The sequence below is a fragment of the Gopherus evgoodei genome, chromosome 8, assembly GCF_007399415.2.
Source record: "Gopherus evgoodei ecotype Sinaloan lineage chromosome 8, rGopEvg1_v1.p, whole genome shotgun sequence".
Classification (NCBI taxonomy): Eukaryota; Metazoa; Chordata; order Testudines; family Testudinidae; genus Gopherus; species Gopherus evgoodei.
The window spans coordinates 77,054,695-77,126,783 of NC_044329.1; the positions used below are offsets into that span (position 1 = coordinate 77,054,695).

At 39.2% G+C, this 72,089-nt stretch overlaps 1 long non-coding RNA gene across 1 annotated transcript; it reads left to right on the forward strand.

Annotated features, from left to right (window-relative positions):
- Window positions 1-19,236: 19,236 nt before the first annotated feature.
- LOC115656808 lies at window positions 19,237-30,363 on the forward strand. Its single transcript, XR_004001750.1, has 3 exons — window positions 19,237-19,335; window positions 27,424-27,430; window positions 30,353-30,363. It is a non-coding gene; the product is annotated as an uncharacterized LOC115656808 (long non-coding RNA).
- Window positions 30,364-72,089: the final 41,726 nt, after the last annotated feature.

Consider the following 72,089-nt stretch of genomic DNA (forward strand, 5'->3'; position numbering starts at 1 on the left):
ACTCAGCTAAGCCACAGAAAAGCGTATTCGTATTGTATGTATATTTTTGCTTACATAGAGATATTATATTCCTTTTAGAAAACCATGTGTTAAAAGACAAATGGTAGTGTAAAATGTTGTATTTTGCCTCTAGTATACTTTTACATCAAATTTCCATTTTAGCTAAATGTCATCTTTTGATAGAAGCAATTACTAACACACCTGGAGAAAATTACAGTGGCCTCAGATCATGACCTTGTCCAACATTTTAATCCAAGTAAGATTATGATTTCTTCCACTGATACCAAATGTCATTACTATTGGTAATACATATGTGTAGTATCATAGTTAAAAATTTACAGACAATATACTTATCTGGGTCATTGAAATTGGTCAACATTTTTTGAAAGTTGAAAGTTAAATTGCTTTCTAGGAATTTCACAGGAATTTGAAATGATCCAGATGAAGACAATAGTCCAGTGGCCTATTGGAAATTTTTTGTGAAAGGCTACAGGGAAGATCTGAGTTTGGTAGCCACCTTCTTGTGCCAGAACCACAGAGCTAACTGAGGGGAAAGAATTTGCATGCCTGTCAAAGACACACATCCTGCTCCCTTTAAAGACGATGATAAAACTTGCATTCACTGCCATTGTGCAGGATTCAGCCCTAAGGAGCTCATCTTTGGATGCACAAGATTCTGCCACAAGCGGTGCTAAAAGGAAGAAAAAGGCTTGAATAGAGTGCCTAGCAGAAAAATAATTCAGTAATCACATATGCTATAGGGAGCAAAAACTATTATAAATTGAGTTGGACAAAAAATTTCAGCCACAACTTTTATTTGCCCCCCACCCCACTCCCCCCAAAAGCAGTTTCGGGTTTACTGAAACATCTCACAAATTCATGCTGATTTCAGCAAATCATTTTCCTTGGAAAAAAATCAGAAGTTTCATTTTAGCATTTCTGATTTTTCTTTTTTTCATTTACCACCAGGCTATAGTGTTATTTTCACACACTCTCTCTCTCTCTCTCTGGCCTAATTAAATATTTAATTATTTCTACCAAGTGGAACAGTTCCAACAGGAGAGACTGTAAGAGCCCCCCAAGAATACCTTACTGCCCAGTGGCTAAGGCACTCCCCTGGGAAGAGGGAGACCTGAGCTTAAGACCCTGATCTAGGGAATTTTGTGAATCTAGTCCTTCAATTCCTCTGCTTTTATTTAAAAAAGTTTAAAATGCTGAAACAAAATATTTAATTTCACATTAAACATTTTGTTCAACCCACAGAACAGACACACAGATACACAGACACACACACCCCTGTTTCTGGCTTTTTCAATTTGCCAAAAATTCTGAAAATTTTCAGTTTCGGTTCAACCCAAACTGAACTTCTTTTTTGATTTTTCAGAACTTCCAGTAAACCAAAAAATATGTTAATCACACAGTATTAATTGTCCTCAGATGTCTTTAGTACCCTCTATTTGGTGATTGCTGATCTGTAATAAAGACAAGCTTTTTCCACAATTTACACTTTTGTCAGCAGCATTCCCATTAAGAATCCAGACTGCAACATCTTGGCCATGTTAATGGCATTTCTCTGAAGCTCAGTACATAGACGGCTAGTCTAAATATGGAAATTTTTATGACTGTTTAACCTATTCTGAGCAACAGAGCATTAGAAAGAATGAGTTCTCTTTCAAATGCTCTTCTTTTTGCCAAGATCAGCAGGAGAAGCCTAAAAATGAGAGTTTTCAAAAGCAAAGTTTTACAAATTCAGCTGCTCTGTTATCTGGTCTTTTAGAATATTGGAAAAAAATGTTTCAGATGGCTCAAGATATCTAGTCTGACAATTGTTACACATGTATTTGCAATGAACACTTCTTAAATACGTGACCTACATCAGCACTGGAATGAGTAGGATGTTCGCACTATTGATTTCAGTAGGATACAGTGTTATTAGGATGCAATTACTGGAGTGATATAGATACCCTACATATGGTGTATATACAGCAGGACAGAGATAAAAGATCATGGGTTGCCAGTCTATATACCAAACTGATCACATAACAATTCACGTAAGACATTCCAGCAACCATATCCTAATGACATAGTACAAGTGCACAGGAGTGAAGGCAAAGACAAGGAGACCATCATCCCTTGTGCAACCCATACAGAGGCTAAGGGGAACGAGCTAGGCAAGGCGAAGAAAGAGAATAGTACAACTTTCCTCATCCCCCTACACACTGAGACGCTGAAAGAGTCCAACATGTCCCAGAGCTCTCTCCAGAGCACAGCACTTTCACGTCATCCCTATTCAAGGCAATGACTACCTTCCATGAACTAACCCTATGAAGGTTTGGGTTCTGGCTACTCGAGAAAACATCACTCATTCTGTGCTTGCACAACTGAGCACAACAAATGTATCATGCTAGTAGTCCCTAGATGTGGGCACCTAATGTCACAATAGGTTTTTATTGTATGAGAAAGAATGGCTAGCTTTTATTTAATGATAAGAGTGGTTCAGACAGTAGTTTAAACTCATCTCTATGAATTCTGTGAGATTTTTCTACTTGGTTTGATTTTTAATTCTGCAAAAGCAGAAGTTTCTCGTGTGCTGGTTCTCCACAAATGTTATCTGTTATAAACAAATGAAAGGATGCTATTTTGGCTAATGCAATCATATTCCCCTCACCCCCAAATGCCAGTATATATCCCGTTGGCAAGTTCCATAGATTCCTGATCTACCAGCTGGGTGCATAAAAGAGATGTCTTAAAAGTTAAAGAACCACAATAAAAGCCACTAAGTGGCTAGCTACTTGACTAACACCTTCCTCTGCTTCTATTCATTGTTTTCATTATGTGCTAGATAACCACTTTAAGTAATGGTGAGTATACTACCTGAAAGATAGTGCATCACAATCTGACACAACATGCTATAAGAGCATACTGAGACAACACAACGCAATGCAGTATGAAACTTCAAAAATTAGTACTTGCTTTTAGCAGACCCGCTGTCCTCTAAAAGCAAGTAATCTGAATTATTTAAGAGCAATTTTGATCTGAGAATAATTCCGTGGCAGCTTTTGCCTTTGGGAATGCTGTGTCTCCAGATACAGTGTCCATTTGGTTACTGAGAGTACAGTTTAGTCCTTTGTTTTTAAAACAGGCATTTTACAAATCTATACATTGCTTCTTTTATGGTCTCATGGTCAACTTTTTTTTTAACTCAACAGTTTCCCCACCAAAAGAAAAGAAAGGCATTAAAAATGAAAGGTTCTCGCAGTCACAGGTGAATGGTACAGTATTTACAGCTATGTAGATAATCAATTATCCATAGTTTCAAATTTCTCTCCTTATAGCTATTGTTCAAAGCCCTTTGACAGTGATTTTTTTTTTCATGAAAGCGTAACTACTGTGTGCAGTAATTCATTGATTTAGGAGATGTGCTGTAAGAGTCTTTATATTTTGAATTTCTGAGAAAGGAAAGTGTAAGCTATGGGACAAAATGAAAGATTCTTTTGACGAGGGCAGCGGTACAAGAATTATAGTCAGGCCTCTTGGTTTTTACATAAAAAAAGGAGTTTATTTTAAGAGACAGGAACAGCAGGACACTGAATGGTGACAAAGGCAAGAATATAGTATTCATGTTCATGAATAGAACAGTGTTAAATTCAGGAGATGTTCAAGGGCACAGCGAGGAAGTGTATGTTTACAAGAGGATCCCAGACTTGTAAACAGCAGGACATTAAACATGAAGACAAGAGTTCATATTCCTGAGAAGTGTATTCTGCATAAGATGCCCTACTTTTTAGCCAAGAATCACACATTTCTATCTGCCTAAAATTATTTAGAGACATAGCCATTGTTCCAGTTGATAATGAGGTATAAAAGCTTTAGTAGGGCATCTCTTGACAGCATGAGGGCTGGTACAATTTTGCATCACGGTTCAGCAGTACTGAAATTCTGAAAAGGACAATTGCAAAATTGCAGTTATATTTATCTTTACATTTCATTACAAAAATACTAACAGTATCAGCAGGATTAATTTGATGGTGGAATTAAAGGGAGGTTGAAACTTTTAATGAGACCAATCATATTTTTTAAAAGAATTTGGAGCTTTACCAGGAGGGCGTCTAAGGATTGATTTGAGAACAACCTGAATGTGAGTGTGGAGTTGCGTACCAGTAAAAAAATTCTGGCAGAGTTCTTTGAATTCCCTTTAGTTTCCAAATAGCACAATCTAGAAGTTCATTAAAGAGAAAGTTATAATATTCCAGATTAGGAATTAAAAAGTAGTACATTAATTAATATTCCTGCATGACTGACTGAAGGGAAAGCTTTCAGTCTATCAGCATTTCTGAGAAAATGGAAGGTTGATAACGGTGACTGCAGAAATAAGTTCACTAAATTAGAGCCTTTGATAATGCTGGTTATGTACAAAAGCCTTGGAAACAGGAACAATGTTGTATATAGGAGAGTGAGCATTGTACTGTGGATTTATCAAAAGCAGTCTCACTTCCAGTATGTCATTCACATGTTTATCTCTCGTAACAATTTGAACAAACAAAGACTGAAACAGCTGAGCAAACTGGTGGTGGTAAATTAATATGTGTCATCTGAACAACAACAAAGAATATGGTATTCTGAACGTTTATATAAACATATACAGGCAGATAAAGAAACCCAAAGGATATAGAATTGAATCGTTTGCATCCCATATAATCTCAGAAGAGAAGTGGATAAGCAATTACCATTAACAGAGGTCAGGAAAATCAATTCAGAATCATGCCTAATAAATCATAAGCTATTCATTAAGCTGATTATAAACACAAACTATTTAACAGCTTTCTACAGTATCTGACTATCACCATACAACCCAAATATGGATAGATCGTGAACAAGCAAGGGAGGCCTATTAATGCAGCAGCAATTAATCAAAAACGTACATTACTGCAACAATTTGTAAACCTGAGCAGTTTTTGTACAGTACAATAGTATATTTAGTAGGTTCCACATGGTATGTGGTTCACTGAACATGTTGCTATGTACGCACCAGTCCAGACTTTAAAGCCGGTTGATTCAATGATTACACTTCTGTTCCCAAGCAGTACATCGGATCATATAATTCAGAGGATATATCAGATCATTCTATCTATCTCCTGCAAATGCATGATTATTTCCTACAGGCCACTTTCTCAGTGTTGTGTCAAATCTAGTTAGCTCACCTCTAGTTTTAAAATTTCCTAGTGATTTGGATTCCACAACTTCTCTTGGGAAATTATTCCACAGAGCAATACATACTCAGCCTATGACTTTGATAATTACATCCCATTATTCCTAGTAACATCCATGTAGCTCACTGAGCAACAGATCCTCTCTGTTCTTATTATCTAAGGGTATCTATTAGAGTGGAGTACTGTCTCCCTTAATTACAGCTAGCCAGTTTAGACATATGTACAGTCATCACCATTAAAAGAAGTCAGCATTTGCCAGTAGCAACCAATCTGGAATACCATAGCAGTTTCTCCCTGTACTTAGAATAATAAATAACTAAGGAAACTATATGGTATCCATCAGTAAATGTTGACTTTTTAAGCAGTGACCACTTTAGTTATTTTAATCTCACTTTATTCTTCTTTCCCTCAAGCCATATACATTCGTTGCTCCTTCCTGAACCCTCAACAGTCTATCATTCTTTTCTAGTAATGCAGTGCCCAGAAGTCTATGCAAGATTTCAAGATGCAATGATACCAGAAGCTTACAGAGCCACCCCTGTGCTCCATGACAACATGCCTTTTTGTAGTTTTGGCCCAAAATTTTTGTAGCCATATTGTATTGAAAATCATGTTTCATTTGTTCGCTATAGGTCTCTTTCAGCAGTATCTGTTTCCTAGGTTTCTTCCTCTCCTTGAATGTGTTTCAGATTATTTTCCCTGATATATTAGTTTGCATTTTTCCAAACTGAGTTCCATTTTGTTATTTTCTGCTGGAGGATCTGGCCCATAGCGTTGAAACACAAACGTGAAATTAGTGCTGCTTGGATTAAGATCTGCAATTGATGTCAAATTTCTACAGTACCTGCTTGAAAGGATTTCATTGTTATCCAGCATATATAAGTGTGTGTGTGTTTTATTATTATTTTTAAATATAAGTAGCTAATAATTTTAGAGAGCTTATTCAGTTAAAGGCAACAGTAAAAACCTCCCTATTTTATACAAATAGAAAAGTTTAGCTAAACTAACCTTATGATTTATTTAGCTTTTTATTGCTAGCCACTATCTTTACAAAAGAAGAGGCACAATAAATTGTTAAACAAAGTCTAGCATTGTATATTCAAATTTGTTTCACTTCTCAAGGGAAGTGATTATTCCCTCTATTCAGCACAGGTGAGGCCATATCTGGAATACTGCATCCAGTTTTGGGTCCCCCACTACAGGAAGGATGTGGACAAATTAAAGAGAGTCCAGCGGAGGACAATGAAAATTATTAGGGGACTGGGGCACATAACTTAGGAGGAGAGGCTGAGGGAACTGGGTTTATTTCGTCTACAGAAAAGAAGAGTGTGGGGGGATTTAATAGCAGCCTTCAGCTGCCTGAAGGGGGGTTCCAAAGAGGATGGAGCTAGGCTGTTCTCAGTGGTGGCAGATGACAGAACAAGAAGCAACGGTCTCAAGTTGCAGTGGGGAAGGTCTAGGTTGGATATTAGGAAAAACTACTTCACTAGGAGGGTGGTGAAGCACTGGAATGGGTTGTCTAGGGAGGTGGTGGAATCTCCATCCTCAGAGGTTTTTAAGGCCCAGCTTGAGAAAGCCCTGGCTGGGATGATTTAGTTGACAGATTTAGTTGGGGTTGGAGCAGAGGGTTGAACTAGATGACCTTCTTAGGTCTCTTCCAACCCTAATCTTCTATGATTCTATGATTCCCGTAAAAAACTGCTAATTTCAACCATATAATTCAGAATCTAATCTTTTATTAAAATCTGACCAGATCTGCTATTCCCAAAGGAACAATACTGCACACCTTATCAGTTATACCTTAGGACACAGCTCTGCTAAACACACAACATTTGGATATATTTATAGTGAAAACAAGAATATATATTATCATAGAACAGAAATTTAAGTGACAGTGAGTAAGAATATTGGAAACAAATGGTTATGTATAAAACAAAATCATAACCCACTTTCTAGAGACGCCACTTAATTAACAAGTTCGCCTCCTTATCTCACCCAAAGTTCTCTCCAGTGTTTTCAACCAAGCCTGGCTGAGATCTGTTTTTCATGAAGCAAACTGCGTTCTGTTTACATCTCAGGTGTGGGATGTGAAGGTGTCCTCTTTGCCCCCAAATATACCAGAACACACTTTGGATGTGCACCTCAAGATAGGGTTCCCCTTCTCCCCCAAGGTTTACCTCTTCTTGTAGGCTTCCTTCTAAAGTTTTCTCCCCACCATCAGCTTTTCATTAGCATTTGACTTAGAATGCTAATGGCTTCCCATTGTGAACCAGACAATACTCAGTTTACATGTAAATAGACTGATGGATAAACATCTCTCTCCTGGAGAAAAACCCTATTTTCCTTTCCTGATAACCAACCCTCAAGTTTCATAAGAATATAATTTCCAGGGTTTTTTTTTTATATACATACACATACACACATTTCACAATTATCATGATGACCAGTGTGACACCAGTTTTTATTTGAGACCTCAAATAACACTCTTTGTTGAATTAGAATGTACATATGAGGTACAGGAGACTCCTATAACCCTTATGCTTCCATTATGCCCTCTGTTGGCATCAAGAGGTCCCTGGGTCACAACAACATCTGGCAAAGTTACAAAAATGTTATAGCAGTAGACAAGAAATCTTCTTCAGCTGGAAGGAAACGTCTACATTTTGAATCACAGAAATAAGATATTTTTACAGTTTCATGCTACCCCTCTTGGACATTTCTTTTCACTAGGCAATTTACTCAGGATAGCAGCCTGCTTTGGGCAGCAGCATGCTCATCCTATTGATCAGCAACAGTCCACAACTGCATGGCCATCACTGCCACATGCAGGGTCCCCAGGAGCAGCCATCACAGTGCTGGGCTTTTTTCCTGATCCTGAAAGATGTTAAGACTTTTTTGCAGAAAATACTGATTTGTCAAAACTGTCCATGGGAAAGATTTCAATGAATCTTCTGATTAAACATTTTAAAACATTGAAATTGTCAAAATGTTTCATTTGAAAAATTTTCAAACAAAAGTTCCAGTTTTGGTGCAAAGTGACCTTTTGTTCAAGAACTTACGTTAATTTATAATAATAAAAAAAAGTAAAAGATCAAAACTGAAAAGAAACATTTTAACTGGCCTGATATTCATTATGCAGTGTTGTTGTAGCTGTGTTGGTCCCAAGATAATGGAGAGACAAGGTGGGTAAGGTAATAAATCCAATAAAAGATTTTACTTCACCTACCCTGTCTCTCCGATAAGAATTTATTTTTTCAGATTATTAGTTCATGAACATTTTTGAGGTTATGACTTTTTGTCCAGGTCAGGATGAGAAAAATTTTGAAATCTCTAAAATTCTCCTGGGATGGGAAAATTGCTTCCTGCCCCATTCTATTTCTGACCAGACAAAATGAGAGAACCAGGCAACATCACCATCTCTTTGTAGGGTGACCAGACAGCGAGTGTGAAAAATCGGGATAGGGTGTGGGGGTAATAGGAGCCTATATAAGAAAAAGACCCAAAAATCGGGACTGTCCCTATAAAATTGGGACATCTGGTCACCCTATATCTATGGTTGTCTCCTGTGCAGCTTGTGAGATGTAACAGTTGCTATGTGCCTAACACAGGCTATGTAAACAATAGACTCTTGTTTGAAAACTACTTGTTTCCTCACTTCTGGGGCAATTAGAGAACTAACTAATAAATAAGAATAATATAAATAGTAGACTATGACTTGCATTTTTCAAGAGACAAATGAAACTGATCTCAAAGTCTTTAAGAAATGCTCTAATTTTAGACTCCACAATTTTTGAGTGAGTTCTAAAAATAGTAAACTAAGTCCCCTCTTGTCTCCCCCCCTTCTTATTTACAGTATCTTACACTGGGTTCCCACGCTACCAGGGTTACAAAGGATGTCACTTTTTCTTGGCAAGCAAACACATGTGAAATAAAAAAATCACATTTATAATGAAAGCAACAGGACTTGGCAATAATGTTAATAGTGTTTTAAAGGGACAGCTTCTGATCTCTGATGTACAGTGCAATGCCTTGTAGTTTCACATTATTTTTTTTCTCTTTGTAAGCACGGTTTAAAACGCAGAAGCATTGTAATCTAATATTAGACTACTCAACATTTTCAAAATGGAACATTATAAGAACAAAAAAAATCAAATTAATTATCTTAAAGTTAAAGCATAAAAACAAAACAATGTGGGCAAAGTGGTAGACAGACTGTCTCTTCTTTCTCTCTTGGGGCAGATTTATTTTTAGTATGGCTTCAGCCACTTCCCTTGGAGTGGCATTTTCTTGGACCCACCACTGCCCCTTGCTAGCTTGAGTAAGGACCTCACACTAATTAACTGAGTCCTGAAAAGGAAAGGTACTTAGGCAGCATCTATTCACTGGGAGATGTGGAATTTACCAATGAAGAGGGAAAAGCTGCAGTGCTTTCTTGAGGCACCGAATGTCGATGCATTTTTTATAGTGGTTTTCTCTGTTCATGCTTGTCTGTGTTTTGGTAATTCTGCCTTTTCAAACTTTTACACCACTGACTCTGCTGTTTGCCCCAAAATTCGTCTTATTGTTTTTTGTAAGTGTCATTTATTTGCTTTTGATCTAAGTTCTCCCAGACTTGTCTCCCCTCTTATCCTCCTCTGCACCCCCTGCATTCTTTTCTCAGCTGCCTCTATTAGAACTCATTTCTCCAGATATTATCGATAACGATTGATGATCAATAGCTGCGTTGCTTCTAGTATTGCTGACATCAGGCAGGCAGGCAGGCAGACAGACAGACATGATTTCTGCAGAAGCCTACAAGTCATGGTTCACAAAAAAATATTGAACCCTTCATGTACACAAGCAATTGGTGAAGTTTGCAAGTAATCCTCCATTTTTAGAAATTAATTAAGATAATTAATGCAGGTAAGCAAGCTTGTCAATTTTATTTCTGAAAAGAGGGGAATTTTTTGGCTACTCCCTGCTTGGCCAACCTTCTAAACAATCCTTGTGTACAGGTTCCAGAAAGAATGTCCTACCTGCCAACTTCTGTACAAGAATTAGTTCTTGTTAACAGACGCTCATAGCAAAAGAAGGGGGCTCTGTCAAAACAGAAAAAAAAAGAAAAATGAAAGTGGGATAATATTGCCTAAGATAAAGCCATATGAAACAAACTTCTGTTTGGGAATGAAAGATTATTGCTACTGCATGACAGGCATAATACCCTTACCATTTCCCTTTTCAGTAACAGCAGCTAAATTCTCATAGGACTCAATGTTTATGCTCACAAAAATCAATTCTCTCTCTTTTATTAAAAAATTATGTACAGTAAATTGTAGCTACAACACAATCTACATGGTTTAACATACCCTGCTTTGATTTACCGTTCCATTCATAATCTGTTGATGATTAAGCTTCTCAGAAACAATCCACCAGCTATTCTAAGTGATATCAAGTTGTTTGTTTTTAATCTGCTGAAAATCATCCTGTAGACAGATGCATTATTGAAGAATTACATTTTAATTTATTTTCATGCAGTGCCTGTGATGGGCATTTGGATTAACAAAGGATGATAATGTTTCTTTATGCCTGTATCATTCAAATCAGAAATTACCTGCATACACAGTCTCTGATGGTGGTCAAAAATCCTACAAAGAACTGAGAATAGTACTTCTCAATATCACACAGCCCTGCTGCTCATCAATGAGTCTTTTTCTGTTCTAATGCTTTTGTCATGTATATGAAAGTCATTATGTAGTTTAGAAAACAGGAGATGAAGTGAAAGAGGAAGATCAGGGACCTGGGATACATTAATATTCAACCAGCGTCAAAGATATTTCCCTTGAGGGGCTCCTACAGGCCACACTGTTATTACAGTGCCTATCCATTATCTTGTGCTGTACTTGGTATTAAGACAATAATGGAGAGAATAGGATTATGTGCAGACGATAGGAAATGTGAAGGCAATTCAGCAAGATAGGAAATGAATGGAGACATGATTCTTTCATTGAAGCCAGGGATGGTTTAGCATAGGGTAAGAGAGAAGATAAATGAAGCAAAATGAAATCTTTACAGGTTAGCCAGGGTAAATGAATGTTTACATATAATCCTATGAATTTAACCTTTTTGATACAGAATATCATAGCATCTTTCTTTAATACCTAGAGGTATGTGCCTTAGGAGAAGATCCATTTTATTCTAAAAACCTCACTTGATGCAGGGATGGAAGATGACTAGTGCTAATTTGACAGAGGTGACCTTAAGTAGAGGATGACCTTTTAACTCACTCTAAGAAAGGAGAAATCCTGATTGTTATTTAAAGGCTTCTGCATTTCAACTTCAGGCCCAGAAAACAACAGTCCAGCGCTTTTAATGACATGGTGAAGAAAAATACATGCTGCATGAGAGAAGGACCCAGTGTACCTATGAGAAACATTGATTCTCATGTTTCAATGTTCACATTCCTTTACTATTATATACCTGTTAAAGTGAAGGGTTGATTCTCAGAAAGATACAAAATTCTGTGACTGATAGTGAGTGACTAAGGCTAATAATTTTGGAAGGCCAGTATTACGTTATGATAATGATGAACAAAGAGAAGACCAGAGTGTCATTTACAGACATTTTTCTGGCTAATTTCTTTCATACTTTTTAATGAGAATAAGGCACAGATATCTGCTGACAATAGTACAGTGCCAAAAGAGACACTTTTTGTCCTCTAAAGCAGTGTTATAGTTTATCTTTTTAAATAGTTCTCAATCTTTACATAAATTATTAAAATCCAGCAAAACAGATCAGTAGTATGAGTGGATCCTAAAAACAAACCAGACACCAAAGGGAGAATGGGTAGCTATGCCACAGTGAATATAGTGTAGATTCTGTTTCTGACTGGGACTTGTATGGATTTGAGGCAATGGAACGCTGCTTAATATATCCTTTACAGAATCTAAATGAAACCAAACATACTTAGTGTCCTCACAAAGCTGTTCTCAGCTGACAAAAAATATTTCCTCAAACAAGACACAGCTCTAGGCTTTTAGGAGAATGAAAGCAGAGACACATGGAAAATCATAATACTATTGACCACTGTGTGCATTTTCTTGCAAGTTTGGCCCAGCTACCTACACAAGGTAATAGAAAGCAGGCATGAAGAGAACAAGAAATTAGGACCTCCATCAGCATATGGGATTCTGTGTTATTCTTTGGGATACCTAGCTTTTGTCAGCTGGCCTCCTGTGCCAAAGATGGCTCCATACTGCTCTCTACTGTTTTCTACTTAGTAGTCTCTGAGACAATTTTCTTTTATAGCTTTTTCTTTGTTCTAGGCCCTGCTGTTTGTCCATCATGGATTTCTTTGGCCAGTACTTCTGTTTAAAGTATACAGTTTATTGATCTTAGTTGCTAATTCTGCTTTGTGATTGAATTCCTTCTCTGGCTTTGCCTCTGCTTCCAGCCGATCTAATTCTCTATTAGCCTCTATCTCAGTGGTCCCCAACCTTTTCAGACCATGGCAGCGGTTGAACATATGCCGAAATGCCACCGAAATTCCACAGCGTTTTGGCGGTAACGCCTATCAATGTCGCCGCCAAAATGCCGCCACCAAGCAACGTCATCGAGAGGTGTCACCACCAAAATGCCGCCGAATTTCGGCAGCATTTCAGCGGATGCTCGACCGCCAGCCAGGACATGGGCACATTTAGATGCCCCCGAGGGCACCATGGCACCTGCAGGCACCGCATTGGAGACCCCTGCTCTATCTTTTCAAAGTTGGTGTGATCATGGAAGGACAATCTCCTATGCTGCCAGCTCACATCACATCTCATCTGAAGATTTTGTGATAATGAGATATTTTATTTTTTAAAGTTTCTCATCTTGCAGGATTTATAGGACAGACAAGATTCTGAGATGGTGTAAATCAATGTAGCTCCACTGAAGTGAATGCCAGGTTACCTCATTTGAGGATCTAACCCTATAAGCACCATGCTTGGTTGTCAAATATTTCAAATTTTAAAATGTATGGCACCAGAGTCTGCATGGTCCAGAGGCAATGGCAATTAGCAGTCATGGAATATTTTGAAATAATTAAAGAAACAGTCCTTGGAGAAGTTTTATTCATAATATAAAGGAAAACATTAAAGAGAAATATCCCTCCCCCCTAAAACATTGTATTGCCCAAAAGTAAAGAAATTATAAGAAATTATCCTGGAATACTCATGACAATTCACCCCTGCTAGGGAGAAATCTCAGTATTTCATAATATATCCATATAGGATGTTCCAGTGAAATATTGACCATGAGCCATTATTTTGAAATAATGTAAGAAATACATTACCAATCACAAGAATGAGTGAAATGTCATGTGAGATTGTATGATGCCACCACTGTATGTCTATAGCATATCACTATTTACCCATAGATAGAAATTCCATTTTATTCTTGCGTAGTGGTTCTCAACTTATGGTCTATGAAATATCAGTGATCATGGTAGTCATCATATGGAAAGATTTTGAGGACCAAGCAAGGCATGACTAGGGATTGGGAATGAAGGTGGTCTTGAAAAGGGTCTTTTATGATTAAATATGTTGGAGAACCTCTGTTCGAGAGTTTGTAGCATGCTTTACCATGATTGAATAGGAACAAAGAACATGGAAACAGAAAATACCAAGTCAAATCAACATGTCCACCTAATCCTAATGGCAGAACTTTGTTAAATGCTCTTGAGAACGATGAAACTAAAATGCCTTTTATGTCACATACACATGCACACACACTCTCTCTCTTGCACATATATTCATTTGATAGATACAGTACTTTTTAATTAACCACAAATATATTCCGGAGAATGAATTATTGTTAAATTATTCACTCGCTCCATTGCTAGGCAAGTACACGTTATGTACTGTCACACCACCCCATAAATTACTATATAACAACTCAGGAGCCAGCTCATCAGGTAGTGTAAATTAGTATAGCTCCACTGAAGTTAACAGAGTTATGCCTACTTACACCAGCAGAGGAGCCAGATATTTTAAAAAACCCACACACAATTATTAAATATATACACATAAGTGACTGGCTGACTGACTGACTGACTAGAATTTTGGGTGGTTCTCCCAAATTTTCCCCTTATCTGGCACTGCCAAAATGTATGTAAGGCTTCTTCTATCCTCTGTGTTCATCTTCTCTTTTTTCCCCTCCTTTTCTTCCTCTCTGTTCCCATTTTCCCTTCCTTTTTTCTCTCCTAACTATCCCTTTCCATTTTGCTCTTCTGTGGAGAATGAGGGAGTTGTGTATTATTTGTATAATATTATATCACCTCAGTTTATCAGTTTGATATCATCCTGCCTTGCTGCGTAGAGTTAGATTCAAAGGAGCTGTTGGGGGAAAACAAACAGGAAACAAATCAATGTTAGAGATAAGGCTCCTTAAGAGGAAAATGAAGGAACTATTAATTGGAGAATGCCCCTGCCTTCCTCCAGCCGGGCTAGCAAGGTCTTCCCTTACCAGGTTTGATCAAAGTGGATACTAAACCACTGTTGTATCAGCAGTGCCTAGAGATGAGTCTCTGACAGATACCCAGAAAGGAAGTGAGGAGAAAATCATTTCTCCAACAAGCCCTTGCCTCACCTCTCCACTGCCCAACATATGGAGAGCGATGGATATTGGGACACCCCCACAACTAAGAGAGACAGGCCCTTACATCGCTGTTCCACATCCCAGGAAATGAGAATGGCTCCCACACAACTCAAGTTTGTTACCTCATCAACACAAATATGTATTCACTCAGCACTTTCACTTTTTAGTTTGTGTTGGTTTTTAGTTTGCACTGTGTGATTGTCAAAAAAAAGATTATTTACAACTCTATTTACTACTTGGTTGAAAAAAAAATCAAAAAATCCTTGCAAAAAGGTGCGTGCGCATGTGCACATGCACACACACATACACACTCACTTTTCAACAACCACCTAGTCTCAAAGTAGGAGCAAGATGCATTGCTGGCCCTGTGCCGCTGATCAGTTGCAATATTTAACAGAGGCAACCTTTCTGACTGTTCATAACATTTGTTCAGAAAGTCTCTCCATCTCCCACCCACCAGTGACATTCTCTCTCTTGCTGTTACAGATATTTTGCAAAATGCAGCAAGCAGCTATCAAGCAAAGCAGAGATTGCTCAGCAGCCTCCAGCCTGGTCATGAGGGACCATCACCTTTATTTCAGACTTTCATAGATTCATAGATTCTAGGGTCAGAAGGGACCAATATGATCATCAAGTCCGACCCCCTGCACAAAGGAGGCCACAGAACCCTAGCCATCCACTTCAATAACAAACCCCTAACCTATGCCTGAGTTATTGAAGTCTTCAAATTGTGGTCTGAAGACCTCAAGCTGCAGAGAATCCACCAGCAAGTGACCCATGCCCCACGCTGCAGGGGAAGGCGAAAAACCTCCAGGGCCTCTGCCAATCTGCCCTGGAGGAAAATTCCTTCCTGACCCCAAATATGGCGATCAGCTAAACCCTGAGCATGTGGGCAAGACTCACCAGCCAGCACTCAGGAAAGAATTCTCTGCAGTAACTCAGATCCCATCCCATCCAACATCCCATCACCAACCACTGGGCATACTTATCTGGCGATAATCAAAGATCAAATGCCAAAATTAGGCTCTCCCATCATACCATCCCTTCCATAAACTTATCAAGCTTAATCTTAAAGCCAGATATGTCTTTTGCCCCCACTACTCCCCTTGGAAGGCTGTTCCAGAACTTCACTCCTCTAATCGTTAGAAACCTTCGTCTAATTTCAAGTCTAAACTTCCTAGTGTCCAGTTTATACCCATTCGTTCTTGTATCTACATTGGTACTAAGCTTAAATAATTCCTCTCCCTCCCCAATATTAATCCCTCTGATATATTTATAAAGAGCAAGCATATCCCCCTTCAGCCTTCTTTTGACTAGACTAAACAAGCCAAGCTCTTTGAGTCTCCTTTCATATGACAGGTTTTCCATTCCTCGGATCATCCTAGTAGCCCGTCTCTGAACCTGTTCCACTTTGAATTCATCTTTCTTAAACATTGGAGACCAGAACTGCACACAGTATTCCAGGTAGGGTCTCACCGGCGCCTTATATAATGGTACTAACACCTTCTTATCTTCACCTCCTTATCTTTAAGTACATTCATTCTGCAGCTATTCAGGGAATAGTTAAACAGGTCCTTTCCCCTAGTCAAGTGTCCAGTAAACAGTTCCATAAGCCAGGGAAGCAGAGCATAAGCTGGGTCTCCCAGAATGACAGTAGGAATCACACCATTAATGTCCATAGTGATCCTGGGAACAAAAGTTCCTTATCTCACTGCAGAACACAGACCTGAGTTCCTAAAGATCCTGGCATCATGGAGCTTTCCAGCCCAGCCTACGTTGCTATTGGTGAACCTTCAATGGTGATCAACCAGGCGTCGCAGCATCATGAAAATATACCTCTTCTGTTGAAGAACTCATAGGCCTGGTGTGGGGACAAAGAACATGCACATGGGTCCCATCATTGACCCCAATAAAATTTTGGAATTCTAGCTATGAAATCCATCAATAATCTCCAAGATTCATGATCTGAGGCAACAGCACCTTCTTGATACTAAGGCACACCTCCATGACAACAGTCCAAACAGCTGATTCACCAACAACAAACTGGTTGGGCCTTGAGCAGTTGTAATCAGGGGTGGCAAGCTTCCAGATAGCATGAAAAGCTGTGGTCATTACAAGGGGAGCTCTTCTGTATTTGTTCTAACCCTGCATTTCCAGAGTGAGCTCTGCACTGATTTCTAGGAAAATGGCTTTTGTCATCCTGAGGTTCTGCTGCCAGCGCTGGTCATCTCAGTTCTGCATCACTATCCTATCCCCGCAGCCAGTCTTAATTGACTGAGCCCAGAAGCAGTCCTACACTGAATGAAGCTGCTCCAGAAAGTTCACGCACAAGTAACTGCTCAATTTCATCCTCCTCTTTCTTTATCTGTATCACTACAGCATGTCCATGGCTATCTCCCAAGGCATCTGAAGACATCTGGCTCCGTGAGCGCCAAAATATGTGCATCAGCCTGTTCACATTAACAAACATCAGGATTATGGTGCACAACATGTTTCCTCTATGCTTCCTGACAGCACTTTAAAAGTGGTGCTCGCTCACAAAAGAAAGACAAATGATGGGATACGAGGAGAGGAATCCTGCAAGTTTATCAGTTTGACCCTCGCCCCAAGTCCCAGAATTCCAGTAGTTATCCCACCGTGTCCTGCAAGAAAAATCCCAGAATGCATACACAGCCTAGCTGCAGAACAATGTACCATGGAATGTCTGCCCAGAATGCTGTGTGCTTATTTCAAGAGTGAAGCCATGTGTGGACACAGTGATTCAAAAGGGAAGCAGTTCAAGTCAGCATAACAAAAGTGTTGTTGCACATTTTTCAGAAGTTATTTCTGATTACATAAAGTGGAGAAAATGTAATCTGAAATAATTTTCAGGTGTAAGCAAGTCCTGAGACTAAATACTACTTCTTCAATGAGGCCTATTATTCACTGGTATTTGATGCTGTGATGTACTGTACTGCACAATTACATGCTTTAAAGCCTTAAAAAGTTGGGCTCCTAATTACTAGAGCTAGTTAGAAGTTTTTCCACCATTTTGACAAAACTTTTTTTTAAATATTACTAATTTTGGTGATATTTCATTACCAATATGGGGAAAACAGTATAAAACTGTCAGAATATCCCATTTAGACATTTTTGGATTAAAAGAAAAAATCAAGATTTTTTCACTTCAAAATTATATAAAAATCAAAAATAAAAATCAAAAATCAAAACAAAAGTAGTTTCTATTCTACTATTTTCCTCAGAATTACCCTCTCCCATCTACAGTTGAATTTGGGTGACATATCCAGATGAACAGTCCATTGATCAGAATGTTTAGATGCTCTGATGGCAGGGCATTTTCTGTGAATGGCCCTCACCTTTGTAACTACTTCTCTTATCGGTCTCACGGAGCACAGGCCCAGCCTGTTGAACTTCAGGGCCAAGTGTAAAGCCCTTTTTTATTTTAGCATTTCATATGGAGGTGAACACAGGGATTTTTTGATAGGTTCCACATTTATATTATATTTAGCATATAATTTCTGAGGTAAACTATATTTAGATAGCATCATGTAACTAGTTCTGGATTTTATTTTGTAAAGAGTATGTGTTCATCTAAAGACAGTTGGATGGGCATAATTTTAGATATTGAAAAAAATAGATTTCAGACCAGCCTTTGCAGAAGCAATAATATGTCCTCTTTACAGTACAGTATATCTATTCACACACCTAATGTAATCAAAATAAAATGATGGTTCCAAGTCTTAGTCTTCATGTTTGATACATCATGTCAATATTTTGCATTGGATAATGCAACATTCATTATACATGTCATCTCGTAGTTCATATGATGTACCTAAGCTTATGAGAAAATTAAAATTTTAAGAATAATTCTGTACCTTTCTTAGTAGGGAAAAAAGGTTGTGCCTGCTTCTTTTCAACTCCCCTGTGTAAGTCCATTGCCATCAGAGCTACTTAAATCAGCATAAAAGAGGAGAATTGGACTTGGGTTCATATTTAAATACCAGAGAGAAACATTCACTTTAAGGTAGGGTGACCAGACAGCAAGTGTGAAAAACTGGGACTGGGGATGGAGGGTAACAGAAGCCTATATAAGAAAAAGCCCCAAATATCAGGACTGTCCCTATAAAATTGGGACATCAGGTTACCCTACTTTAAGGCATTTGTGGCTGCAGGAAACAGGTATTTTAATGCACATCTCTGTTGCAAAATCTTTCAACAGCATGTGCACTGCTCTGTGATTGTCTGAATGTCATTTCCGTCTTTCTCTAAGCCACATTTGCTCCAAACCCTCAGACAGAAACACCTACAAGATCTCTATCAAGCATTCTTAAAACTACAATACCCACCAGCTGAAGCGAAGAAACAGATTGACAGAGCCAGAAGAATACCCAGAAGTCACCTACTCCAGGACAGGCCCAACAAAGAAAGTAACAGAATGCCACTAGCCGTCACCTTCAGCCCCCAACTAAAACCTCTCCAGTGCATCATCAAGGTTCTACAACCTATCCTGTGAGTGTGAGGAATAATCCTTCCGATCATCGGAAACAGGCCAGTCCTCACTTACAGACAGCCCCCCAACCTGAAGCAAATACTCACCAGCAACCACACACCACACAACAAAACTGCTAACCCAGGAACCTATTCTTGCAAAAAAGCCCGTTGCCAACTCTGTCCACATATCTATTCAGGGGACACCATCATAGGACCTAATCACATCAGCCACATCATCAGAGGCTCATTTACCTGCACATCTACCAATGTGATATATGCCATAAGTGCCAGCAATGCCCCTCTGCCATTGGCCAAACCTCTACACAAAAGAAGAAATGGACACAAATCAGACGTCAAGAATTATAACATTCAAAAACCAGTTGGAGAACATTTCAACCTCCCTGGTCACTCATTTACACACCTAAAAGTCGCAATTCTCCAACAAAAAAACCTGCAAAAACAGACTCCAACGAGAAAATGCAGAAATGGAATTAATTTGCAAACTGGAGACCATTAAATTAGGCTCAACTAAAGACTGGGAGTGGAATGGGTCATTACACAAAATAAAAACTATTTCCCTGTGCTAATTTTTCCCCTACTTTTACTCACACTTTCTTGTCAGCTGTTGGAAATGGACCATCCTGATTATCACTGCAAAAGCTTTTTTCTCCTGCTGATAAAAGCACATCTTAATTGATTACTCTTGTTATAGTTAGTATGGCAACACACATTTTTTTTCATATTCCCTGTGTATATATATCTTCCTACTGTATTTTCCACTGCATGCATCCGATGAAGTGGGTTTTAGCCCACAAAAGCTTATGCCCAAATAAATGTGTTAGTCTCTAAGGTGCCACAAGTACTCTTTGTTCTTTTTGCTGATACAGACTAACACGGCTACCACTCTGAAACATCTCTAACTTGAAATACCTACGTATATTTGCTTGTATATTGTAAGCATTATACTAAATTAGATAGGACTGTATTCATGCTATGATATTCTCTTAGGAAAACCTGGTAAAATTATGTTCCATTAGATTTGTAAAATACTACCCATTAAAGGCAGAAATAAAACTTATGCTCAAGAGTAACAAAGCAGAAAAGATTCTCCATCCTGCAACTGATATTAGTTTTGGTATGAAGGAGGTATTTTCCAGGCAAGCTGGTATTCTCTGATTTCAGCCCATGATTTTATCATGAGCTTTTAGTGTGTTATTTCTTGATGCCTTAAGTTTCATTCTGAAACCCCTTTTTTCTTGCTTTGATACTTTCAGAAAGTTTAAACTGCAAAACATTTTTAAAGATAACAGACAATAGTTCTGGGGTGGGGGGAACAGTTTATCTCTTGATTAACTTTCCTTATTTATATACGTCTATATTATGAAAGAAAACAAAAACACTAATCAATGTCCTTTACTCTGCTGCTGAATTCATTGTTCTGATTCCTTGATGCTCTGGCAAACTATCAAGTATGCCATGGGAGAATTTTAAAAGTGAAGCACTCATTTTGAAGTCACACATATATACACAGAGCTTCAATTTAAACCATTACTGCATACCATATCTTTTCTTTTATAATAATCCATTAAATGCTTTCAAGTATGGAGAAGGAATACCAACCTGTAGATCCGAATGGAGCCCAGGTGACCTATAAAATACATACTGCCTCACTGCCTGAGTTGTTACAGCTCTCATCTCTAATGGATGGTATTGTTATTTTACCATCCAACCAGCTACATACATCAATTATACATTCTTCTGTATCATGAATCAGCTTCCTAAGGATTCCTATCTTTTTGCTGTAAAGTGTGTGGTTTTTTTCTTAACCTGTGATCAAAATAAAAGGTTCATATAAAAAAATTATGCTTTTCCATTAAGTGTGTTAATTGGAAAAAACCCTCCCCTGAAAAAACACAGAATATAGATTTTCCAACTATTTCAACCTATGCAGATTGACTGTATATAATTTCTTTATTACACTAAATGTATCAGGCAGGACTTTGTGTTGTAGGTCAGCATTTTTTCTTTTGTTACATTGATGACTGGCAGCACAGTTATAATTAAATGTCTGTTGCCTTCTCCATTTTATGATGCTTGTAATTCAGCCATCTTAATTGGATTTATCTTGATATATAAATTGACAGTTCAGATGCAAACTTTTTTCTGGGAAAACAATAAATCCCAAACGTAACATGGATTATCTCAACTATGGTCTGGAGGGGTCATTTTTTTTGATGATGATGATGATTTTAGACTATTTTATTTAAAGTAGTCTAAGAATGATTTTGCTTTAAAAATGTTGCAGAAATTGTTGCTTTAAAAAAAACCACAACACAACCAAGTGAGAGCAAAATTATGTCATTTCAAAAGGAGGCTAAGCCTACAGTGCAATTAAAATATAAATAGTTCCTGAACAGAATTATCTATTGACTAAATACATGAGTGAATGAACCATAGTTCTGTTGAGATGATGCAGTGCCACATCTAAGGGATTCTTAGACATACAGAATATTTGTTAATGAAAAGTTAAAGCAGAGGATTTAAATACAGGAGTGGGAAAATTCCCATGTAAAGTTCCCATTTGCACATATAGAGTATAATTAGGGAGAAATGAAATGGTTTACTAGAAAAAGCAGCAGATATCTTTGTCCATCCTTCAAATCATATTAGAAACATTTTAAAATTTAAGACCAAGTCAGCTGAGAACCTTATGGTAGGGTGATTCCAGTCTATCAACACAGCTACTTTCTGGGGTTCTTTAGCTGCATTAAGGGTCCAATTCTGATCTCTCTCAAACCAGTATAACTCAGAAGTAATGCCATTTAATTCAACTGAGTTACACCACTGTAGGACCAGAATTAGTCTATTAGTGTCCAAAAGACATACTGTAAGTATGCATATAAGAATGCAGTATGAAATCATGAAAAGTGAAAAACTACTACTGAACAATGCGCATGTAATTTGATGAGTGATAAGAGATGCACCCTCAAATAGTTCAAAACATGTATCATTTTATATATGGCGTGATCACAAACCATATGCTGTAAAGAAATATTTACTCCAATATATACATGCCAGAGAGAAGGTATGGCTGACATGGTCCACTTCAATGAAAGTGTGCTCACACTTCTGTGTTTATAATAACAACCTGAACTTTGCACTGATCCAGCAGAATCCTATGTTTTTAAATTCCGTTTCCTCCACTTTTTGCAAAGTCTCTCTTCACTGGTCATGCATGCAAAAAGTGTTGTGTTTTGTCAGTTGCAACATTAGGTCCCACTCCTGCCAACACTTGCACCAAGCAAAGTTCAAGAAAGTAAATCAGTCTACTCAAAATAATAAGTAGAGCTGGGCAAATAATGGATTTTTCAGTTCATGGGCAATTCCAATCAAATGGGTCAAACAAAATGTTTTAATTTTGAGCAGTTAACATTTTTTAATGATTTCAAAATAATTAAAGGAAATTGCAAAAGAAAAATTGTTTTGAATTAAAACTTCTAAATGGTTCATTTTGAAACAGTCAAAATGAGGTGTTTTGATTTTTTTCCTGAATTTTAATTTGATTTTATTTTTAAATGAACAATTTGGCAAAAGTATCACAAATTTGCAAAATGTTTCAGACTCACCAAATTTGCATTTTTCATCAAAAAAGTTTCAGCTGAAAGTTTTGCCCTGTTTTATTAATAAGTGCAACAAGATACTCACTGAGACTTGCTCTACACTAAATAACTTAAGAATCCAGGATGTTGCAAACATGTCCACTCATTGACAAACAAAATTATTCTAATATGCCAATAACAGCCCATTGATTAGTGATTCCACATACACACTTCCTCCACTCCAATCTGACCTGATAACTATTGACAGTCCTCCCATCTTTAGGCAGTTTTATCTAGCCTTCTGGAATGCTCTAATTCTCAGACATCTCTGCACCTTTTCAAAGTTGCAAAGCTAGTGAGTGTCCCAATTCTGGTCTCTCTCACTGCACTCTCAGGTATCACACCTTGTGCCTTTATCTATCCTGGAGTGGAATTATGCAAATTCTCCCACACTTAGACTGGGCTCTGAGCTACAGTACCCTATGTATCAACTGTGCTCACCCTGTGGGTCCAGCTAAGCTCAGATGCTTGTGGTTCCTCCCTTTGGGGACCTGGGACAAGTGCTGTATGGTGATTAGAAGCCTGCAAACAAAGTATTGTTTATTTCATCAGTAGGAACAAAGCGTTAAAAGGGATATTAAAATAAACAGTCTACATGTCTATCTTATGTACATGCTTTCTGTCTCTGGATAGTAAGCTAGGCAGGCTTAACTTCTTCAATCACCCTAGAAAGTCCCTGTCTCAGGCTGGTTTCTCTGAACAACTATTCTTTTCAAACAGCCAGAGTTCTTTTGTTTTTCTACATTCCCAGCTTTGGCCCTTCTGGACTAAAATTAGTTTTGAAAGTTGGGGGGTGGGGAAGGAGGTAAAAGCTCTCCTCTAAGCACACTGCCTCAGAGATCCCGTCACTGCAGCCCGTCCAGACCTGCCAGCCTCACACCACACTCTTCAAAGCTAACTGTTCTGGTATTGTCCTTTAACATCTCTCAAGTGTTCACTAAGAAATGGCTTATCTTGAACCATTCGTTTCCCTTCCTCCTTGTTTTTCCTTATAATCCCTATTTAACTAAGCCAATATATTCATACAGTAAATATAGCAATATTCATAAATTATTGCAGAGCAGGTCCAAATCCTGGGTGGCCATCTGGGCCATGGCTCAACCACCTTTTTCCAGGCCAAAGCACTGCACCCCATATGCCAGGTTGCAATGCCATTCACTCAGATTTGGCCTGACTGCCCTCTATCATGATAGGAGGTGGCCAGGCCAAATTCAAACCAGTGGCTTTGAAACAACACAGAGTCTGAGCGCCACTCAGGTTTGTGGCAGGTCACAATGTCACTCAGATTTGGAAGGAGTGGGTATAGCGGTCCGTTGGCCAGGGGTCAGGCTACTGGTTGGGAGGGGGGAGTCACCTGAGAGGGGAAAGGGTCATGTAGGCAGGGGGGAACCTAGGACACAATGCAGCCCCTGCTGAACATACACTCTCTCTCCAGAAAAGTGTTATCTTCACAAGCTCGCGGAAAGAAAGGAAAGGGAGATCCCACCTACTTAATGATGAGAGCTCCATTCTCAGGTATGTCACAAACATACCTGCCTCCAGCTCCTTACTGAAACTGATGTATCTGCCTACTCCTTTCCCTCTCTATTCTTTTTGGTCTACTGTACCAAGTCACAAGGTTCTCTAAACAGCTTAAATAATGCAGTTAGCTAAATGGCTGAACAATTTAAAGTACGGTGAAATGCATTTGTTGTGAAATTTCTTGTTTTAAGCATATAGCATAGGTGCATCTTCTTTAAAGTTTAGTCCTATGAGCAGAGTTAGAGATGGAACGGCAGCCGTAATTCTGAATTTCCTTGTTTCGGTTGGTTACAGTTAGATCCTTTAAAGTCAGTGAATCAGATCTACATAGCTTACTCCCATTCAATTATTTGAAAATTGTGGGGTTAATTTTATTTTTAACATAGATTTTTAGATTGTTTGGGGGTTGATGTATTTTTTAGGGTTAACTCTATTATAAATAAGTCCGTATACATGCAAATGCTGTTTCTGTAGATATAATTTCATAAAGCAAAACCATCCACACTATCTTTAGCAGTGAAATTCAACTGGCAAGTGTGACAAGCAAAGAAAAATGAATGCAGTTAACTTCAGCCATCCTTGCTCATCTGAAAGCTTATGTCAATTTCTAAATAAGCTTTTCATTTTTCTGTTCAGTCTGCTGATCTTTGTTGATTTACAGCATGAATAAGCATGGCACATTGCAACTTGTATAGTATATTTTCCTAAATAATAAAACATTTATTGCAGACCCATCAAGCTTACTAGTGGCTTTGAATTATTATAGCAATGAAATGTCACGTTAACAACTCATTTACATTGTTGCAGAAGACTCTACGTTAACATTGTAAGTAATTTAGTTCTATCTAAGAAAGAGAGCTTCCAAAAATATATCCAATGCTGATAATAAATTATAATCTGACACCATTTACTCTAATCATTCTTTTCTCCCACGTTGGGTAATTTCCACTCAATACCCACCAAATCAGAGCTAATGCAGGAAATGGGATGCCTTTAAAAGATATATCACTGCTAGTAGGCTAGGATACCAACTAGCAGGGTCATTATCATCTAGCCCCTGGGATTCCACCAGTAAACCACCAAGTTTTGGGACATGTGTTTGATGTAAGAGGAAAGAGGGCTATTAGAGAAGAGACAGAAGAGTATCTCCTTAAGAAGCAGATAGCATTTTTTGTCTGGAGGGAATATGATATATGAGGGTGGGTAAGAGAAGGACGGTCATATGAAAGGAAAGGGTACATTGTGAGGAGTTGGGAAGGTTTTATTGTTATGGGAAGTATAGTGTTTATTGACCTGAGGCTGTAGCTATTTTTACTGGCTCAGTTCAGTGAGGTGAGTAGTGATATATTTGAGATACTGAAGGTCTGATTGTGTAACATATGGAGACAGGGGATACTACAGGTGCAGTTAATTTTCTGTCTCTGTAATAGTGTGCACTCACCTCTCTCAAGCGCCCCCTGGGCTGAGTGCATGTGCCTGCACTTCTGCGCCAACGTAGTGGTGAATCCCCCAGCCAAGTCACACAGTCTGTATGTGAGATAAAAATCAACCCCCTTCCAGGATATAAATTCAACAGGAGAGCCTATCTCAGCACATCTGTAAGGTCCCTTTATCTGCAGCCCAAGCCAAACTCAGCAATTTTTCAGTCCCAAAGCCAAGACCCTGGCCAACTGTGTGTGTTTTATCCCTGTGTAGACATCGCCTTAGTTTCCTGTATAGCCTCTTGAGATTAACCATATTCTTTCGAAATCTTTCTTGTTTGACTTCTGTTCCAACCCAACCCACTCCAATTGCTCAAATTCTAAACCAATAGTGCGCAAACTTTAGCTCAACCTAAAGATGCCAGAACTTGAATCCTACCTAAACGAACTCAGTATCACAATTGCCAGAGGTTAAAATGTCTCAGGCATGCATGTTACCTCCGTCAACATGTGTTTATATATCACAATAACAAACAGCCTCTGTAAGTGGTAGCACATAGGTAGTGAAGTAGAAGCAGTACAATAAAAACTGATAATAGTGTCCCATTTGTTAGAGAAATATACCACATTCTAGATTATATTATCATTACAGTAAAACCTGCCTTACAGACCACCTGTCATGACTGACTACTTGCAGAGGCCACAAAACACCACTGCTCTCTGGTGTGCAAACCTCTGAAGAGAGAGCACCTCTTACCAGCGATCACTTCTCCTAAGCCCCAGAGTGGTCACTCTTGGCAGGTTCTACTGTACTCTGAAAATTGTATAGTTGAAAAACTACAACTACCACCTAGTGACATCTAAAGGGTTAATCTGGCCTAATTTCAATGCTCCTTCCATGTGAATACTCTCCTGCTTAATTTCAAATTACCCTGTTCAAAAAATTACTTGAACAGTAAGGCACAAATAAGTGAGCATTGTTGTTTGCTGGTTGACTAGATAAGCAGTTAAACATCTAGAGGTGAAGTGGAGGATAATTAACATACTAGCCCTCTCAATTATCATACAATGCCCACTTCTCAGGGAATTAGAGCTATTATGATCCGCTCGGATGAATAAATAAGTATTTTAGCCCTCAAAGGGTAATGCAATAGTCTTGAAAATCTTTTTATGAGAGTGTGGCTTTATCAGTTATATTTACAATATAAACCCTGGTTGTGTATAAGAGGATAAAGATTGCTGACGAGTTTGTATTTTTAATTTCTGTTCTCATATTACTATGCTGCACTTCTCCGACACTCCTACCCTAAATGTTGTTTATCAAACCAAAGGAAAAAAAGACTTGTTTTTGGCAGTTTACTCCTTTTCTAAAATATTATCAGCAAAAAATAATATTTACCTAAAGATATAAATAGCAAATACAGTTGCACAAATTCTGCATTAATTGTTTCCCAATATAATGAACACTGTGAAAGTAATGTCTTAATGATACTCAGCAACACTCAAGAGTCCCTCAGTTGAAAAATTCCTGGGTAACTCAAGCACAGCTTCACAGAGACAGAAAGATGGAAAGAGGATATTTCTTTGTGTACTGAATTTCATACAATCTAGTAGGGCATTTGTTTGTATTCAGTGTTTACAGAAAATGTTCTTTCTAGGACATTTTGACCCAAATTCTTTGAATCTTTATCAACAGTCACTGATTTCCTTTTCAGCTGCCAAGTTTCTGAGTTTCATAGTCATCTTCCCAGCAGACAGAACAAAACTAACTATATGATCATTTTAAAGAAGCATGACTACAAAAGAAAGCTTTAGAGGACCCAAACAGTAGACCATATGTGAAATCAAATGGGCAAGCCATTAGCATCAGCTGTGAACATATTGTACCAACTGGGAAAGAAAATAAAACATTCAACAACCAACTGTTATAAATCTGTAAATAGTCAAGCTTATTTCTATTGGTTCCAAAAATACGTGAATAGGGCTACTCATCAGGGCCTCATTGCCCTGTTCATAGGTAACGTGACATATTTGTTTCTAAAAAACCTGAAGAGTTGGAGAGACTTGGTACAAAAGTCAGTTTTTGTATGTTAAAAGACTCTTGGGATTTTTGAAACTGTATCCAAAGATTACAAAGCAAGGAGAATGAAACACTGAATTATTTTGATGCAATTTTTCTATATAAAAATGCACACCACAAAAAATTCCCCATTGCACATGATGCAAAAAAACCGGCAGAGAATATTAGAAAATTTGTAGCGAGCACAAACTACAGAGAATCTGTTCTGTAGCTGGCAAGTATACTCCTGCCTACTAGTTGCTTCATATTTAATATTGCATGTTGTGAACAGATGGATAGAATGTCAATAAGGCTTTCTATATCATCAGTGGTAATGAAATACTGGAGTTTGAATGCTTAATAGCAGAGAAAAGAAAAATCCTGGAACAAATTTGTCAATGTCCTATATGCAATACTTTAGCAGTGCTTATTTCTTCTCATTGGATCTTCTGTAGCTGAGTGCCAAAATAAAAAAATGTATGACACCTTTTCATCCCCCCACAAAAAGTTAAGAGCAAATACCCTGAGTCAGTCAACTTGACTAGTAAGTAGTAGAGCAACATCATTCCTCCTTTCTCTTTTTTCCATTTATCAGTGCAAGAGGAGCTAAGGCAAAGTCAATAGCAAACCGTGCAGTTCCAATCTGATTCAGAAACCTGGTTGTGAATCATCTTTTAAAAAAAAAATACAAAAATAAATGCATCTCATTTTAATTATGTGGAATAAGGAATAAATATTGTTAATGAAATCTGTAGAGGGTACAAAAATGGAAAGGTGTTGCAAACATTGCTAAAGAAAAAATATATATGGGAGCCTCAAGAGATTAGACACAGACAAAAGAATCAAAGTTAGAGCCTTCTTGAAAAAATGTCAGCTAAAGTTTGTGGGGAAAATAATCTGAAATAGTCAACAGGGAGAAAAAACCTTGGAAACAGCAATTCTGAAAGAGATCTAGAAATAAGAAAGTGCAGAAAATTAGGTGAGTTTTCATTGTAGTATGGATCCAACAGAAAATGCAATATATGACAGCATGTGCAAAAGACATCATGTCACTTAGCAGGGAGAGAATATTTCTTCTCTATACACCTCTGCTGTGACCCCATCTGGAATCAAGGCTTGAAAAATCCAATTGCCAGTGTTGGGGGAGATCCACAAAAGTGCTTTTAATAACATTATTATAAACTTAATATAGTCAAGTCATTACAAAAGTGTTTGCATCTTTACTGAATATTAAGGCACAACTTCAAAAATGTTACCTCCAAGATGCTTGGAAATATAACAATACACGTTTAGCTAGTTATGTTACAATATGTGCAAATTATATAAAAAAAAATCCAGAAGGGTTCTGCTTCTATCTCCCAATGACAAGCAAACATTAAGACAGTCCATGTAAGCCAGTCATGTTTTAACTGTAAAAAGGAATGCAATATATATTATTAAAGCCATCAGTCTAGGTTATAAAGTGGGCCTATGCTTAACTGTACCATGCTTTTCTTTTCAAAGACAAGTCTGAGTTTAAACCCACATAATTAATTTGAGAAATATCCTTATTGAAACTGATTTCTTTTGTAAACACACAAGTCTTCATTCTTTAAACTGGGAGAACATTTATGATGGGAAATATTTTGCAGAAGATATTGCTTTCTTCCAATTCATGTTTCCACTTATAAGTGAAAACCTTTGTTATTTTTCAAATGCTTAAGATGGTATAAGCTTTTTTTAAACTATATATTTGCAAATATTTTGTTATATAAGATGCAAGCCTTCATATAATAACTGCCTGATATCATTGTTATATGAACAGTAAGATATTTTGATGAATAGCAAGGCCATTTGATGCTAAACTAATTACTAACATAGAAAGCCCTTTTATTATAGAATATTTATATTTATAAAAGTTAACGACTTTTAGTTATTTCAGCTAAAAAAGTTGTTTGATTTTAAAAGACTTTTCAGAGCTAAAACTTGTGTATAAAGAAGAAGTGTTTGGACTTTTGAAAACAGAATTTCATTTCCTGTCAAACTAATAAAATTGAAAGAATATCTCAGAAAACAGACAACTTTTAAAGTTAGTTTTAACTCCCATTTAATTATCTGGATCATTCCTGCCACAAGAAGAACAAAGGCAATTAAAGCAATATTGAATATTCATTAAACAGACTGTATATTCAGGAGCTGAAAGCATCACCAAAGCCAACCAGAGTGACAACAACCAATTTGAATCAAAATAAGCCTGAAAGAGATATTTTCTCCTATAATTTCAAGAAAATAGGAAGAATATAAAAGACTCTGAAGTGAGCACCCTACACATACACCTTCTTCTACTCTGCGTAGATAGTAAGCACTCCACGACTCATCCGGTCCATCTCTACACGCAAGCTGCCACAGATAGATAAGACAAATAGACAAGACTCAAGAAAAAAACAACCCAAGGAAAACCTACTCACAATTTCAGCATGGATTCCTGAAAGAAAGTCAGCTAAACACTCCAAAGGATTAGATTTAAACTCTTATAATTATTTTATTGGGATCTGACAATGTTCTAATTATAATGTTATAATTTAAGTTACTAACAGTTTCTCTCTCTTCTCACTCTATCTTTAGTAGTAGATGGCCCTACTACCAAAATGTTGAAGCACCTCACCATCTTTATCCTCACAACATCTCTTTGAGGAAGGAAATAAGTATTACCCCATTTTACAGATGGGGAACTGAAGCACAGAGAGACTAGTTTACCCAATGTCATGCAGGAAGTCTGTGACAGAGCCAGGAATTCAGTCTGTGCCTTACAAATTCCAGATTTGCACCTTACCTGCTGGACTATCCTTCCTCTATATTCACCTCAGCTTTCACTACAGCCATTTGGAACCCTCTGTGCAAACAGACAAGAATGGGATCAATTTCATTCTGTTGTTGCTTGGGAAAGTCAGGAGAAGGAGCAAAAACAGGGATTAGAAATATCCATTGGGAAGGAGGACCAAGAAATGGAGCTGAGCAATGATGGAAACACTTCCCACCCCCTCAAAGCCAGAAAACTGGAGAAGGGACACAGTAGCAGAGAATCTCTACCCACTCTCACAATAACCAGAAGGGCTGTGGCTTCAGAATGGGGTGAGGGGAAGGTGGGGGGGCTTCCCTTAGAACAACCAAAGTCAGGTGGTTTGAATGATGAAGGCTTCAAATCTATCAGACTCCTACTAGCCAGAGACTCAAATGAAAAATGGAGCCCAGAGCAGGGCCAAGGCATAGCACTCCAAAGAAAATCCTAGCACAAGATCTTGAGGATATTTTAGTACATTTAGGTCTCAGACTAGAAGAGGTTGGGCAATTCTTTGCAAAACTAGAAGGATATGGACAAACTGAAGAAAGTTCAGAGAAGAGCAACAATTTAAAAGGGGATGTAATAATCCATAAATATTTCAAGGGTGTAAACACCACCAAGGAATTTAGTGTGCTGTAAAGAGGTATAACTAGGAGTAATGGAAATAAAGCTTAGGCTGAATATTGCATCAGGAAAAACTCTTCCTGACAATGAGCTGTATTAGGCTGTGGAACAGTATCCTAAGGAAAGGAGAGAAAACTTTCACTTGGTATCTTAAAATCTAGAGTTGAATAGAACATTTTTAGATGCTATCTGAAATAATCCCACACTGGCACAAAAATGGACTGGATGATCAAATAGGTCTTTTCCCCTCTCTAATATTTGATGTTATGGGAACCCATCCTAAGTGATTCAACAAGTTATCATAATGCTCATTCTTGTATTAATATGATAAACAGCAAGATTATAAAGATGACAAAATTGGAATTCTATTTTCAATAAAGCATTTGAAGTATTGGAAAGTGGACACTCCTTAGACGATGGAAGTTCTTCAAAGATCTGCCAAATATGCCCCCAACACAGGGCAGCATTTAAGCATGCTATTAATTTAAAGCATCTGGTTAATTCCTACTGATTTCAATGGGAGTTAAGCATGAACTTAAGTGCTACTTGTCCTTAATAAAGTGATCTCCAGAATTGGGGCCTATATGAAAAATCAAGAATACAGAGCTCTTCAGAGAAAGATTTCCTAAACATACCATGTGAAAACACTTTTTGGGGTGTCCGAGTTTTATAGTTTCACATTCATTACCACCTTGACAGCCAGACAGTGTGTATTCACAAGACCATGGCCTATTTAACGCAGTGCTATTCCTTTCAAATGAATGGTACAGACATATATGTATCCATATGGAAAGAGAAGTCCCTTTTTGTTGGACAGATTCACAGGTATCATTAATCAGCACAACGTTGTTTGATGTCATCCTGTTAAACATACAATGGAAAAGATGCTGAAATTGCTTTAATAGGTATAGGGTGACCAGATAGCAAGTGTGAAAAATCGGGATGGGGAGGGGGGTAATAGGAGCCTATATAAGAAAAAGACCCCAAAATCGGTACTGTCCCTTTAAAATCAGGACATCTGGTCACCCTAAATGGAAATTTATCTGTATTTTTGTCTTGACACTACTCTCTCTGACTGTATTTTTCCCAGTCAAACATTAATACTTAGCACATACCATATATAGCACTTTTCATCCATTTTTCGGGGCATTAAAGATGAGTAATTATCATTCTTCCTCATGTTACAGATAGGGAAATTGAAGAGTGAAGTGGCCTGTCCAAATTATCACAACAAATCAGTGGCAGAGCCAGGAAGAGAACCAGGTATGCCTGACTTTGTCCTGTTCCAAATCCGCTGGACTGTTTTCACTGAATGATAGCATTGTGGTAGTGCCTGTGGGTAGCAAGACCGCTGGGTTGCAAACAGTTCTAGGAGGATCATAGCTAAAGTTGGTCAGAGAAAGGTAATTCTGTTTTGTGGAGGGTTTTGAAATTTGATTTCATTCCAATTCTTAATGAAACCCAAAAAATTTGAAATTCTATACAAAAAGAAAAGGAATCCTGGACCTGGGACACTCTGTCTGACAAGGAACGTGGAAGTCCTTGGGTCTCAGACTCCAAAACAGTCCACCAGGTGAGCTGGCAGAAAACTAGGCAAGTTTTGAAACCTGCAGCACAGGCAGAGTTCCATCTGACTCTGCCTAGATTTTCTCACAACTTTGTTGAAATTAAACCATCTCTGAGACTTGTTTTCTTTTTGACAAAATTGGCAAATTCCAACGAAAAAATGTTTTGCCAATTTTTTCTGACCAATTCTAGTCACACTCAAACTGGTCTGTTCCTCTCTGACCAGATGAGAAGAAAGTCCCAATATTTTCTGTTGAAACATCAGGTTAAGTGTTAGAGTATGAAAAATGTTTGAGGATAATTTTGATAGTGCATAAGAATCAGACAATGAAAGAGATTTGGCCCAAAAGGGAAACCAAGCCACCTAGTTTCATTGTCCAAGCTTCAAGGAATAAAAGAAATTAAACAGCCTCAGTGGTGAAAAGTACATTTGACTTTTAAAATGAGATTTTCAAAACTACCTAGGGCATTTACATGCCCAAAAAGCATTGAAATAAATAGACCATTAAGAAAATCCCAACCTTAAACTTCTGTCAGTTTGAATAATGTAAGGTGATACTAGTAACATAGGGATACTTTCACAAGAACAATTTCCTCTGTGATAGAAGAGGTCTATTGCAGGGTCTATTGCTGCCAATCAGAAATAACCACTGGGGGGTGGGGCTGGCACTATTACTTGTAGTTGATGTTCTGCTAGAGAAGGGCATATCTAAATTGTAGTCAAAATTCCAAAGGAATCTTGCAGATGAAAATACTGTTCTTCCCTACTAGTGCATAGGCCCCTACCTGCCACACCCCAGGCTTGAAGTAGTAATAACAAACAACAAATACATGACAGGTTTCAGAATAGCAGCCGTGTTAGTCTGTATCCGCAAAAAGAACAGGAGTACTTAGTCTCTAAGGTGCCACAAGTACTCCTGTTCTTGAAACAAATACATTGTTTCCATCATCAACACTCCCACTATAAAAATTGTTCCAACACCACTGGCTGAATCAGTGCTTCATGATGGCCACCTCGATCACAACCCCTACCCACGCAAAGCTGCTGCCCCCTCTTCAAGGGGTATTACAGGCATATTTCATGTAATCTGCAGGTGAACATAATCCATATTTTATCTTCCCTTTGGAGACTCTCTTCAGGAACTTAAGTCACAGAAAATTTTTGATAAGTGGAGAATTAGAACCTTTTGCAAGAGTGGTCATTGAAGGCCAACACGCATGTGAATAAGGATGACCTAGTGGATACAGCGTACCTGGACTTTCAGATAGCCTTTGACAAGGTCCCACATCAAAGTCAATTAAGCAAAGTAGGCAGCCATGAGATAATAGAAGGTCTTCTCATGGATCAGTAGCAGGCTGAAAGATAGGAAAGAAAGGGTAGGAATAAATGGTCAGTTTTCACAGTGGAGAGAGCTAAATAGCCTGGTCCCCCAGAAATCTGTTCTGGGGCCAGTGCTGTTCAACATATTCACAAATGATCTAGGGGTAAAAAAGGGTAAATAGTGAGATGGCAAAGTTTCCAGACAATTTAAAATTACTCAAAATATTTAAGTCCAAAGCTGACTGCAAAGAGTTACAAAAGGATCTCTCAAAACCTGGTGACTGGCCAACCAACTGACAGATGTAAGTTACTTGTAATAAGTACAAAGTAATACACAGTGAAAGATATAGTCACAACTACACATACAAAACGATAGGGCCTAAATTAGCTTCTCCCATGCAAGAACGAACTTGGAATCATCATGGATAGTCCTCTGAAAACCTCTTCCCAATGTGCAGTGGCAGTCAAAATAGCTAACTGAATGTTAGGAACCATTAGGAAAGGAATAGTATGACAGAAAATACTATAGTGCACTATATAAATCCATGGTACTTTTTCACTTTGAATACTGCATACAGTTCTTGTCATCCCATCTTGAAAAAGGAATATTAGAACTGGAAAAAGTACAGAGAACAAAAATGATTAGGGGTATGGAACAGCTTCAATATGCAGAGAGACTGTTCAGCTTAGAAAAGAGATTGAGGAGGGGTATAATAGAAGTCTATAAAATCATGAACGGTGTGGAGAAAGTAAATAAGGAAGTGTTAGTTACTCCTTCATGTAACACAAGAACCCAGGGTCACCCAGTGAAAATAGGCAGCAGGTTTAGAACAGACATAAGGAAGGACTTCTTCACCAAATGCACAGTCAACCTGTGGTGCTCATTGCCAAAGGATGTTGTGAAGACCAAAACTATAACTGGATTCAAAATAGAATTATGGAAGTTCATGGAAGATAGGCCCATCAATGGCTATTAGCCAAGATGGTCAACAGTGAAACTCCATATTCTGGGTGTCCCTGAATCTGTGACCACCAGAAGTTGGGACTGGACAACAGGGGATGGATCGCTCGATAATTGCCCTGTTCTGTTCACTCTCTTTGAAGCATCAAATACAGGATATGGGACTAGATGGAACATTGCCATACTGGATCAGACCATTCTTGTGATCATTCCCTCCCCGAGATCTCACCCTGTCCATTACAGCCTTGTCATCTGACTCCCCCCTGCACTGAATCAGCATTTACCCACTTCTGCCTTCACCTTCTTTTTGCCCTCGTGCCCTTTCTTCTTCCTCTCCCATCCCTCTTATTCCCCACTCCTACAATTAAATTTTTTGGTAGTTTTTTTATTATTATTTTGCTAGTTTTACAGGTGTTGCATCATCCCCTGCTGCACTAAATTGACACTTCTAAAAGTAGCAGCCTTGGAGTGACTGACTAGAGCCATTGCATGCAGAAGTGTCAATTTAGTGCAGCAGGGGATGGTGTTGCAGCTGCAGAAAGAGAAGAGAGACCTTATTTTATTTTATTTTTTAAATGGTAAAAATGTTAGAAGGGAGGGAAGGCTACAAAACAAATAAGAAGGGGGGAATCACAAGGGGAGTTGAGAAGAGAATGGAAAATGGTGAGAGAAGAAAAAGTGCAAAGAAACAATAAAAATTGTCTATGAATAGGATGGAAACTTTTTTAAAATCTGGAATTTCTATTAAGTTAAAAATGTATCATGTGCATATTTCACACAATACTAATCTTCTACTTGTTTGTCTGTTTTAGAGGAAGAAATCTGACCCACAAAACTTGGTTTACTATTCAAAATTATTGACTATGTGCTGTGGATTTTTTCTATTATAAGATTATAAGCAGGAATACAGTCCAAAGAAGGGAAATGAGAGTGGGGGTTATATGGCTCAATTTTCAGTGCAGTACCAAAATATGAGACCTAAAATCATGCATCTCAATATTGAGATCAGCATCTATGTACATAGATGCCCATTTTATGCAGTGAATTCTTGAATGTCCAGATGCAAGATTTGGTTATATTGTTAAGGTGCCCACATCTGAAACTTAGGTTTAGAGTACTTGCAACTACCACCATGAAAAAAAAAAAAGAAAAAGGAAAATAAATTGAAAGAGGAGACCAAAAGGAAAAAGGGGGAAATTAAATAAAAAATATATTTTAATAAATATTTCAAACACTAGATAACAATATGTTTTTATTTAAAACAGTGCTCTCCAGGTCTTTGTAAAATTAGTATAGTAAATTTAAACATGTCCTTACTGTAGCAGATAAATGTGACTAGAATGTATACCAGGGGTAGGCAACCTATGGCATGCGTGCCAAAGGCGGCATGCAAGCTGATTTTCAGTGGCACTCACATTGCCTGGGTCCTGGCCACCGATCCAGGGGGCTCTGCATTTTAATTTAATTTTAAATGAAGCTTATTAAACATTTTAAAAACCTTATTTACTTTACACACAACAATAGTTCAGTTATATAATATAGACTTATAGAAAGAGACCTTCCAAAAACATTAAAATGTATTACTGGCACGTAAAACCTTAAATTAGAGTGAATAAATGAAGACTCGGCACACCACTTCCGAAAGTTGCCAACCCCGATGTATACAGTAGAGTACCTCTTTATACCACTAATAAATTTAAGCCACCAGTACTTTATTGTACTAATGGTATTTTTCCCATCACTTAAAGTACAATGGTAATGGCAAACCATTTTATCTCAAGTGTCTACCCCTCACTTCCATGCATCCATGAGTTTTGTTTCTCAGGGTTTTGAGTTCTAGTTTAAAACACAAGCACTAACCCTTTTGCTGTTTCCAGACCCTTTGCCTCTGAGCTTAAGGAAAATTGGGAAAATACCACACCCAATTAGCAATATTTTCTCCAATGGCAGAACTGCCATTGCACAATATTGGATTGTTAAATAAAAACAATTATACAGAAGTGAAAACCTATCAAATCTCTCCATTTCCAAGAGGACATGACCATTCCAACGCAATCTCATACTTCTTTTGTCTCAAGTATTTATCCCTTTAAAATGTTGCAAGGCTCTTTTTCCAAAACTGCAAGATGGGAAGAGACAATCCAGACACCAGAGGAAAGAAAGTCAATGAGCAGAACTGAAATCCTAGTTCCAGAAAAGGAGAAAACAAGGAGCCTTTGAAAAGGTAATACACAGAATGGATACTCTCTTGATAAGAAATTTCAGCTCAATAGTTCTGTTCAGACAGTAGGAACCAGCTTCGTACGTGGGAAAGCTTCAGTAATCTCTCTTTAAGTATTTACCAATAAGTCATCCATTTTTTTAGCCTTTTATTTATGCCAGCTGTAGATTTTTCAAGCACTTCTGAGTACTTTCAAACAATATTGCACCACAAGAGGTGTGTACAGTACAACTGAAATGTCACATGTATATAAAATTTCAATTGTAGTTTAATACTAGTAGTAAAAGGTCTTGAAATAAAACATGTATATCTAGTGACAAGAAAACTTATTTAGAAAGTGAATATTTTGGGGGGGGCTCCTGATGGTTGCAGTACCCAGTTTCTCTCTCTCCCCTCGGTTCTTTACTTCTAGCTTCAGTTCAGTGTCTTTTCCCCTCCCTTTCTTCTCCTTTTCTGTTCTTCCCATCTAGGACCTTCACTGTTGTTATTTAGCAATCCCTCCCAGCAGACAGACAGACAAAAAGACACAAACTCTGCCCCGCAGGGACAATTTGGTGCAGACATAGAAAACAGATTAGGGGGAAATAGTGCGTGTTGTGTGCAACTGGTATAGGAACATAGCAGTGACCATTTTTCAAAGGCTTTGAGGAAGGAGCACAGATGGAGGAGGAATTTGAAGGATGTGACTCAAACTTGTTTACTAGGCTTCAAAGGTTAAATATTTTACAATGGCAATTCACTGTCCCTCTACCTGCATTTATTAAACATAGTACTTATTCATCAAGACAAACTATTTCTCCTCACTTCAGACCTCTGCTCCATTGCTACTGCTACTCAAAATCATTGTTCATTTCACTCAAATCAGTGCCTCTTGCAGGGGACAATCCTCACTGCTGATCCTATTCTAAGTGGTACTTCTGTTGAGAAAGAGACCTGAGAGAACTCATACTCTTTTATTCCTCCGTTACTAAATAGAACGCAAACATAAAAAGGATTTAAAAAGAAAAACAAAAGGAATCTGAGTACAGCAAAGTCCAAGAAGGCAATACAGAACAATATGCCAATCCAAAACACTGGCTTTATCTGTGTGACCTTGTCTTCCACAGCTGGTTGGTCCCACCAACTACAACAGCAAGATACTTAAACAAAAAAGGTTCCTTAGCTCATCTGATAGATGGGACAGAACACCACACCCAGAAGGTGTGTGGGTTACACTTGGACTTACACCAGGTGCAGATTTTAAGTACATTATAGACTCAGCCTCTTTTTCTAATGACACTGTACCATATGATTGGATAAGAGCAAAACTGCCCCTCTGTGCAAGAATGGTAGTCCAGCGATTTTAATACACATGTGCTAATCTCAGTTCTTTAAGCAATACTAATGTAACTGAAAATTTTTCTATCAGCAAACCTAAAAGCAGCAAATTGACACTGAACTAATTAATCACTATCAAACTGATCTGTGCCTTTTTCATTCACCTTACTCAGCTGATCATATTCATTTAGCTCATTGTGAAGATGAGCTCACAACGCTGTCTCAAACCAGCTTCATAAAGTATTTGTACAGTGTGAACTCAGCAATCTAACTTTCTAAATGTAAATGCTATTTCTCTGATAAAACTCATTCTGTCTTCTAGTTTTCCTTTTGTCTTCTTCATGATATGCAAGGAGTTTTATTACATAACTTTTCACTAGAACTACTTCTGTTATCAGCTGAAGTATCTCCAGAATCAAAAAAGGGTCTCTTTCCTCTAATTTTTACATGAAGTATCTATGATGTGTAAATATGCAGTGTAAAATGCCACTTTTTCTATTTGAAGTAACTGTTTCTGGTGCCATTACTTCCAGTTCTTCTGACATTAAGCCACATGATTAGTGATCTTAAACTCTGTGTTCCTTAGGAGAGCTGTAGCCATGCTTTGTATTTCCATCGTCAAATTCAGTTCAACTATTTCTATATTTTCACAGCTAGACGTTTTGCTCTAGATTATGTCTTATTTGTCACTCAGGCTTAACAGGGGTTAACACTCTGTAATAATGAAATAGATAACATAATAATGAGATAGATTGCTGTTAAAACTAGTACTTCACCAATTCAACAATCACTGCCTTACAATGGACACAGTAAAAACGGCTCTATGTTCACTTGTTATGCCAAAAGATGTTGTGCTATAAAGGTACTTCGTAATATCATTTATTTTGACACGAGTGACAAATATCAATTTCACTCTTCACGACGTAACAGATGTTAGTCATGTCACTTAATGCACTCATACCACAATGATGCAGGTAGCGCAACTATCTGTATAGAGCAAAATAAGGTATAACATGTTGGACAACATTAGCATAAGGCTTTCTTGCACAGTAGTGCAAAAAAATCACAATAATATACTGGAATGCTAATAATATGTGTTATGTGAGTGCACTGACTACCACGAAACTCAGCAACACTGGCATAATAACATTTCTGATAGTTATTATTACAACTCTTTATATTCAGGGGCTTATAATTCAGTTGTAAAAATTCACTCCAACATAAAAAAAAACTTTAGCATTCAATATCTACTTTTTCAGGCAAACCTTTTCCTATTTTAAAAATCAGTTTTATTGTATTACAGAAATGTCCCAAAATCCACAAAGACAAATTAGTGTACTGCAAGCTGGGTTCCTTTGCATGCCTTTAACGTTGAAGCAAATCATTTCTTAAAAATGAAAAGTTGCAGTGTCTTAATTGGTAAATTAACTAATGCTACAGATAGTAAATGGGACAATTTGACCTGTATAGATGCCAAACATTACCTGATCTACTCAAATATCCCCATCTCAGAGATACCATCAGCTGAATAAGCATGTTAGGATCATTTCTAATTATGTTTGAATATTTTAAAACAATGTTAGTATCAGTTAACATTTAGCAAAATGGCAACTATGAAAATTAAACAAAAATATTTATAAAGAATATTGGGACAGAAATATAGTTCCTGATCCTGTGAGATCATGTTTATTGTAAAATACTGAGTGTCCTGAACTCCTACGGAAGTCACTGGGACTTGACAGCAGTCAACACCTCACACGAAACTAAAGGCAAGCTCCAGGGTCCACCCACATGGAATGGATAGGAGGATCAAGGCCTAAATAGGCTATAACATAGTGGAACAGAACCACTCCAGAGAAGTGTTAACAGCTACTGTACTAGAGTGTTTTTTGCCCCCATGCATATTTGCCCTAAAGAATTTTAAGTACTTGAACGTTTAGAGAAAGCAAACAGGAACACACAGTCAAATAAACTTTCAAACATATATTCGCAGAAAACTTTCCACTATACAATTTGCTCTTAACGACAACATATAAGAAATAAAATTCTTTGCTTGCTACTGTGGGCTTTGACACAATAGGTTATAATGGCCCAGAACTAGCTCTTACAGTTTAAGGCCACAATCCCACACACACGCTGAACTTTACTACTCTGAGTAGTACCTCTCAATGGGACTACTCATGGTAGGGCAGTTAGGCATATGCATAAGTGCTTGCAGGCTCAGAGCCTAATTTGTGATTGATATACGTATTAAAGAGTCCATTCATATATGATCACACAAAACCATCATGGATGAAGAGTTTGTGCTACTTTCTTAACCCAGTTCAATACTCTATCATTACATTTTTGTTATTCAATATAAGTAAAGGGTAAAAAAAAACGCAATGTAAATATTAATCAAAACCAATTTAAATGTATACGTTTTCCAGTACAGAAGACCCACCTCTATACAGACAAAGGAAATGGAAATATATTGTAAAATGTGATTTTATTTTCATGTATATCAATATGCCACCAGTTAAAAAAAAGAAATGGTGCTTATATTTTGTTTCATTTCACAGTTTTGAGAACATCAGAGGAAGTTTCTTTTCTGCAGGATGGAGAAAGATGTCCTAATAGCAAAGATCCAATTAAAATAATAGGGCCATTCATTTCAGTGGGATTTTGCAAGAATGTTCTTAGTTCATTTATGATATATGCCTCCTACAATGTAAAAGCTTTAGCTCTTGTATTATAATGGCATTACTAACAAGACACAAATATGTATCTTACAAGTGGATGAATATGTGATTGTCACAAGAATGAAAATGGTTCTTTATCCATAATACATTCATCTCAAGATTCAGGGAGTATAAAACATATGCAAGTGTAAGTGGTTTCCCCTTCCCTCTTCCAGTTCTTTTAGAAATATACACACAAGAACGCATCTATGTTCTGAAAGACCATATGTGTGGTGAGTTAATAAGGAGCTATGAAAGGGCACAAAAAAGGGAAAGACAGCTGCTTATCACAAGTAAATAAAGTGAAAAGTGCATGTATAAATATTCCAACTCAAACATTGTTGGATACACAGACATGAGCTTCTTAAAGGATAGCTAGAAGTTCCCTTTTCTCCACCCACCAAGAAAAATGACAGGTCCCATTTATTTCAATATGAGCTTCAATTATGACTAGTGTAAGAGTACAAATGAATCAGAGCTGTTTTGTTTTAAATTTGACTGGGCTAGATCATGGGTTTGCCCTGAGCCCTGCATTCAGAGCAGCACATGGCTGATCTGCCCTTGGAGCACTGAGAGGGAGATTGTGACTCTGCTGTCCTAGCTAGGGAGTATTCTGGAGCTAGTCTATAACCACAGCAGTAGTCACTCCCTGAGGTGGACTGAGTGACTCTGCAGAATCTGCCTCTGCTCTGCTCCAGCACTGTGACCAGTACAGCAAATAGCCAGGGCAGAGGTCCCAGTAGTCCAGACTATGATTCAGCTCACTGTGTTTTGTGAGCAAAAGAAGTTCATTTTGAGCTTTCGATAAACGTTTGGAAAAAGGTGCTGAAGTTTATAGGGATCTCAAATATTATATTTCTAGTAATAAAGGCCTTTCCACTCTAAGAATGAATCCTATTTTCTGGGAAAATAAGCTTTTGAGAAAAAATTCTTTGGAATGATGACTGACTATATCATTCTGCTTAAGGTATCCATTTTAGGATCTTCCAGCCTCAAATATCAAATGGTCAGTAACATTTGGAACTCTTAAAACATATTTTGAGTACAGTAGAGTTCCATGAAAATCTGACTGCATTTTGTTTTGTTTTTAGAAGACTATAAGATTGCCTAGTTAAGACATTAAATGGTAAAGATTTTGTTTCTCAGTAGAATTTTCATTTAATATGAACACATGAACATCCCCACGTAGCCATAAGGATAAATATAATGCAAAGACTTGGAAGGACTGAATCCATAAAGGAGTAAGCTAAATAATTCCAACTCATGGACATAGTTCCACAGCACCAGTTGAAATGTCAAAATTATGTCCATCCAATTCAAGCTGGAAACATGAGTGATATGATCAGGCATTTCATAAAGAGCACATAAGGGACAGGCCTGTAGGAAAAAGTTGGCGTCTGAATATCTTTTTCTCCACCACCCAGCACTTGTAAGCCCAAAACTAAAACTTACACATACCTTGTACATTCGATTGACTCCATAAGGTTTTCATCTAAATTCAAAATATAACCATTTTTAGATATATCTGAACACTTTTATTGCATTTAGTTATGAGATATGAATTCTTATTGATAGAATCTGGGGCACATGACATTGCTAGATCATTCCAAACAAGTTAATTCTGAAATGGGCTTGAATCAATAACACAAAAGAGGCATTATAGCCAATTTTTATGGTAGTCAGGGTTGTATAAAATAAAATCAAGACAGTCAGAATGAAAGCTCCCTGCATCACAAATATAATTTGCAACCTACTCTAGACACAAAGAGGAAATAGATAGGTAGGTAAAAGATATAGATAAAAACAAATGAAAGATATGTAGGACTACAGAAACTGGCAATATAGAAAGAATGCAGAGTAATTGGCAGCCAATAGTGTGAGGAAAAGTGACCAAGCATGCCAAATAAGTAATTCACGGGTAAATAGAATGCTTTCCTTTCATTCAGCCTTTTCGAACAGCTCTGTTTATTCTGTGTTTGTAACTCATAGATGGATAGGGGCTGTGTGTACAAATAAGTCTATCACTGCAATGCTTTGCTTTTAATGAAATGGATTTTTAATGATGAAAAAAGCTATATTTCATTCTGACTTGTCCATTTCCAGAATATCAGCAGGAAGTAGTACAGCAAATGCACTTGCTTTCCATATCCTTCACTAAATCTACAACGATGAGGTGTGCAAGCATTGGAAGAAAGTGCTACTATTATACTGCCTGGATATAAAAAAATTCAAGTCTTTGTATTGTTTTTTATTGATCTTGCAGGGCCCTATGACGCTGCCGCATGTTTCCTGACAATAGAACCCTACATACGTTACCTTGGACTCCATCTGCATAAATAAGCTCTAAAGCACCGAGATGTCCCTTTTTGTTGTTCTCTTCCTCAAGGACATTTGTTCAAAGTGTGCTGTTTTTACCATTCCCCAAAGCAGCCATTATATTGAAGTGCTTTGAATGAACCTCTAAGCACACAAATACCAGAGGATTTATCCCACAAATGTAGAAAAGTCAGAAGGAGACGAGACTGACAATAACACAAATCCTTTCTTTCTGGACACAAAGAATTCTCCCTTCCCATGTTACAGTTCCTATACTGGCATAAAATAAGCAAATAAGTCATTCTCAAAAGTATACATATGTGAAGAGGCATCTTACCCATGGGATAGCAGAAATAGGCATTTTCCCATTTGTAACATTAGGTATATACTAATTTCAGGTCATTTGACAATTATATTTATCTCTAACTTATCCACTGAACAAAGGGCCATTCCACTCAAGCCCCTGCTCATCCCCCTTTACCCTCCCATATACACACTTACTCTCTTCTGGAATTATTTGCTTTAAGATAGTTCAATGCCTTGGGACACTGCATAATTTGGTTGCCATATAGCAGGGCAGCATTCCAATTTGTCTTGGGCCATGAAATTCACTTCATTTTCAGTATTTCTATGGTATGTTTTGTGCTATGTACTCTAGTTCAAAGAAGCACAATGTTTTCCAATGACAATTATTTTTACTTTTCCTTCCAAAGATTAATATCTGTGAGCATGGGAGCAGCAGCACCCAAAGTATGATTAAAGAGCTATAGGCTGTGCAGCTGATAGGTGAAAGGGTAATGAACACTGAAATCTGATGTTCACAGAATACTAGTCTAATATAATCTACATTTTCACAAAAAGCAGCATAGAAACAGAATCAGATCTAGGAGCCCACCCACAATCTTTTCTAAAGTATCCCTGTTTTCCTGTCAGCCACTCCCAAACCTGTGTCTTTTCCATTCTGCCTCATGGTTAATTGGCAGAGCCTACCAATCAATATTTACAATGGGTCTCCTCTTTCTTCTTTCAAATCTCTTCTAAAACATCACCTGTTTGATTACACCTGTGTGAGGTTCTGACACCTGGTACTGCAAGGGTAAACTATTTAAAATCCTAACTAAATGTATCAGATCAGAATCTCAGAGAAAAATGTTGCTAAAATTAACCATATAGTGTGTCAAGAGTTAGCTAGCTCAGGACTCAGGCACAGAATAAGCACATGGGGGATTGATTACTCAAAGGTCAATATTGGAATTAAATATGTAGGACAGATAAAAATGGCATGTGCCTTGGGAGTGTGACTGCACATGCTCAGATAAGTGCAGAAAGAAAAGGAGCACACATTTCAGTCAAGTGAGAAGCTTCTAGAAGTTGTGTGCAGGGGCAGCTCCTGGCCCCAGCACACAAGCCGCAGGGGGCACTCTGCCGGCGCCACAAAGGAGGCAGCCTGTCTGCCATCCTTGAGGCAGCAAAATCCCTAGAGCCGCCCCTGCTTGCGTGTGGCCATAAAAAGAGGCAAGTACAGATGCTAAAGAGCTGATTGAACCCTTCTCAATTTTGTTCAGGAAGGAGAGAGGAGAAAGATGCTTGCTCTCCTGGGTCCTGAAGGTAATTTAAGTAAAGCAGGCAGGGCTATAGTTCTAGAGGACAGACATCATGTGGAAGAACCTGGTCACAACAGAGCATACAGCATTCTGATTCCCAAACCTGACTGAACCAGAATATTCTTTCATCCTGGATATGCCACACATACTTCAAAGACTGAAGCATTTTACAGTGAATGATGCACTATCTGTGATAGGAATCTATATGCTGCAAGAGAGGCTGAGCAGAGAAATGGAGTTTCAATTTAGTAGGAGCAGCTCAGTTATGAAAAACAACAATTTAGGAGTGAGACTGATGCTCTGCAGAACTTTTTTTGCAAAAGGATGTTGGGACAGCCAGTGCCAGAAGGTAAATCTTTGATGAGGATTCTGTGTGAACTTTTTATACCACCTTAGATACATCCACAGTGCCAATATTTGTTAATAGGGTCTAGTTTGTGTAGCCCACCAAACTGACCCTAACATGGGGTGAATCCTGTGGCTGTACTCCTCATTTTAATAATCATACTTTCACATCTAGGACAGAATTGTAACTTTAAATACAGTTTTAATGTATTCTTTTCAAGTGCCTCATTTAAATTGCAGCAATTCTCTAAAGCAAATACCTCCTGCCCTGGGACTATAGTTGTTAATTCCCAATTAAAATGCATCCTTTCCTCACTAACATACTATTTTAATGGTCATGCCCACTTATAAAATCACTATTAAATATTGATCAAAAACATAATTGTATCATAAGCTGAAGCACTGGGTTAACTGCAGATCCAGAGAGTGGATACACACTGTATGTGTTTTAAACATACTGCAGTGGTTTCCTATGCTAATTATATAATGATTATTCAGTATAAGTTTAAACTTTATGTTCACTGAATTAAACAGCATTTAAATTTGAAAAGCCCATCCTGCAAGTTAACAACAGAAACTGTTACTTAGGGGTTTTAGAATTTAAAATTGTGGTAATTTGTTTCTGTAGGTGGTGTTTATAATAAATTAATGGAGATAACAGAAACAGTTAGTTGATGGGGACAGCATATTGTTCTAAATAAACCTAATATCTATCACAAGCATAGATTCATCATTTAACACTCTTGTCAGGGCTGACAAAATTATTTTAGAGTTTGGAAACACCAGTGTGTTGTCTTGCCTTTTCTCACATTCCTCTTCCTTTCTCTCCTTGTTCTCTCTCCTTCATTTTGCCTACCTCTCCCATTCCTTTCACCCTCCCTTTTCTTCAAATACTCACTGTTCGTTATGCCAGTAATGTTGTTTAACTATCACAGGTGAAGACAAATCATACAGTACGGTTTCTGTTCCCTGACTGGATGAGAGTGCAGGTACATCTAGCATGAATATTTGCATGCACGAATTTAAATGAATGCAATCGTGTGAAATGTAGTCAATCTTAAAATGTGTTAAAGCAGTTTCAGGTATTAAATTTGCCCCTGAGTCTCCATGCCCATTTTCATGATTTTACAATCACATTTTCCTATTTTTAAAAAAATGTTTCTCATTACTCTGTTGCTGTGTGATAAATGACTGTCTATACACCCATCACTGTAAAATGCATAAAGTAAACAAACTGGAAAAAAAGATTTTTCTTCTTTAACCTTTCACTTGTAGTCCTCTTAGGCATTACTTGGTTTAAAATATTCAGACAATGTGATTTAAGTTTATCATTACCTTAAAAATTCTGTTTACATAAATATTTGTGCAAGCAATCTTGAAAATCACTTCCTGAAAGCAGCTGCCAGTAAATACTGACTACATGAAAGTGTATTCAAATTAAAAACAAAGGTCTGATTTCTCAGTTAGTGCACTGGTATGGTAAAGGGCATTAAAATGAGCTAAAATGACGCTTACCCTGCCAGAGCAATGTAAAGGGGCCTTGGTAACTAAGAATTCAGGCCAAAAGGTTCACAAGCACAACCAAAGAGAGTTCATGTTTAAATCTGAATATATTATTCACTCAAGACTTATTCCATTAGCAACACACTGAGCAGTCCAGTCCCACATTGCTATCAGTGTTAATGTTCTGAAATTTATCAAACTGCAGCTAATCATGAAGGAGGTACAAAAAAGCCTTAAACCAGTGGTTCTCAACCTTTTTTCATTTGGAGAACTCTAAAATTTTCAAATACAGGTGGAGACCCTTTGGAAATCTTAGACATGGTCTGTGGACCCCTCCCCCTCCCGGGGTCCGCAGAGCACAGGTTGAGAACCACTGCCTTAAACTACAGGAATCCTTTTTAAGTTGGTTGGTGCTTAACTAAGAGGCTGAAACTATAGTAGTTAAATCCATAAGTAATTTTTTTTTAATTATAACCTGTAACAAAATCAGCATTGTAACAGTGATTAATTTTTTTTAATAATCTCAGTGCTTCAAGACTCCTATAATAATAAAGCAATCATGCATCACTTTTGTTTTCCAACAGAACTATTAGTCTCTGTACTGTGTTAATGTAATTACAGCCTAATGGTTTACACTATTAAGATAGCACTATATTTTTTACTAAATTGAGTACAGTATATAAAAGTTAATTTAAATAGCTCCAGGCTCTGAAACAATGTAAAGAAACGTGTTCTTTTTTCTTCTGAGTGAGGAAAACAAAGCTGTCAAAATGTTTAGAGGCATTTTTGTTTGTCTTTTTAATAAGGTGGAAGCAATGTAATATTAGAAGCGGAAATTAATTAATTATAGCATTAAAACCTCAAGTAAAATATGAAAAAATATCTTGTGATATTTTGATATTGTGATTTAGCAACCTTGCTTGATTAACATTGTGAAATTATCAAAGATATAAAATGGCACTAATTAGAATCTAATTTTTCATTATTGCACACATTTCTGATGTTCTAATTTAATGAAACTACTAAACCTGAGCAATATAGTAATATTGCATCATAACAAATAATCAAAATAGTTCTGAATTTATGACAATTAACATCAGCCAAGCTACTATGCAATCAGAAAGCATATCAGTAAGTTATATTTCTGACAAACTACTATACAATATAGCTAGTTTCTTCAGTGACCATAAATATAAAGGTAACTCTTCAGTGATTAACAGCCCAAACTGGCATATCCTTACACATCTGAATAGTTCTTACTCATCTAAATAAACCACATAATTCACTGAAGTACAAGGACTACCTACGTGAGCAAGGATTTGCTCAATTAGGCCATTAAAGTTATCCTGTAGAATACATTGCAGTGTTCCATTATATATGAAAACAATGAAAGATTTGTAGAGTATCTATTGAGGTGACATTGAAAGTCATAATATTGGGGCTGTCTGAACTTTCTAAATCAGTCAAAACAATTCTGAAAAGAAAAAAAACATATGCTTCTCTCAAAACAATTTTGTACTCTTTCCCTTGCGCGCGCGCGCACACACACACACTACCATCACCCATCCATATTTTGCTTTATTCAGGATTTTGGTTAAATTACTGTTTTGTAGTAGCAACATGGATTTGTTTGTTTGTTTTCAGAAAAAGTTTTCATGGAATATGAACATGATATTTCCCTAATATTACTGGGAAACAGACCTAGTTTTTTTTCAAAACATGTCAATTTAGTTTGGCAAATAGGCCATTTCTGCTCAAAAATGTATTAGTGATATTTCCACAAAATTAGGGCTATTTTCAAATTCACAGCAAATGTGAAAAACAGTCTCCTTTAAGAATATTTTACATACCATTTATCCAGTGACACTGTTGAAGGATTATCAATATTTAGCTTGCATTCTTGTCTGAATAATAGCACTATTATTTTAAACCATTACAATATCAGCTTTGATTTTTCATCTTCATTTACTGGTGTTTTCAAATTCACAATTTATAAATCAAATTTACAAATAGTATATTAAGTAAATTTTTTCCTAAGTATTCTTCCACCATGTACAAATATGCAAAAAATGTTACCCTTCCTCTTCCTTTTATTGAGTAAGGCCCCAATCCTGCAAATGCCTACATATATTAATAACTTTTCACATGCATGCAAATTCACTGAGTTCAATAAAAATACTATATTCATAGATTCACATATTCCAAGGCCAGAAGGGATTATTGTGATAAACTAGTCTGACCTCCTGTATAACATAGACCATGGAACTTCCTCTAAATAATTCGTAGAGCGGGTCAGACATTTGTCTTCATCAGAAAATGCTGCCTCAATTAAACCAAAAATTTGTGAAATCCTATTATTTTGCTGAAAATTCATTATGGAAAAAAAAATGGAAAAAATGTTTCAAAAATGAGAAAACATCACATTTCAATGCATCAATTTCCAGAAGGAAAGTTTTGACTTTTCATTTTGAAATTTACTTTAATTTATATAAAAAATGAAAAGGTCAAAATGAAATGAAACATTTCAATCAATCCTAAAATACAAAATGTTCAGAATTTCATTCAGAGAAAAATTTCAAAATTTTGGCTTTTCATCCCAATTTGGGATCTAGAAAAAAATTAAATCTTGAAATTTTCCATGGGATGGAAAATATGTTTTCTGACCACCTCTAAAAGTTACTCGTATGTATCTGCAGAAGAATAGTCCAAGTTATTATCTCCAGATATTTTTTCTGACATCATATGCTAACTTTGTGGAGATATTTAATAGTTGTGATTAACCTGAATAACTAAAAATGAAATAGCAAGTCTATCACTCACATTCTTTTGTGGCTCATAACCATAATCCTTATTTCATTATTTACTTGAAGGGAGCAGTTTCATTATGCTTATTGTGAATCCAAAGTAACTAATGTTTGTGGGTAGCGGAAATTTACAAAGTACAATGCTGACTGAGGCTTGTTTCAGTGGAACTAATCCTCCATGGTGTCTACTGGCCTTAAGTCTCTGGAAGCCTCATATTCTGCAGAAGCTAATTCTAAATCTTCAGAAGAAATTACCATATTTTACTCCTTTTTGGAAGCTGCAGAATGACACATAGAAATATAGCTCTGTTCCATACTCCAGAACATAATGTTCAAGTTTTCTTCCAACCCCAGCCATATAACCATAAGTAGATTTATTTAATTATAAAAAGCAGAATAAAAACAAAATAATACAAAGCAATTTAAAAAAAACTCAGTGTTCCTTCTCCATCCTGTCATATTTTTAATAAATAAAATACAATAAATAATAAAGAGTATTTCTCTCATCTCTTCCCTCCATTTCTAGTCAAACAGTAGGCTTCCTCTGGTGCTATCTTACCATTTGCAATACAGATAAAGAGTTAGGTTTGAGGCTGATTAGAATTGGGGATGATTTATGTGTCTTGGTTACAGTTAGGATATATGCCAGTTCACCTCTCCAAGTTAGGGCTAGATTTGGGACTGAGTGGAAGGCCTAGGATAAGGGTTATGAGTGGCCAGATTATGGCTGGGGTTGCTACATTGTCCTAGGGTCAAATATTACAGTTAGAGCTGGCTGGGGAGACTGAGCTACTGATATAGTTGGGAAGCCTGAGGTTGGGTTATGCCTGGTGCTGGCTTGTGAGCCCAAATTAAGATTACATCTTGAGCCAGTTCAAATATTTGGTCTAGAATCAGAATTGGGGATGTCTGGTGAGCCCAAGCTAGGTTAGTGGTGGGACTGGGTGGCACCACACAGCATTATGACTGGCACACAGGGTCACACAGGCTTAGAAATGGGAACAATTTGTGTGTTTGGGCTTGAGACCATTTGAGAGGCTCCAGTGTAAATTTACAGCGAGGGCCAGGCCAAAGAAAATAATCCTGCACCTTTCAGGTTAACTCTGCAACTATTTATTGATTTACAATGTTGCATGCCATAGCTGGATGACCTTTCCACTAATTCTATTCGCCTAAAGCAGAAACTGTAGCACCACATGGAGTTATGTTCAGCAATCTTCCTGAACCACATGAGGTTCAGGAATCTCTGTATTGCCAGTTTAAAGTTAGGATCAGCAACATTGGCTTAAGTTATTTCTAGCCTTATTGTTTTAAATGCCCAACTTTTTAGGGCCACAATTTGGCCCCATCTCACACATACAAGCCAGGACAGAAGGGGTGGTAAGACTCTTCCCATACTCCATGCTACCCTGCCTGGCCTCTCCACATCTGTGCTGTAGGCACAGAGAGTGTGAATGTGTCCTGTACTCCTCCCTCCATGCAAGGGGTTGGGAGCAGAAAAGGGTGGCACCGGCCGTTTATGTGAGAGCATAATCCACTCTCTGGAAGGGCCAGTAGCAAATTTCTTCCCCTGCCCTCTCAGGAGCAAGTAAAGAGTCTGATAATTAAAGCACATTTTCTGGGCTGCTTCTAGGGATGCATAACTACGTGCTATACTGTACTCAGGACTAGATAAAAGGGACAATCCATCCTGTAATAAGTAGAATCAATTTTGGCTGAATATTTAATGGATACAATTTTTAGAAAATAATAATCAGTATAGGCAGGGAATTATGGAACTCTCTCATACAACAGGTTACCCAATTTCAGTAGTAGACTGCCATAACACTTGTCATTTCATTATTAATGATTTCCAGATCGACTCAAGATATTTATCTTTTTTTAATAAACAGAAAGTGTTACCAACAATTCATAATCCTGGGTTTTTTAATAAAAGAATAAACTATTGAAGAGCAGCAGACTGTAGTCCTTAGTCCCTATCTCTCTTAGATGATGGATGTTAGTTCAGGACTTTGTTTGTCACATTCCTCCAGTTTTTAAATCAGCTAGATTGCTTAGATTTTTGTAATAAAATGAAAATAGAACAATCAATTTCAAAAGCTTTCCTTCTGTCCTTCCTACTACCCCTTAGCTCCCCTTAGTAAAGAACTTGTCATATTAGGCCTTAATGTGTAATTTACCTAATGTCTAATGGAGGTTGAGGACACAGCACTTCACGGAACCGGGTTCATCATGCTCATTTCAATTTCTGCTGGAGCTGTATTATACCACTGGTTACTAAGGCTCAGTCTGGCAGCCACTAAAGTCAGCAGGAGCTTTGGCTCTTTTTTCAGCAGGAGTGGGACTGAATCCTAAATTACTTTTATACATTGAATACGAGGTGGCTACATGTGAATACCAAAACCTTTAGTGACTAGTGCCTGCAATAATTGTGTTTTTATTCACCTTTTTATATAGGTTGGCTGCAATAAAAGCCTGCTTATTTACCATTATATCAAAACACCTTACCACCCCCACTAAATGTGTCATCAGGAAGGATCCCAAAGTGTTTTCCAGGATCACTATATCCACTACTAAAATGCAAACACTTTTGAATCAATAAACACTTCAGCCCACAACAAAGTCACAAGAGTGTTTTTAGAAGGAGAACTGAAGAGCAATATATCTAATTTGTCCAAGACACGGATACCAGAAACTCTACCCTTGCAAAATGTCCCAGAGGATCTTTAAAAACCCTCAAGTACACAGGAAATTGGGTTTTACTTTTCAACTGCCTCTCCAGTAGCATTGTTCCTGCTAGCGCCATGTGAAAGCATTAACTCAGTATTAACTCAATCGGTAAAAATGCTGCCTACTGAGTATCCAACACCATTCTCCTGCAAGACCCTTGTCGTATATGAGATCTGACAAGATAACAAGTCCTAGGTAGTATGGCTGCAGGCCATCACATATTGCCTTAGAGGGATTTTTTTCCTTCCTAAAAACTGTTACATCTGGAAAAGACTTTTCATTTATACACCGAAAAACATTAGCACATATCTATGAAACACTGTATTTCTCATACTTCGATTTGAAAGGCTTTTCACTAACATACTTTATGTGGTTTAAAAAAAAAAGTATGATTAGTATCTTTCCAAATGCTTTGAAATGTGCTACACAGAAAGGGGAACAACTTTGTTAGATGTAGAGTTAAAGTAATGAAATGCATTTTAAATACATTTGCACATTAAACCCACCAGGTTTCACAGATGAAAGCATAAAAATGAAGGGCAATCAAAAGTCAGATAATACTAAAACTAGGAATGAGAATATATGTACCAGGATTATCAAAGAAAGTTCACTGAATGTTTTATAAAAATGAGGAAAAAAATATCAGTACAAAAAGTTTCTCGGAGCTTTCAATGAAGTTATTGTTAGTACATTTGGAAATCTGACTAAGAATATTGTCTCTGAATAACAGAAAAATAAACACAGGCCAAAAGTAAATCTGAAAGCTTATCTGGTAAAGTGAAGTAGCAATTTTAATATTGAACATACATTTAAAAAAATACTGCTAAATGTATGCAAAGTATTTTCTTGACACTTTTTTTAAATGATGGAGGGGTTCTTTTTTTAAGGAGGCATACAGCTGCATGTTTACATTGTTGGTCATAAGCTATAACACCTTTTATTCCAAAAGATTCCTGAGCATGTTACAAACTATGTGCACATATTCAAAAAGGAATCACTTCACCCATCACTGAAACGCAGCCACTTCTGAGGTTTAAATAATGCAATACCAATTCAACACAGCAGTTGTCACCACTTTGGTTTTATATCTCATCCATAACTTTCAGTAGCAAAATATGTGATAACAACAGGCTATGTCTTTGGTTCACTACAGACTCAGCAAAAAAAGAAAAAAAAGCCACCTAATGAATGTGCATTACTTCCTGCAGCACCCTGTGTTTGTTTAATTTGATTTGATTTGAAATGCATCCATCCACAGCTATGAGACCATGTGCCCTATTATTCATAAACTTCACCTAAACTGTAAAAATATCCCAAAACTAAAATCTTTGAAAAAAATCCCACTCTCTGTGACCTGTGTCGGTTGGCCCACCAAGCTGCTCGGGGGCGGTGGGTAGCTACTGTTCCATTGGCCGGCCTGCGTCAGGCCATCTGTCACTAGGGAATTAGTGGAGGGAGGGACACCAGCAAAGGTCTATAGCATGCCGCTCAGGCAGGTAAGCACTGGCAAGAGTCTATAGCACGCCTCAGGCAGGTTAGCACCAGCAAGAGTCTATACTGCTATCGAGATTTTGCTACCCGAGGCGGGTTGGCTAGGGTAGAGGAATGCAGGCCCATCCAACTCCACTGTGTTCCAGCCCAGGACCCTGACAGTGGTAGGGCGAGGGTCCCATCACCGGGTCAGCAGGGTCCCTCCGCAACACATTGCAAAATAGACTCACTGCACTGTGCAGTTCTGTCCCTGGGCTCCTTCCTACCCAGTCCCTTGAGCAAGTCCCTCTGGTCCTTCCAGCTTATCCAGGTATTCTGCTCCAGCTTCCCCTCTTCCTCAGGCTCCTTCAGGTACTCGGCAGCTGGCAGCTCCAGTTCCCCCTCCGCCTCAGGCTACTCCAGTTCCTCCAAGTACTCGGCGGCTGGCAGCTCCAGCTCCCCTCCACCTCAGGTTCCTCCAGTTCCTCTGGGTACTTGGCAGCAGGCAGCCCTGATAGCACCTGTCCTTCCTCCAGGTCAGGTTTCTCCAGGTCCTAGGCCTCCCCTGGACTAGCAGCAGGGTCTGAAAGGAGCAGCGAGGGGTCTATGTCTGCCTTCCTCCCTGGGTGCTGCCATGACTGGGCTAAGGGCCCGGCCTTTTGTACTTCCTGTTCCACCCCTCCCCTTCCAACGGGTGGAGTAAGCTTGGTCTGGCCCCACCCCAAAGGCTGAGAGAGTGGCTCTTTACCCTCAGGTTCAGAGGGAAGCCACCCTGGCTCCCTACATAGCTCACCCCTCAAATCTGGCTCCTGACCCCCGGAGCTGGTGTCCTCATCCTCCCCGAGGCGGGATAGAAAGTCCGCATTGGCGTTGTCCCACCCTACCCGATGGTGAATCATGAAGGTGTAGGGCTGCAGAGGTACCACCGTGAAAGTCAAGGATTAGTTCTTTCAACTTATTGAGCCACTTCAGGCGTGCATGGTCAATAACTAGTATAAAGGGGGCCCCGAGGAGGTAGTAGCAGAGGGCATCGACCGCCCATTTAACCTCTAGGGCCTCTATCTCTATGACAGAGTAGTTCTGACTCCAGGGGGGTTTGTGGCCCGAGGTCTGGTTCAGGAGGGTATGGGGTGATTAGTAGTCCTTCCTGTTCCTTCCAGGTTTTTAAGAGATTTACATGATAAATCTGCTTTTCCTTACAGCGACCAGGTTGCTGGATTTTGTAGGTGACAGGTTCCACCCAATGGAGGACCTCATACGGGCCCTGCCAGCAGGCAAAAAGTTTTGATTCCTCCGAGGGGAGCAGGAGAAAGACTCGGTCCCCTGGCACAAATGATCGGGCCTGGGTTTCCCAATGATAAAGCTGCTCCTGGGCTCTTTGGGCTGATTCTAAGTTCTCCCTCATGAGCTCGCCTACCCATGCCAGCTGTCCCTGCAGCTGTAAGACGTACTGTAAGAGACCCTGCATTACGGATGGGGTGCGTTCCCAAGTTTCTCTCAAGAGATCAAACACTCTGCGAAGTCTTCACCCACAGAGGAGCTCAAATGGGAAGAACTTCGTGGAAGCCTGGGGAACTTCTCAAATTGCCAGTAGTAAGGGGGGGTGCAATTGATCCCACTGGTGGAGGTCCTGGGTGGGAAAGCATTGGAACATTCCCTTCCGGGTCCAGTTAAAATGTTCGACCAACCCATCAGTCTGGGAATGGTAAATCGAGGTCTGCAGTTTCTTAATCCCCAGCAAGGCACATACCTGACAGAACAGCTTAGAGGTTAAGTTGGTTCCTTGATCAGTGATTATCTCCCGAGGGAGGCCCACCCTTGTGAATATCTTCACAAGCACCACCGCAATAGTGCGGGCAGTAATACTTCTTAAGGGAATGGCCTCAGGGAAGCAGGTGGTGTAGTCCATCAGGACAAGGATATATTGATGGCCCACCTTGCTTTTTGGAAAGGGCCCTACCAGGTCTGTTACTATCTGCTCAAACGGTACACCCGTATTGGGCAAGGAGACCGGGGGCCCTTCCATACCCCGGCCAGCGTGACGTGTTGACAGTCTGGGCACAACACACAGTAATCCCTCACCTCACAGTGGATGCTGGGCCAGAAGAACTTGGATAGGATCCAAGCCACAGTTTTCTCTGGTCCTAAATGGCCTGCAGCTGGGATGTCATGTGCCGCCAATAAATGCATGGAACCACAAGTTGGGTCTGGACCTCTTGGGTTTGAGAGTCTCGATCAATGCGGTAGAGCCAATCATGATTGAGTTCAAACCTAGGCCATTGGATAGCCCGCTGGGCCTCCACTACCTCCCTATCCAGCTGTGCCAGCTGCCTATAGGCAAACCGGAGCGTAGGGTCGTCCCTTTGATCTCGGCTAGAGTCCACAGTGTCTGAGAGAGGGCCTTCATGTCCCGTCTGTCCTGCCCAGGTGTGAGAACTGGGGTAACATTGGGGTTGGCCCTTGCATCGGGGTCTGTCTCCGTCCCAGGTGGAGCTCCCTTGAATGCCTCTTCTAGGGGTAGGGATCGGAGCACCTCTATGAAGTCTGAGCAGTCGCAACCCAGAATAACCAGATAGGCAAGGGATGAGGCCACTGCCACGTTTTTTAACTGAGTTGCTCCATTCACCATGATAGGGACCTGAACCGTGGGGTACGGTTTCACGTCTCCATGTATATACTAAATCCATACCTCCCCAAGGGTCCACTCCGCATCTGGGAGGAGCTCCTGGCAGACAAGAGTCTGCCCACAGCCCGAATCAATTAGATCAATAACGTGGTTCCCGGTGACTTCCATGGGGGCTGACACTTTGACCACTGAGGGCGGATAAGCCCGGTGCTCCCTGGCATACACCCGACCGAAGTCCCAGTCCATCACTGTACAGTCCCTTTGCAGATGCCCATACTCACCACATCGAAAGCAAGACCCTACCTCTGGGCACCCCAACCACGCAGGGATGCAAGGGGGCCACGGGTTGGCTGGGGCCCAGTGGTCGGGTCAAGCATCCAGATGAGGTGTGCGGTGGGACTTCTGGGCATCGGAAAAAAAATCGGTCTTGCCGCCCTCTGGTCGCCGGGCACGGTGTGGTGCATCGGCTTTGGCGGTGGGCCCCCTTTCAAGTTTCTGAGGGCCGGGTCCAGAACTTTGGGGGCAGGCTGCCAGTCCTATCAGAGCCTCTGCTTCTAGAAAGTCCTCCATAAGCATGACGGCCGTGCTCAGAGTTTGGGGTCAGTGCCTCAACACCCACACCCTCCCCTGAGTCGGGAGGATGTACACGAATTGCTTGAGGATGATCTGTTCCATCACCTCAGCCGCTATTCAACGCTCGGGTTGTAGCTATCGGCAAACTGCGTCTTTTAATTTATGGACCATGGCCTGGGGCCAGGCAACCTGTGGGTAAACCTTTCCTCGGAACCATCACCGAAATATCTCCGGGGTGATATCGAAGGCATCCAAGATAGCCACTTTTACTCAAGCATAAATGCGGGCCTCATCATCTGGGAGCCTTCTGAGCTGACCCCGTCAAATAGGGGGTGAGGAGGGTCACCCATTGGTCCAGTGCCCAACCGGCCACTGCAGCCACCAGCTCGAAGGTCACCAAATAGGCCTCCAGGTCATCTTCAGGCCCCATCTTGGCCAGATGGATTGGTGGAGCAGGGGTGGTTGGCGTAGCCATGGCCCCTCCCCCCGGGTTGAGCCCCACCAGGGCCTGGCCACAGGGTGGCAAGCTGCTGGAAGCATTAGGTTTGTTGTTCGCTGTGCTGGGCCCCCAAGGTTTGAAGGAGCTGCTGCTGGTGGGTAACCAGCTGCTGTATGAGCTGTTGCTGCTGCTGCTGCTGACTCTCGGCCAAAAACTTGATAAGCCATTTCCATCTTCCTTAAGGTGCCTCTTCACTCTAATTCCTTCCTGCAGGGATAGAGGTCAGTGCCTGCATTCTCCACCACTTGTGACCCGTGTCAGTTGGCCCACCAAGCCACTAGGGGGGGCGGTGGGTAGCTACTGTCCCACGGGCCGGCCTGCGTCACCCACTCTCCCACCACAACCTTCCCTCCATTCAGTTATTTCTCCGGGGGAGATCTCACTTAGATACTGACAAGATACCTTTAAATATCTAACAAGACCACAACACTATGGTTGCAGGCTATAGAATATACGCAATTTAGTAAAAACCTTCAGCCATCATAAATAGCATTACCATTTTGATAGACATCAGAATGTCCCTATATAAATCAAATGAGATGTTAGGAATAATTTAGCAAATGATTTCCATGTTACAAATAGAACTAAATTAAGGATAATTTTAGCTTATTAAAATAGGCATATATTTTCAGAATATTTGGGGAAATGTTTATGTTACATTTTCCCTTGAAGTTAATTATGAAATGAGGATAATAGTTATGAGATACCTAAAGAATGTCTGTGACTTATTATCCAACTAATTGATAAGAGTAGATTGTTTAAATCAAGCTAAATGACAGCTACTCACTTCACAAAAGGTAGGCATAGATCTGAATAAAGGAATTTCAAATAATCAAATCAGTGAAGAGGTCTTGTTTGTGAATCTTAAACACATTAAAAGTAGGGCTGTCAAGTGCTTAAAAATTTAATTGGGATTAATCGAGTGCTTTAAAAAAATAATCGTGATTAATCACAGTGTTAAACATTAATAGAATTCCATTTATTTAAATATTTTGGGGTGTTTTCTACATTTTCAAATATATTGATTTCAGTTATAACAGAATATGAAGTGTTCAGTGCTCACGTTATATTTATTTTTATTACAAATATTTGAACTGTAAAAAACAATAAATAGTATTTTCAATTTACCTAATACAAGTACTGTAGTACAATCTCTTTATCATGAAAGTTGAATTTGTAAATGTAGAATTATGTACAAAAAATAACTGCATTCAAAAACAAAACAATGTAAAACTTTAGAGCCTACAAGTCCACTCTGTCCTATTTCTTGTTCAGTCCATCACTCAGATAAACAAGTTAGTTTACAATTCCAGGAGATAATGCTGCCCACTTCTTGTTCACATCAACTAAAAGTGAGAACAGGTGTTCTCATGGCACTGTTGTGGCTGGCATCGCAATATATTTATATGCCAGATATGCTAAAGATTCATACATCCCTTCATGCTTCAATTACCATTCCCGAGCACGTGTCCATGCTGATGACAGGTTCTGCTCGATAACAATCCAAAGCAGTGCAGACCGACGCATGTTCACTTTCATCATCTAATTCCGATGCTACCAGCAGAAGGTTGATTTTCTTTTTTGATGATTCAGGTTCTTTAGTTTCCGCATCGGAGTGTTGCTCTTTTAAGACTTCTGACAGCATGTTCCACACCACGCCCATGTCAGAGTTTGGAAGGCACTTCAGATTCTTAAATCTTGGGTTGAGTGCTACAGCTATCTTTAGAAATCTCACTTTAGTATCTTCTTTGCTTTTTGTCAAATCTGCAGCGAAAGTGTTCTTAAAATGAACAACGTGCTGGGTCATCATCCGAGACTGTAATAACATGAAATATATGACAGAATGTGGGTGAAATAGAGCAGGAGACACACATTCTCCCCCAAAGAGTTCAGTCACAAATTTAATTCATGCTTTTTTTTTTTTTTTTTAAGAAAAGCATCATCAGCATGGAAGCATGTCCTCTGGAATGGTGGCCGAAGCATGAAGGGGCATACAAATGTTTAGCATATCTGGCATGTAAATACCTTGCAATGCCAGCTACAAAAGTTCCATGCAAACATCTGTTCTTACTTTCTGGTGATGTTGTAAATTAGAAGTGGACAGCATTATCTCTTGTAAATGTAAACAAACTTGTTTGTCTTAGTGATTGGCTGAATGAGAAGTAGGACTGAGTGGACTTATAGGCTCTAAAGTCTTGCATTGTTTTTTTTTTGTGTGCAGTTATGTAACAAAAAAAATCTACATTTGTAAGTTGCACTTTTACAATAAAGAGATGGCACTACAGTACACCTCTACATCGATATAATGCGACCCGATATAACATGAATTCAAATATAATGCAGTAAAGCAGTGCTCCAGGGGGGTGGGGCTGCGCACTCTGGTGGATCAAAGCAAGTTTGATATAACGCCATTTCACCTATAATGTGGTAAGATTTTTTGGCTCCCGAAGACAGTGTTATGTCAGAGCAGAGGTGTACTTGTATGAGGTGAATTGAAAAATACTGTTTCTTTTATTTATCATTTTTATAAGTGCAAATATTTGTAATCAAAATAATATAAAGTGAGCAGTGTACACTTCGTATTCTGTGTTGTAATTGAAATCAATATATTTGAAAAAGTAGAATAAACACACACAAACATTCAAAAGATCATTAAGTATATCATGATGTATTAATACTGCGGAGATTTTGACTGTAGGAACAACCCAGAAATTTGGTGAGTTTTTTATATGCATTTCTCCCTGAAGAGAGACTGAAAATGGGACACCGGCTAAAAGGTGTTCAGGGGAGTTTACTTACAGTACGCAAAAATGATACAGCAGTTATCATATTTCATATATATGTTCATATATTTCATGGTTTCATATATTTTACTTAAAACTCAGTAGTTACTGGCATCGTTCCTAGTTTTGCTGTTCTTCAGGGTGTGAAGCTGCTTGATACCAGTTGTATTTCTCTGATTATGCAATTTTTCTGAGGGTTTGCTTGTCTTTCAGCAAATTGTCATAGAATGTAATACAGTCTAAAGAAAAGTTAACTCACACATACACACAGACAAGCAGCCTTCATGGTGGAGATATTCAGATGTGATTTTTTCAGGAGACCACATATCATTCATAATTGAAAAGACATGTTCAGCTGGCGCTGTAGTACAAGGCAGACACAGCACAAATTCCACAGTCTTGACTAGATGTGTGTATTGTACTGCATTACAGTCCATCTCTTGAAAAATCTTCTGCCACCTTTTGTGACGGGCATTCTCTGATGGTTCCAGTCATAGAATCATAGAATATCAGGGTTGGAAGGCACCTCAGGAGGTCATCTAGTCCAACCCTCTGCTCAAAGCAGGACCAATTCCCAACTAAATCATCCCAGCCAGGGCTATGTCAAGCCTGACCTTAAAAACCTCTAAGGAAGGAGATTCCACCAACCCCCTAGGTAACCCATTCTAGTGCTTCACCACTCTCCGAGTGAAAAAGTTTTTCCTAATATTCAACCTAAACCTCCCCCACTGCAACTTGAGACCGCTCTGAAAGACAACTGGAGACAATTTATTTTGCTCTAGACAACTTGTCAAAGAGACAATTCTCATCCCACATATTTAAAGTGTGAATTTTGGCATTGCATGCAGCGACACTGTCTTGCGTTTGCTTCCACTGCAGCATATTCCTTCGCAGAATCCATTCAAACTTTTTGGTGCACTCAAAAGCAAGTCTCCAGTGCTCTAAGCAGGACAGGCATGTTGTGTAAAAATTGTCAACTACATCGTAAAACTCCTTTTATTTCATTTGCCCACATTCTACAAGAGTGTGCAGTAGGTTCTTCACTTCTATTGTGACAAATCTTCTCCAAACTTCTCGGATAAGTTAACATGCAGGGAATGTATTTGCACTGCAACTTCAAATTGTTCGCTGACAAATCATTTTTCTCTATCATCTCTGTTAGGTTTTGGAACATGGCAGTTTGTTTGCTGGCAAATAAAAGCCACAGTTGAGTTGCAGGATCATCAAAGAGCTTCTTTAGAAGTGTTGGGCATTTATCTTGAGAAAGAAAATATGCTTTAAGCCCATTGAAAATCAACAAAATTCTGCGTATTGCTGGTTCCAATGAGAGAAATCACGTGCTGCCATGCTCTAGTAATTTGGTATACTTGATTTCAACAAATCAACAAAAGTCTTTCAGCTTTTCAGCACGCGTCATGTAGACATGAAAGTATTTGTAAACCTTTATAGCAAAGCTGTCCACATCTAAAGGAAGACAGTTGACTGCAGTTTGGAGACAGTTATGCACAATATGTGCACCACTCCCAATACCGAAGATCTCTTTTCCTAAGATGGTCTGGAGCTTTTGCCACAAATTGTTTTTCCCACAATGTAAGGCACCCCCAAAGTTAGTATTGGTGTTGTCTGCACATATTTCAACAATCTTGTCACTAAGAGAGTTCTTCTCCATCACTTGCTGGATGAATGCACACAGCAAATCTGATGTTTCTCCAGGTAGAGACAAAAAGTCAATAATTTTTGTGCAAACTCTACTCGGGGGAGGGAAATACTGCATAAGAACAGGAAATAGTTTTTGCTCTTTTTTGTTTCATGCATCCACACTAAGCGTAATGAAGGAACACTTGTCCAGCTCATAGTGCACTTCTTCAATGAATAAAGGGGCTAAGATGTTGCAAACAATTGCCTCAGATTTTGTGTGAGCAGATGAAAACTTTGATACAGTTTCCTAATTAACTGTGGTGTACAGTCACTAGACTAGAAACTGTGTCCATGCTGCACTGACTGGTAAGAAAACACTCCCTCACGGACAAAAGCTTGTTCAGCTTCTGTGTCTTGCCTCAGAAAACATCCTGGAACGCTTGGTGTTAAACACTTACTTTTATCAGCTGTGTTTCTTGCTCTGAAGCTGCTGGGTAATGTCATTTCAACCACTGTGGGCAAGAGAAATGTGCTCCACATGTCTGCATACAGCTTTGCTGCTGTCCAGTGTTGAAGTGTCTTTTTTTTTAAACTTGAACTGTTTTTTGAGGTCTTTGCACAGACATTTCCTAGACATTTTTATAGCAAAAAAATGACCATACACAAACTATTGATTTTTCTAAGGACACTGGTATGCACAATCTCACCTCCCCTTCCCTCCCACCCCCCACCACACCTCTGCACACAGAAAGGGAACAGAAGCATCAGCTGGCAACATCATGTGATTGGTGGCAGCACTGCTTTCAGAGTTGGTTTTTCCCCACTTTGAACTTTGGGGTTCAAGAAGTGGGGACCTGCATGATCACTTTTAAGCTTAATTACTAGCTTAAATTTGGTACCCTGCCACTAGCCAAAAATATAGTGTTTGGCACACTTCCTGTTCCCCCAAAACCTTCCCTGGGGAACACAAATCCAAACCCCTTGAGTCTTAAAACAAGGAGAAATAAACCATCCCCCCTCCTTCCCCACCGCCAGACCTTCCCCTCCCTGGGTTGCCTTGGTAAGCTTCACACTGATCCAAACTCCTTGGATCTTAAACAAACGAGGAATTAACCCTCCCCCCTTCTGTCCCCCCACCAATTCCTGGTGAGTTTAGACTCAATCCCTTGGATTCTAAAACAAGGAAAAATCAATCAGGTTCTTAAAAAGAAAGCTTTTAATTAAAGAAAGAAAAGGTAAAATTTATCTCTGTAAAATCAGGATGGAAAATGCTTTACAGGGTATTTAGATTCATATAGGCTAGAGGGACTCCCTCCCCCCCAGCCTGAGATTCAAAGTTACAGCAAACAGAGGTAAAAATCCTTCCAGCAAAATACACATTTACAAGTTAAGAAAACAAACATAAGACTAATCCGCCTTGCCTGGCTGTACTTATAATTTTGAAACATGAAAGACTGATTCAGAAAGACTGGGAAAGTCTGGGTATATGTCTGGTCCCTCTTAGCCCCAAGAGTGAACAACAAACAAAACAAACAACACAAACAAAGACTTCCCTCCACCAAGATTTGAAAGTATCTTGTCCCCCCATTGGTCCTCTGGTCAGGTGTCAACCAGGTTCACTGAGCTTCTTAACCCTTTACAGGTAAAAGAGACATTAACCCTTAACCATCTGTTTATGACAGTTGGGCAATGCTTGCTGGGGTGCCTAGCTCTGAAGATAACACTCCTGCCAGCAGCAACATAGAAGTAAGGATAGCATGGTGGCATCACCACCTCTATTTCTAACACAATCAGCCCTCAACAAAGGAGAACACGTGTGTGAAATAACTGTTTGTGCTCCTTGTACGGATTTTTTGGATACACAATGTCAGTCTGCCTCTGACTGGGACCTGCTCCAGACAGCCCTTGTTTTGCTGAATCAATTCCTTGCTATGGACCAAGTTAATCTCTAAGTTGAAGGGTTTACACCAGAGATCTCTATGGCCTGGTAAGTCTGCTAGTGAAACACCAGTAGAATTGACTTGCAAGATTTCCTTCACAAGGCATTCTCTGAAACACTGGCTGAGCCCAGCATCTGAACACAGCAGCACTCTCTTCTATGGCAGGCAGGGGGACTCTTTGCTACCACAAAATCTGCAATTAAAAACCCTTCCTATTTCAAACTGTCTCATCACTCAGGCTCACAAGCTAGGCAAACATTGGAGCTGTGAAGAAACCATCACACTGCTCTCAGCCTGCAGCTGCAACGCAGCTAACCAACAAAAATCAGCGTTTACAAATTAGAGTACTGCCACTAACCCCCGTCGGATGACCTGCGTGCAGCATCCTTCAACTCTGCTGATGCTGACAATCCATCTAGCCATGTTTTGTGCCCATCAATAAATGGAGACCCTACCTTCTTGCTGCCGACTTTGCGCTGAGCTGATAGGAAAATGAATTTAGTGCTTCTATACAGCTTCCTGGTCAAGTTCCTCAAAGCATTCTATATTGAGCCTGACAGTGAGGAAGGCTCAGACTCTGAGGCAGCGCAGAAGCAAGGGTGGCAATACCATGTCACCCTTACTTCTCTGCTTTGCCTTGCAGTCGGCAAGTGGGGCTGCTGCCCCGGGGGTGAGCTCTGAAAGCAGCGCTGTCTGCCAGCAGCAAATTTCTCTGCTGCTGCTGCCAGGCATCACTGCCTTCAGAGCTGACCTCCAGCAGCTGCCATAGCTCTCCACTCTCCACTCTGTCAGCCTGCTCTTTGTGCATCCTGCTCAAAGACCAGTCACTGAACTCAGGGAGGAGGCCACCATTCTAATGCATGCAGCACACTCATTTTACCAGACCAGGCTGCTTGAGAAGGGTTTCTACATCTCTGAGGCACAATCCTTTAAGTAAACATCTCACTATCCTGTGATGCAAGCAGTGGACAGCTGTTCCAGGCTGACACAGACATAAGAACTACCTACAGTTTCCAGCCAGAGAGCAGGGGTTGCAGCCTGGGGGGCCAGGTTTGAAAGGAGCGCTGTCTGCCAGCAGCAAATTTCTCCAATCATGCAGCTAGTGGGCAGCACTGCCTTCAGAACTGATCCCCAGCAGCAGCTGCCGCTCTCTGCTCTGCCTGGCAGCTGGAGAGCAGGGGCTATTGCCCACGTGGACAGATTTGAAGGCAGTGCTTCTCCCATGCTGCCTGCCTTCAGAGCTGACCCCTGGCAGCAGCCTCCGCTCTGGCTTGCAGCCAGAGAGAGGGGGCTGCTGCCCTAGGGGACATCTCTGAAAGCAGTGCTGTCTGCACAGATCAGGGACAAATGCCCAGTTTTAGTGGAAAAAGTAGGGACAGACACAACAGAGCTGAAAAAGGGGACTGTCCCAGCCAAAACGGGACAGATGGTCACCCATCATCCCAAAAGGCAGAGAAAAACAGCTGCACTGTCTCTATTCTTCCATTCTCTCTACTGCACCAACTATCCCAATTTCAGGCACTCTGTTGTTGAGCCTGCTTACATGCTGCTTCGGAACAGAAAGTAAACTTGGGAGATCTCAAAGGAGCCTGTGGAATTTATTTTAAAAGTTACATAGGATTACTACTGAAATCTTACAAAAATCCTATATACTATTTTATATAAATGTAGAAAGGCATGGGTTATTTAGACCTATTTCTTCTGCATGCTATGAAGATCGAATAAGAAGGATTCATTTAATTCAAAATCATAGGAACTACATACTTCTCTACAGGATAAATATTAGCTCTCTTTATAAATTCATAACTGGGAGGAATTCAACTTAGGGAGGAAAATCTATTTAAACACTCAGATTTTTCTTTTATTTTTATGTAAAAAAGAGTGCTCATGAAAACAAAGGGTTAATATCTGCTCTTAAAGACAGTAACCATGCAAGTATCAGAGGGGTAGCCGTGTTAGTCTGGATCTGTAAAAGCAGCAAAGAGTCCTGTGGCATCTTATAGACTAACAGACGTTTTGGAGCATGAGCTTTCGTGGGTGAATACCCACTTCGTCAGATGCATGTAGTGGAAATTTCCAGGGGCAGGTATATATATGCAGACAAGCTAGAAATAATGAGGTAGTTCAATCAGGGAGGATGAGGCCCTGTTCTAGCAATTGAGGTGTGAAAACCAAGGGAGGAGAAACTGGTTCTGTAATTGGCAAGCCACTCACAGTCTTTGTTTAATCCTGAGCTGATGTGTCAAATTTGAAGATGAACTGAAGCTCAGCAGTTTCTCTTTGAAGTCTGGTCCTGAAGTTTTTTTGCTGCAGGATGGCCACCTTAAGGTCTGCTATAGTGTGGCCAGGGAGGTTGAAGTGTTCTCCTACAGGTTTTTGTATATTGCCATTCCTAATATTTGATTTGTGTCCTTTTATCTTTTTCAGCATCCTGGATTGGGGGGGGGGGGTCAGTGTCGCTGTCCGGGGCTCCCTCTCCCCCGGCCAGGAGGCTGGGGCAGGCCCGGGACATCAGCGCCTCCCTGCGGCCGCTCCTGCCCCGCAGCCCTGTCACCGCTCCCGGGCGGGCTCCGAGGTCCCACGGCGGGGCCGGGCCGGGCAGCACTTGGCTGCGGCGCTTACCTGCCGGGCCGGGCCGGGGATCCGGCGCTGATGTCCCGGGCCTGCCCCAGCCTCCTGGCTGGGGGAGAGGGAGCCCCGGACAGCAACACTGACCCTCCCCAATCCAGGATGCTGAAAAGGATAAACGGACACAAATCAGATATTAGGAATGGCAATATACAAAAACCTGTAGGAGAACACTTCAACCTCCCTGGCCACACTATAGCAGACCTTAAGGTGGCCATCCTGCAGCAAAAAACTTCAGGACCAGACTTCAAAGAGAAACTGCTGAGCTTCAGTTCATCTGCAAATTTGACACCATCAGCTCAGGATTAAACAAAGACTGTGAGTGGCTTGCCAATTACAGAACCAGTTTCTCCTCCCTTGGTTTTCACACCTCAACTGCTAGAACAGGGCCTTATCCTCCCTGACTCAACTACCTCATTATTTCTAGCTTGCCTGCATATATATACCTGCCCCTGGAAATTTCCACTACATGCATCTGACGAAGTGGGTATTCACCCACGAAAGCTCATGCTCCAAAACGTCTGTTAGTCTATTATAAGGTGCCACAGGACTCTTTGCTGCAGTAACCATGCAAGTGTCCCCACATTGCTCTAATTATATACCCAAAGCTGACCTGCAATTCTGTGGTGAAAAGCACATATTGCCAGATCATGTGCAAGTTTCTATCATGTTGGCAATGGTAACTGACAGTAAAGCTATTCTATGACAAGGATTAGTCAGATGAAAGAACAAGATAAAACCACAATATCCAGGTAAGCACATTAGCTCATTGTTACTAACATTTATAGAGGGCCTAGTGATTATTTCCATGTTACGTATTTGTCCTGGTGATTGTACTTTTAGATCTGTATTAGGGATCTCAAGCGATTAAAAATATTAACCGTGATTAATAGCAGTGTTAAACAATAATAGAATACCATTTATTTAAATATTTTGGGGTGTTTTCTACATTTTCAAATATATTGATTTCAGTTACAACACAGAATACAAAGTGTACAGTGCTCACTTTATATTATTTTGATTTCAAATATTTGCACTGTAAAAAAATGGTATTTTTCAATTCAGCTAATACAAGTACTGTAGTGCAATCTCTATCATGAAAGTGCAACTTACAAATGTAGAACTATGTAAAAAAACTGCATTCAAAAATAAGACAATGTAAAATTTTAGAGCCTGCAAGTTTCCTCCATCCTATTTCTTGTTCAGCCAATCACTCAGACAAACAAGTTTGTTTACATTTGCAGGAGATAATGCTGCCCGCTTCTGGTTTACAATGTCACCTGAAAGTGAGAAGAGGTGTTCTCAAGGCACGGTTGTAGCAAGCGTCACAAGATATTTCCAAGCAAGATGCACTAAAGATTCATATGTGCCTTCATGCTTCAACCACCATTCCAGAGGACATGCGTCCATGTTGTAGACAGGTTCTGCTCAATAACAATCTGACACATGTTCACTTTCATCATCTGAGTCAGAAGCTACCTGCAGAAGGTTGATTTCCTTTTTTGGTAGTTAAAGTTCTGTAGTTTCTGCATCGGAGTGTTGCTTTTTTAAGACTTCTGAAAGCATGGTCCACACCTCATCCCTCTCAGAGTTTGGAAGGCATTTCAGATTCTTGAAGCTTAGGTCAAGTGCTGTAGCTATCTTTAGAAATCTCACATTGGTACCTTCTTTGCTTTTTGTCAAATCTGCAGCAAAAGTGTTCTTAAAATGAACAACATGTGCTGGGTCATCCTCCAAGACCACTATAACATGAAATATATGGCAGAATGTGGGTAAAATAGAGCAGGAGACATACTATTCTCCCCCAAGGAGTTCAGTCACAAATTTAATTACTGCATTATTTTTTTAACAAGCGTCATCAGCATGGCAGCATGTCCTCTGGAATGGTGGCCAAAGCATGAAGGGGCATACAAATGTTTAGCGTATCTGGCACGTAAATACCTTGCAGCATCAGCTACAAAAGTCCCATGCGAATGCCTGTTCTCACTTTCTGGTGCCGTTGTAAATAAGAAGTGGGCAGTATTATCTCCCGTAAATGTAAACAAACTTGTTTGTCTTAGTGATTGGCTAAAGGAGAAGTAGGACTGAGTAGGCTCTAATGTCTTGCAATGTTTTGTTTTTGAGTGCAGTTATGTAACAAAAAAAAATCTACATTTGTAAGTTGCCCTTTCATAACAAAGAGATCACACTACAGTACTTGTATGAGATGAATTGTAAAATACTATTTCTTTTGTTTATCATTTTTATAGTGCAAATATTTGTAATTAAAAATAATATACACTTGATTTCAATTACAATACAGAATACAATACAAATGAAAATGTAGAAAAACATCCAAAATACTTAATAAATTTTATTTGGTATTCTTTTGTTTAACAGCATAATTAAAATGGCAATTAATCGTGATTATTATTTTAATTGCAATTAATTGTTTTGAGTTAATTGCGTGAGTTAACTGCGATTGATCGACAGCCCTAATCTGTGTTTTATATTTTGTCTCTCTGTCTCTGTACAAGAAACAATAAAGGCCTAGACAGAGACTTTACATCTCATTAAAGCTGTTCAACCTAGGTACAGACCTAACAAGGAAGGAATTGTGACTGAGGCTTGGTCTACACACAAAGGTTAACTAAAGGTGTGATGTTGCACTGATTTAAACAGGTGCAACATTGTGTGTTTACACTCTGACATCAGCGTAAATGTGAATTATATTGATTTAGCCTGCTATGGTTAAAGAAGAGGAAAATCAGTACAACTTGTGCATGTAGACAAAGCCCTCACTGTCTCAGTTCCTTCCCTATATCTTTTGCTCCTGAGGAGGTGGAAGCAATTTGCTACAGTCCTTAACAAGACGAAACATACTCATCTCCCTTCCCTTCCCTTCACACCAGCTCAACTGGTATTGGTCCTGCTTTGAGCAAGGGGTTGGACTAGATGACTTCCTGAGGTCTCTTCCAACCCTAATCCTCTATGATTCTAACTCGTCCAACCGGTGCACTGGGGGGAAAAGGAGATCCAAGCCTACACCCACTCCCTGCCCCCTTCTGCCCTCTTCCTGATCGAATCTGTTTCCTCCCCATCCCCCATAGAGAGTGCCAATTTGGGCAAACTGCAGCGAGATGGATGTTTCTGGCCTCTTATTTAGCTGCACAGCAAGAACAAAATGGTAATCTGGCCAGTTATTTTACATCATACAACCTGAATCAAGTCTTGAAGCAGATCCTGATGCACTCACTGCTGGCCTTCATGGTAAGCTGAGACTCAGTAATTATTAGAGTACAATAATAAGTACCACGCCACTTCCTGCAGCTCCCCTTGGCTGGGAACAGCGAACCGTGGCCACCGAGAGCTGCGGGGGTCCATGCCTGCGGACGGTCAACGTAAGCAAAATGTCTCGCAGCCCGCCAGTGGATTACTCTGATGGGCTGCGTGCCAAAGGTTGCCAACCTCTGGTTTAGGGCATAGAGAATGCAGAGGTCTCCTTCCCAGACAGTGACACAGAGAACTGACAGGGTCATTATGGGAACAGGGAAGGAGAAGTTACCTGAAAAATACTAGATATGATTATAATAAAAAACAATACAGTCAAATTCATATCCATCTGAGCCCTAAAAATCAGGATTTAAACTTAATACTAGTAGATCAGCCCTGTGCAAAAGACCCTCCCAGATAGCATTATAGTGTGCAAATTTGGATTGCTAACGCAGTGTGGAAAACTGAGGGTGCTTTCAAATTTAGAAGATACCCAAGTATGGTAAAAATTTTACAACTCTTTACCACTTTCCCGCAGCCAATCACTCGTACAGGTCAAAATATTCCAGGAAGAATAGCAAAGGCAAACCTTTGATACTCAGATACAAATGTTAACTAAGAAAATGCTCGACCCTTAAGATATTTGCAGACTATTAATTTGGAGACTTTGCACAATTTAATCAGAGGAAGTATTAAACTGCAATTTTGCAGTTAAACACAGTATACTGACACAGTTGTAATTTACCACACTACTCTTGTGTCATGTGATCCAGCAGACAAAAGTGTCTCGTACGTAAGAGTGAAGAAATGGGAAGGATAATGTTCTTTAAGAATGCAGGTCTAACATTTTACAGTGCTAAAAATACCCTTGGGACTTGTTCTGATCTCTTGTAATTATGCACACATATCCTGATTTATGGTGCATGTTCCTCAGCTCAAAGAGCAGCATTCTGCATGACAGTTTGACCTATTTATGTGTAAAATGCTTGGTTCCATAATGTCATAAAAGACGGAATAGGCTCATTGCACATGTTACTATCAATTTCATATGAACACGGCGCCTAATCTAATGATCCTTTTCAGCGAAGGATAAATATGCACAATTTAGCCTTAAACAGAGTCGGTGTCAGATCATTTCAAGATTGCCTTTGAGAAACGTGCCCGTGATGCTCAAAATCCCCACTGTCCAGCTTCCTTCTTAAGACTATTGCAGAGTTAGTGAGAGGAGAAGAAACAGGAAAGTGAAAATAAGATAAATCAAAAAAGGGCAAGTTATGTTGAGCTAAATGGCTTTTTTATGCCAATTTTTCAAAGTAATCTGTCAGTTGTTCCTGCAATTTTGTGCATGCAAATCCATTTTCACCTGTTACTTTATGTATCTCAGTTATGTAAATTAAGAAGAACAGATTTCTGTGCACCTATTTGAATGGGCACTGGCAGAGGACTGAGATGGATTTGCATGGTGGGAACATGTGCTGGTATGTGGGATATTTCAGTTATGTTAGCCTGATGAGTAGTGATTAAATGAGATGGAATGTGGAGGGAAAGAGAAGTGCTGATGCTTAGGAGGTTCTATGACACAAATCCTCTATTATACTGTTTTTAAATGTACATCTGTGGCACCCAGAGTTTTGCATAGGCACCCTTTGGGATGAAGCTGGGTTTTTTTAGATCAAAATTAAAATACGTACGTCTCAGTCATTTAAATAATGAAACTTATCACATGTAGGAACACACAGTTCCCTCTGGGGAACATGCCACCTTTCAATAAAGAAAGGATGGTTTTGCAGTTTTAGCACAAGCCTGGGAGTCAAGAGACCTGGGCTATATATCCTGCTCTGACACAACATTCCC